Raw genomic sequence first — 72,089 nt, 5'->3', positions numbered from 1 at the left:
TATCTTCTTACATACGTGGGTGCACATACATTCTACTTACACACATACATACAAACACAACCTTCATATACATACAACACATACACATATACACAAAACCCACACTTTTTTTGGATGTGAATAGACTTTCGGCTATATAAGTCTATCAGCCTTTTTTTCCTTTAGTCTAGTCTTGTCCCACATAGAACTTAAAAAATAAAAAAGTTATGACTCTTTAAATAACTTCATTGCTTTTCCTTTGAAAAAAGGGAAGAAAGAGCAGCTTAAGCTCCATTGCTTTGATTGCAGTGATTGAGTAAATATCTGTTGGGTGGTGGAAAACAGCTCTATGCTCTTTGGGTAAGGATGACGTGATCCTGCTGTGGAATTTTAGGAAGTTTTGGAATTTTCAATTAAACTGTTCCATCTCGAGGTAGTTTCCCCAAAGCTATGGGGGCGGCTTGCCCAGATCCTTTTTCCATTAGGTCAAACAAGGTTAAGAAGTGGGAGCAGTGCCAGGAGCTTGGGCTATTAGGTCCAGCTGTAAGATTCTATCTTCTTTCTCTGTTTATGGGGTCACTCCACCAGCCCTTTGTTTTGATAGATAGTTCCTAACACAGCAGACAATTTCAATCTGGGGACGATCTACACAGTCACCAAAGGCTTCAGGTTTAGGATGTTTTTAGCTTACCTGTTCTCAACAATTTAGGAAGTTTATATATGTGATCTTGCAATCTTCTTTTTACAATAATAATATAACGATGATGGTGCTCACAATGATCACTGACATTTATTACATATTGTTCCTATATATTTGTATATATTAATTTATTAAAATTTTACCACAATCCTATGAGTTAGTTTATCATAGTTTATCACCCCCTTTATATAGATGGGGAAGCTGATACATAAAAAATTTCTATGTCTTGCCTGAGTTTATACAACTGGCAAATGACAGAGTTGGGTTTTGGACACAATGCTCACTCTTACTTGCTATGCTATACATATTCTAACTAGTATGAATTACTTTCTATTTCATAAAATGGGAGAAACATAGGAGAAATAAGGTCACTACAAAGTAGTTGCTGTGATGAGGTCTCTAGCAACTGAAATTTTTATACAAAACCCTCTTCCATCACAATCTCTTCTTTCCATAAATAGCCCATTTTGCACTGATGCCTTGTCTTTTGATCATAAATAATAAAATGGAGAGAGGAAACTCATCAAGCATTTCTTAATGATGTTTCTAAATATCTGAGAAATACTGCTCAGCCTCTCTGGTGACAACCATGTTTTCATTTCTGTACCAGCCATTAGGTTCCGCTCACTCTTATCGTATTTCTACTTCATCAAACTTTATCAAAATTGCAAGTGAACATAATTCTTTGGAAATTAGCAGCTTCTACCTGTGCAAAATATTACTTCCTTCAGGGAACACAATATTTCAAATTTATGACCAGCTACATACCTAATTTTTAGAAAATTCCCCATATGTTTGAGTTTTATCTTCCCATTCTTGGTTCTGGAAAGCGTTATTTCCTCTTTCTTTTAGATATCTGACCATATGCCAAATTTCCACAACTCTGTGTACTGCTTTATGGTGTAGTAATACCATAAAGTAATACCATAAAATGTAACAAGTCTTAATTTACTGATGTTCTTTGAATATTTTATAAAGTTGTTTTATCAGCCAATTTTATATATCTCTATATCATCTTCACATTTTATCCCACTGTCTTTAGTTTATTATTCTTGAGAAATTTAAGAGTCTGGCATCTCAGAAAATATTTTAAATGTTTTAAATGTAGCAGGTTAAGCTAATAACTATATTCATGAGAAATCAAACATTTCCTAAAATTCTATTATATGTTTATTCCTCTGAGGAAAAGGAGTGAGGTGATATTAAGAAGGCTATCTTTCCAAATTATTGTTTAAAATAGTAAAATAACTTTTATTATAAAAGTCAAAATTGTGGTCCATATTGCATTTCCTGATTAATTGATCTAACGTGTTTGAAAACGTTAGATCACAGATAATTGGTGTTTGTTTTTCAGTAGTGTAATGTAGCTGGCATGTACTAGTTTGCAGGAGCTGATTCCTAAATGTTCAGGAGCTTAACCAGTTGTTAAATCCAGCCATTGTTAAAATGTAAATGATATAAACTTACAGATAAACAGAATCACAGAGAGTAAAAATTCACCTCTTCATGAATGTTAACTACATTTTACCATTACTATGTCTTGAGTTTATGTCTATTGTATCTGTATGGTGGAAATACCATGTAATGGTGTTCACGTTTCTTTCCAACTCCACATTAATCGATATCACATTGCTCACTCGAAATTGATTAGTAAGAGTATTTACATTACAGAAACTGATAAATATTACAAATTGAGACACCTTCCAACCCTCCCAATCCACCGCTATTTAAAGTTGGTTGCTAAACATTGAGCAGCCTACCACTGGCTTTCATACAAATAAAATTAATACAAGGAGATTTTGCCTTAGAATGAAATCAGTATTTTCAGCATTCCTAATTAATATTAACAGGAGATTAATTGGACTTTAAGAATTTTTTTTATGTCAGGGACTTCCTTCCTGATCAGGTGGTTGAGACTCCATGCTTCCACTTCAGGGGATGTGAGTTCAGTCCCTGTCTGGGAAACTAAGATCCCACATGTTGCGTGGCATGGTCAAAACAAATAAACAAAAAAAGAATTTTTTACTTTTAAAAACAAAAAGCAATAATTAGAATTAATAGATAAACCTATTTCTTACAGTCATTCAATAAACAAGTGGCTGGTCAGCAAACGTTGAGTTCTATGACATTAATTGCAGTGAAGAGTTCATTAAAAACAGCTGTGTGTCAGTTTCCAGTTGTACTGTGTAATGCTTTTTAGGATATTGTCCATTATATCACATACACAGAAAAACCATTTTGGAGGGCCAAAGGGGTTTAGAAAAATATCTCTTGAATTCAAATAAGTAGAATTTACTAAGTTGAGAGGGTTCACTTTCCCTTAACTACGGGACAGTTTTTTTCTCATGGAAGTGGTGAATTGTGCAGCTGATTATGTCTTCAACTTTAGCTTGATTGTTATAAAACTTAGAGACAAATGTACAACCACCCCTTTTAACAACTGAACAGGACCTTTTGATTTGCATTATTGTGTATCAACTTTAACACTGGCTTTAATTTACTGTTCTATTTTAATTTTCTGTTTTATACTCTATTTTTGATGGGTAGGGATTAACTAGGCTCCCTTAGGTGGGAATTTCCCCTTCCTCACAGGCTCATGGATCTTCTTAACCTGATGTTAATCTCTCTCTTGGCTACAGGTGATTGGGCCCTGACCTAACCTGGGCCAAATGAATCTCTTTCCTTTGGTTTGGACTAGGGGCAGAGGAAAGCAAGTCAGTCTCTCTTCAGGAACATCTAATTAGATTAAAACTTGGTGAACTTGATGACCTCGTGCTGCCTCATAGACCAAGAACGAAGGAAGCCAGTCAATAGTGAGAGAGCAGGGTGGCGCAGATGCTGGGCAAGACCATGGTTAGGAAACACTTGGGGAATGTGCTAACCATATTTGGTTTTGTGTCCACTTGGTCCCAAGTCAGAGCTGCGTTCCTGTCCTTGAATCTCTGTGTGCATGTGTGCCCTGTCGTGTCTGACTCTGATCCTGTGGACTGTAGCCCCCCAGGCTCCTCTGTCCATGAGATTCTCCAGGCAAGAATATTGAGCCCCCCCCAAACTTACGGTAAATTATCTTTTAGGTTGTTGCTTTTAGTTCCTTTCTTTTACTTACAAGCAAAAGATTCCCAACAATACACTAAATTTTATTCTATTTTGTACATATTTTTGTTTGATAACTCTGTCTATTGGTAATGAGGTGGATATACATAAAATATTTATGATCAGTACTATATTATCCCAATATTTTATATTAACAAAGTTTTCCAAGTGATATTAAGGAAAGTGCCTTAGGAAGACAAAACTAGTTACTCCCTAATTTTTAAAAAATATTCATTTATTTATTTATGGCTGTGCTGGGTTGCTGCATGTGGGCTTTCTCTAGCTGCAGCAAGTGGGGGCTACTATAGTGCGAAGGCCTTTCCTTGCAGTGGTTTCTCTTCCTGCAGAGCATGGGCTCTAGGCATGCAAACTTCAGCAGTTGCATATCACAGACTCTAGAGTGTTGACTCAGTAGTTGTAGTATAGGGACTTAGCTGTCCTGCAGCATGTGGGATCTTTTCCGGGTCAGCAATCAAAGCTATGTCCCCTGCATTGGCAAGTGAATTCTTAACCACTGAGCCACCAGGGAAGCCCATCATTTTTTTTTTTTTTCAATTGGAGTATAATTGCTTTACAATGTCACTGTACAACTAAGTGAATCTGCTGTATGTATACATATATTCCCTCCCTCTTGAACCTCCCTCCCACCCCGCTTCCTCCATCCCACCCATTTAGGTCAGCACAGAGCACTGAGCTCCCTATGCTATACAGCAGGTTCCCTCTAGCTATCTGTTTTATGGAAGGTCATGTATATATGTCAATTCTACTCTCCAGTTCATCTCACCCTCCCCTTCTCCCTGTGTCCATGTGTCCATTCTCCATGTCTGTGTGTCCAGTCTTGCTCTGCAAACAGGCTTATCTTATGTACTAGGCACCTAAGTACATGGAAACATTCTATATTCTGCTATTTACAATGAAGAAGAAAATGGTTTTATAGTTTCTCTTTGTTACTCAAAATTTTACTACCTCACCTCAGCCCTTAATCCCCCTTCTCCTATGTTCTAACTCAGTGTATTGATTTTCATTATGGCTATGACAAAATTCCTGCAATCTCAGTGCATTATAACAATGCAATTTATTATTCTGAAGTTCTTTGGTCATAAATGTGTTATGGATCTCTCCAGATTAAAATCAAGTATTAGCAGTCCCTTTCTATTTCCTTTCTGGAGAGTCTGGGGAGAATCTGCTACCTGTTCATTCAGGTTGTTGGTATAATTCAGTTTCCTATGGATATAGGTCTCAGATCACCATTGCCTTGCAGGCACTGAGGAGTATTTCCAGCTCTCAGAGGCCATCAGCATTCCTTGGCTAGTAGCATCCTTTCCTCCATTTTCAAAGTTGCAATGGCAAGTGGAGTCCTTCTTACTTCTCATCCCTCTGATCCACAACCCTGCTTTCCTCTTCCATTTCTAAAGACCTATGTGATTAGATTGATTCCACTTTGGATACCCCCATTTCAGTGTCCTTAACCCCAATCACATTAGTAAAGTATCTTTTGTCAGTAAAGTAGCATATTCAGAGGTACTTGGGGTTTGGCCATGGACCTCTTTGGAGGACATTATTTTGCCACACTTGTCTGTGGATTTCTACCCTCCCATGTCCTTGGATCATAGGTGGATTTTTCTGTTTCACCCCTCCATATACAATATGTATTTTAATTATATCCCATAATAAGAGATGGGCATACCAGACTACCTGATCTGCCTCTTGAGAAACCTGTATGCAGGTCAGGAGGCAATAGTTAGAACTGGACATGGAACAACAGACTGGTTCCAAATGGGAAAAGGAGTACATCAAGGCTATATATTGTCACCCTGCTTATTTAACGTATATGCAGAGTATCTCATGAGAAATGCTGGGTTTGAGGAAGCACAAGCTGGAATCAAGATTGCCGGGAGAAATATCAATAACCTCAGATATGCAGATGACACCACCCTTATGGCAGAAAGTGAAGAGGAACTAAAAGCCTCTTGATGAAAGTGAAAGAAGATAGTGGAAAAGTTGGCTTAAAGCTCAACATTCAGAAAACGAAGATCATGGCATCTGGTCTCATCACTTCATGGGAAATAGATGGGGAAACAGTGGCTGACTTTATATTTTGGGGCTCCAAAATCATTGCAGATGGTGACTGCAGCCATGAAATTAAAAGACACATACTCCTTGGAAGGAAAGTTATGACAAACCTAGACAGCATATTATAAAGCAGAGACATTACTTGGCCAACAAAGGTCCATCTAGTCATGGCTGTGGATTTTCTGGTGGTCATGTATGGATGTGAGAGTTGGACTATAAAGAAAGCTGAGTGCCGAAGAATTGATGCTTTTGAACTGTGGTGCTGGAGAAGACTCTTGTGAGCCCCTTGAACTGCAAGGAGATCCAGCCAGTCCATCCTAAAGGAGATCAGTCCTGGATGTTCATTGGAAGGACTGATGCTGAAGCTGAAACTCCAATACTTTGGCCACCTGATGTGAAGAGCTGACTCATTTGAAAAGACCCCGATGCTGGGAAAGATTGAGAGCAGGAGGAGAAGAGGATGAGAGAGGATGAGATGGTTGGATGGCATCACCAACTCGATGGACATGGGTTTCAGTGGACTCCAGGTGTTGGTGATGGACAGGGAGGCCTGGCATGCTGCGGTTCATAGGGTCACAGAGTCGGACACAACTGAGCGATTGAACTGAACTGAACTCAATTCTGACAGTCTTTAATTGACATAATGCATCATTTTGCCCAATGGAGCTAATTCTAGCAGTGTTCGCTTTCTTTGTCTCCCTCTCCTTCTGTATTTCCCGCAGAGGTTATTGACACTAAAACCCATCCACTCACCCAACCTGGAGATCACACTCACCACTATTGACTGGTATGAAACTTAATTCCTTTTGCTTCTTCATCCCCATTCCATTGAAATCTGCTTCTGCCTCTTCCTTTGCTCTCAGTTAATATCCTCATCATCTCACCCCTGAAACAATGAAGTATTCATACTCATTCTCTCAGCCTCATATTTATTTCCAACTATTCTCCAATACATCCCCAGCTTTTTTGTTTAATTGACTCTTAGCAACTCTTTTCTTACACATTTTGATGGCTCTGTATAAACAGTGAGTTGTCTAGGATCTGACTCCTATTTGTTTATCCCTATCTTTTTGTTCCCTTTGTCATATTCTCAATCTATCTATACCCACTACTTTTTGTTCCCTATTTTACCTGTACACATACTGTTATCTTTGACTTCAATTTTTTTTAATTTTCCTCCTTCTTTTTATTTACTTTTTAATTTTTTAAATTGAAGAGAAAAATCTCTGTTTGCTTTCATTTTCCACCTTCTTAAACTCTGCCATTCTCTTGCCAAACTTCTGCAGCTTGTTAATTTCAGCCTTCTCTGCGCCTCTTGATAGAAATTGCTCATGTCCTCTGAGCTTTCACTGTAATTGTAAGTACCACTTTTTAGCTCTCTTCATACTTCAAGGGATATTTTACTTTTTAAAAAATATGAATGATTCTCCTTTTGGATTTTACCTCCTTGAAGTTGATTACCATGTCCTTTTCATCTTTGTGTACCACTGGGCCTAGCATAGAGGCTTGCACACAACAGTGACAAGTGAATGGACCTACACAAGTAATAAGCTATAAAAAACAAATTCAGGGACTACATATTTCAAATCCAAACTTTTAGCTACTTAACTAATGTTGGTCTGAAAATGATAACTCAGATTATATATAATCTGAAAAATTTATTATCCCAAGAGTAGAACATTGGCAATTGGAAAGCTAGAATCTATGTTTTTGGATAAAGTTTAAGTACCAAATGAAGTCAGGGTTTCCTGAAGATTTGGAAATTACTGCATAAACAAGTTACCACCAGCAAAGGATTTAGATATTCACAGAAAGCCAATTTGGTAAGCTTGTTTCAAGATAATTTTTAATGCTTTTTCATTATATCAGTTATAATTAAACTACTTTATATATGTAATTATGTGACCCAGTTATCGAGACAATATATTATGGAACTGTGTAAAACAAATCCTACTGATTCGTACTTCTTCCGGGCTCTGTTTGTACTTAATCGGTTTCTGGCCACCCACTGAGCTGGCCTGGAAGAAGCTGCCTTTTGATCTCTTTTATGAAATGACCTTTGAGGGCAAAAATAGATGAGAATAAACCTTAAAAGGTTTGTTATAAATATTCTGTTTGGCATCACATATCTTTCCAAAATGTCAGAATAAAATACTTAACTAAAAAGGGTAACTTTAAGGTCTTAGACAAATAAGGCTAAGCCCACCACTATAGGCTGCTTATAATGTACGCTGGTCAAATTTGACACAAAGCCCCCCACGATTGCCTTGTCTAGGGGTCAGCAACAAGTGAGGATGAAGAAACTCCTACCACACTTGATTACAATACCAGAGCTGGTCTTTTATTATTTTAGCATCCCTTTTGCCCTGTAATCCTCAGTCTTTGCAGTCTGTGTAACCAGCCAATGCTCCCATCTGTCATGAAAAGCAACATATGTACTCAGGAGAGAACAGTTCACGTTAATGATGCCAACTTGCTTTCTTTAATCAGAAAAGGCTTATATGGAGCCTGTGTAAAGAGTGCAGGTGATAACAGCTTCTGACTGACAAATGTAATGGGTCCAGACACTCTAAAAATGTATTTTTTTGTTGTTATTAAGATGAGATATGAGAACAGTGTGAGGAAACAATGTTAGATTTCTCTTGAAAAAAATTATGTAGGGACGATTGATTCCTCCTTTCAGTGTTTAAATCTCTGATTCATTCTCCATCACTTATTCATTCAGCAAACACTTACTGATGACCTACATGTGAGAGGCAAAAATTGCTAGAAATGGAACAATGGTCTACATCTTTCAACAATAATATATGCTGTATATTCTCACTGTTATAGGTCAAGGTTTTTGTAATTCTTACCATGCACAACTGCTGAATTTTCTTTGTATATTTTCATCTTTAACCTCTCCCAGAACTGGCTCTATTATCATTTATTTTTGACCAAATGAGCTGCTTTTGTTGAAGAGGGGCCTATAAGATAGAGAATCTCAATTGTATCATCTCAGAGAGAATTGTATCTTCTTAAAGCAATGTGTTGGGATGTCATATTGGGATAAAGAAAAGTCTTGTCAGGCAGAAACTTAAAGTAACATTAAAGGGATAGGAAAGAAGAGAAGTTTTTGAAATGCCTTGAAGTCAGAACAAGGAAATCAGAGGAAAATGAGGCTGTAAGACAATTCAATCATTCAGCATGTAGATTTATAGATATTTGCTACCCAGTGTAAGAAGAGATGACACCAGCTACAAGAAAAGTTATGCACATACAAACTTCTCTCTCTCTCAAGATACACCATGGAAGAAAGCTTATGTAATAATTAACAAATTAAGCTGAAGAAGATACAAAAGCAGAGAACAGGAAGGAGGAATACAAGAACATAAAACTTTGCTAGGTAAGAGTAAAGATAAAAAATTCCTATTAAAAGAAGTTAAAACTTGGAAACCATTAAATATCTATCTATGAAGTGAGGCAAACAAGTCAGTCATTTGAGCTATCAAAAAAAAAGCTTTATAATTTCTTTAAGAACACACACACACAAAGGAAATTTGAAGGAAGCCTATTTAAATTTTATTTTATTTTTAAATTTAAAATGAATAAATGCTAGTTTGTTGAACTTTTGAAATAGATTTAATGTGTATAAAGTTTTAGAAATATCTTAAAACATGTTACAAATTCTAATCAGTAATAGCTCATTTAAAATTGAGAAAATCTTTGCTTTTATTTCCAGAATTCTGGGAGGTGGATCATAGAGGATCCTGCTGTGATTTATGTCTGAGAGTGTTTTGCCTATGTTCTCCTCTAGGAGTTTTATAGTTTCTGGTCTTACATTTAGATCTTTAATCCATTTTGAGTTTATTTTTGTGTGCGGTGTTAGAAAGTGATCTAGATTCATTATTTTACAAGTGGTTGACCAGTTTTCCCAGCACCACTTGTTAAAGAGATTGTCTTTACTCCATTGTATATTCTTGCCTCCTTTGTCAAAGATAAGGTGTCCATATGTGTGTGGATTTATCTCTGGGCTTTCTATTTTGTTCCATTGATCTATATGTCTGTCTTTGTGCCAGTACCATACTGTCTTGATGACTGTGGCTTTGTAGTAGAGCCTGAAGTCAGGCAAGTTGATTCCTCCAGTTCCATTCTTCTTTCTCAAGATTGCTTTGGCTATTCTGGGATCTAATTAAAATTAAAAGCTTCTGCACAACAAAGGAAAATATAAGCAAGGTGAAAAGACAGCCTTCTGAATGGGAGAAAATAATAGCAAATGAAGCAACTGACAAACAACTAATCTCAAAAATATACAAGCAACTTATGCAGCTCAATTCCAGAAAAATAAACGACCCAATCAAAAAATGGGCCAAAGAACTAAATAGACATTTCTCCAAAGAAGACATACGAATGGCTAACAAACACATGAAAAGATGCTCAACATCACTCATTATTAGAGAAATGCAAATCAAAACCACAATGAGGTACCACTTCACACCAGTCAGAATGTCTGCGATCCAAAAATCTGCAAGCAATAAATGCTGGAGAGGGTGTGGAGAAAAGGGAACCCTCCTACACTGTTGGTGGGAATGCAAACTAGTACAGCCACTATGGAGAACGGTGTGGAGATTCCTTAAAAAATTGCAAATAGAACTACCTTATGACCCAGCAATCCCACTTCTGGGCATACACACCGAGGAAACCAGAATTGAAAGAGACACATGTACCCCAATGTTCATCGCAGCACTGTTTATAATAGCCAGGACATGGAAACAACCTAGATGTCCATCAGCAGATGAATGGATAAGAAAGCTGTGGTACATATACACAATGGAGTATTACTCAGCCGTTAAAAAGAATTCATTTGAATCAGTTCTGATGAGATGGATGAAACTGGAGCCGATTATACAGAGAGAAGTAAGCCAGAAAGAAAAACACCAATACAGTATACTAACACATATATATGGAATTTAGGAAGATGGCAATGACGACCCTGTATGCAAGACAGGGAAAGAGACACAGATGTGTATAACGGACTTTTGGACTCAGAGGGAGAGGGAGAGGGTGGGATGATTTGGGAGAATGACATTCTAACATGTATACTATCATGTGAATTGAATCGCCAGTCTATGTCTGACGCAGGATGCAGCATGCTTGGGGCTGGTGCATGGGGATGACCCAGAAAGTTGTTATGGGGAGGGAGGTGGGAGGGGGGTTCATGTTTGGGAATGCATGTAAGAATTAAAGATTTTAAAATTTAAAAAATAAAAAACTAAAATTAAAAAAAAAAAAAATTGCAAATAGAACTACCTTATGACCCAGCAATCCCAATGCTGGGCATACACACCAAGGAAACCAGAATGGAAAGAGACACATGTACCCCAGTGTTCATCGCAGCACTGTTTATAATAGCCAGGACATGGAAACAACCTAGATGTCCATCAGCAGATGAATGGATAAGAAAGCTGTGGTACATATACACAATGGAGTATTACTCAGCCGTTAAAAAGAATTCATTTGAATCAGTTCTGATGAGATGGATGAAACTGGAGCCGATTATACAGAGTGAAGTAAGCCAGAAAGAAAAACACCAATACAGTATACTAACACATATATATGGAATTTAGGAAGATGGCAATGACGACCCTGTATGCAAGACAGGAAAAAAGACACAGATGTGTATAACGGACTTTTGGACTCAGAGGGAGAGGGAGAGGGTGGGATGATTTGGGAGAATGGCATTCTAACATGTATACTATCATGTAAGAATTGAATCGCCAGTCTATATCTGACGCAGGATACAGCATGCTTGGGGCTGGTGCATGGGGATGACCCAGAGAGATGTTATGGGGAGGGAGGTGGGAGGGGGGTTCATGTTTGGGAACGCATGTAAGAATTAAAGATTTTAAAATTTAAAAATAAAAAACTAAAAAAAAAATAAATAAAAATAAACAAAAAATAAATAAAAATAAAATTGAGAAAATCATTATCTATGATTTTAATCCATTAAGTTAAAAAACAGAATATATACGTTAACTTGAATTCATTCATATTTTTAATGTTAATAACATTATTTATTATCCATTAAATGTCGGAGAGGGGCCTTACTGTATGATTTCTAGTAATAATCTATGATATTATTATTCTATTTTTATGTATATTTCCATTTAGTTGAATAATTTGTGTAGATTAGAAAAGTTAAAGATATACCCTGGGCTTTAATTTCTTGAGACAGTAAACATATATTCCACAGAAGATTGAAGTTAGCTTCTAAGCATTAATTTCTTTGATGTGCTAGATAGGTGGAAAGAAAAATATAGTAGAATGTTAGTAAAAATCAGCACAGACTATTTACAATTTATTATTCTATTCCACAGCAATAGCTATTGCTAGTATTTTAGTGTATATTCTCCTCCCCCCCAAATAAATGCACTGTCTCTATATTGTACTTTTAAAATAAAACACACTGTACAATGTCTGCTTCTTGGTATTTTATTTTTCTATATAGAATTCGTAGGTAGATATACCTTTCAATTTCAACAAATAAATTAATGACTGAATATGTTTAATGGGCTTCCTTGGTGGCTCAGTCTGTAAAGAATCCACCTGTGGGAGACCTGGGTTCGATCCCTGAGTAAGGAAGATCCCCTAGAGAAGGAAACAGTAACCGACTCCAGTGTTCTTGCTTGGGAAATGACATGGACAGAAGAGCCTGTTGGGCTGCAGTCCATGGGGTCACAAGAGTCTGATACAAACTTAGCAACTAAACCATCACGTTCTATGTTTTGAAGTGTACCATAATTACCAACATATCAATGAGCATTGTTACAATTTTCTTCTCTCTAAAATCATCTTTTATATATGTCTATATATATCCTTATTATGTAGGGTCAGTGGTATCCACATATTCAAAATTTTTTTACATATTTGTTAAATGTTTCTCAAAGAGTTATACTAATGTATACATTCATAAACCATATAATCTCATCCTAAGTTTTGAACAAGCAGTTATTTCCATTATTTTTAATCTTTGCTAATATGATTTTGGAAAAAATGACATTTTCCATTTCCCATCATTTCTAATTTTTATTTTTAATTAGTGGAGAACTTGAAATTTTTTTAATCACAAATTTATTAGTGCATTATAATCCTTCTTTAGTGTGGTTTTTTCAATTCTGTTTTTAATTTGAAGTAGGGTTGATTTACAATATGGTATTTGTTTCAGCTACACAACAACTAGGTCCTGGGAATTCCCTGGCAGTCCAATCGTTAGAGCTCTATGCTCTCACTGCCGAGGGCATCCATTCAATCCCTCATTGGGGAACAAAAGTCCCACAAACCAAGCATTGTGGCCCAGAACAAACAACAGCAACATCCTTTTTTCTACTGATGTATTTCTCTAGTTTTTGTTGATCTGCAAAAACCTTTACATATTAGTGATTTTGACTTTCTCATATATTTCAAAGGTCTTTCCCTAGTTCAGCATACAGACCAAAAAAATTTTTAATATTATGCAGTAAACAAAATATGTCCAACCATAGGACAATAGGGGAATTCTTATGTTTTAACTTTAAGGTAGAAGAAAAAATGTCAGGGAGGCTGTTTTGGTGTTCTCTTTTAAAAGAGATTTTTGTAACAATTTGAGTTAATTCATCATTTCCAAGATATATTATTCCATTGAGGATGTTTGAAATCAAGTATTAACTAAATTACTCATGTCACTGTTAAATACACTGTCTAAAATATTGGATATTTTTGAAGGATTGCAGGAACAAAAGATACAGCCTAAATAACTGGAATTTAACTTCTGAAAGACTTAATCCTTAATCTCATACTATGACTTATTTGCTTTTAGATACAGAATGAAAATCTTGATCTTTAGAGATCAACCTACAGGTAGAAATGGCAATCAGTTTCCTTTCCCAGGACATCAATAATCCATATTAGTTAGAACATTGTCATCTGTGTAGTTCTTCTGCAGGATTTTATTTTACTTCTTTCAATGAACGAAGTCTTTCCATTCTGTTTTTATTTGCTGACAGCAGAAAATATGTCTACAGTTCATTAACATAATGAATGGGATGGGAAATTAATTCTATGGAGACTAAGATTGTTTGGTTTGTCATGAGACCTACCCAACATTTACAGCTTTTTCCCTTTTGTGCTATTCCAGTACACTGTTAAAAGATTGTGCCATAAATCTGAAAACATGTTTTGCAAAGTTCATATCTGCATTCGCTACCTTTAATATTAATAGGAGTGTATCTTTAAAGTGAGTAAATTGAGAAAGTGGCTGAAACTATAGTTTATAAAAGAAGATTAGTGGGTTTAATATGCACTGGAGAGTAAAAGAAAAATCTTATTACTGTATGGAGAAATTACCTCATAAAGAAGCTAATACAACAGGCTAGGGAGTAATTTTTAACAAGGTTTTTATGATGTGCAAGTGTAGCCAAGTTAATGAACTTATCTTTCTAGTTATTTTCAGATTGTAACAATGCTCTTCTTTTCTAGTTCTTGTGCTTTAAAAAGTAAAATACATTTAATCACCTACAATAAAGCTAATTCATTACTTTAATAAATCAAGAACAATCTTATACTGTATACTTAAATATCGCAGCAATAATGCTGGAAACCAGATCAGGTGCTAACATTTATTGTGGAATAGAGCAAAAGGTAACCAGGAAGCTTATTTATTATTTAAATTAGTGTCTCATTTTGACAGTGCACAGTCATTTGGGAAAATTTGACTTCCTTTTCAACTACTGGACACAGGAAGTAGAGACAATAGAATGAGAAAATACTTTGTTTAGTTACCACACACCTCTTTGCAGCATGATCATTTGCTCATCGAAATTCACAAGTAATTCAGAGGATTGTACATTAAACAAACAATTCAGGGAGGAATCAGTAAATCCGGAATGTTTGTCTGCCAGCATCTTGTATGGAACTGCTAGGGATTATTTAGGAAGAGCATGTTGACATGTTTTTTTGCTCAAAGACAAAGGCAAACTGCTGAATCCTCTTATTAACTGCTGAGAACTTCCTATTCTGAAAATTCGATGAATTTGTAAAAAATAAAGTGAGGAAAAAGGTAAATGGATAAAGAAATGGTTGAAAAAATAAGTCCCTTTGTAATATCTGAGCTAAAACAGATTTATGATAACAGGTTCGTCATCCATCACTTCAAATTATAGTATATAAGGTAGAGACATATTGACATCTTATTTTAATTTTGACTTTTCTTCAACATCAGGATGCCAGAGAAAATAACTTGAATTAGAATGAACAACATAAGATCGTACATGCTTGCCATGTTAGAACTGGTACTAGACTTAGATGAAATATTCTCTCTTAGAGATTGTAGGTTCCCAGTCTCTCCTGATTTTGTCAACTTGATAACATAGCCTTCCACAAAAACATTTAGGCTCCTTGTGCCCTGCAGCCAGACACTGGTTGCTCAGGTCCCTTGCAATAACTGTGCTGAATGTCACTCTATCTGCTGGACATTACTCGTCTCCTTTTACTATCCACCTGTTTCCTAATCAGTATTTTCTGTCGTATACTACTCTCTTGAAACTTTCTTTGCTAAATCACAGAGGATCATATTGAGTTCAAGCAATTCAAGCTAAGGTGTTACCAACTGATAGATTACCATTACAGATAAGGAAATGCTTATTTCTTGACAGTAGTCTTGTATAATGCTGATTACAGTAAATTCAGGCATATAACCTAAATCATATCCTTTTTGATTATATAGTGAAAGTGAGAAATAGATTTAAGGGACTAAATCTGATAGACAGAGTGCCTGATGGACTATGGACGGAGGTTCGTGACATTGTACAGGAGACAGGGATCAAGACCATCCCCATGAAAAAGAAATTCAAAAAGGCAAAATGGCTGTCTGAGGAGGCCTTACAAATAGCTGTGAAGAGAAGAGAAGTGAAAAGCAAGGAGAAAAGGAAAGATATAAGCATCTGAATGCAGAGTTCCAAAGAATAGCAAGGAGAGATAAGAAAGCCTTCTTCAGTGATCAATGCAAAGAAATAGAGGGAAACAATTGGGTGGGAAAGACTAGAGATCTCTTCAAGAAAATTAGAGACAGCAAGGGAACATATCATGCAAAGATGGGCTCAATAAAGGACAGAAATGGTATGGACCTAACAGAAGCAGAAGATATTAAGAAGAGGTGGCAAGAATACACAGAAGTGTACAAAAAAGATCTTCACAACCCAGATAATCATGATGGTGTAATCACTAATCTAGAGCCAGACGTCCTGGAATGTGAAGTCAAGAGGGCCTTAGGAAGCATTACTAGCAACAAAGCTAGTGGAGGTGATAGAATTCCAGTTGAGCTATTTCAAATCCTAAAAGATGATGCTGTGAAAGTGCTGCACTCAATATGCCAGCAAATTTGGAAAACTCAGCAGTGGCCACAGGACTGGAAAAGGGCAGTTTTCATTTCAATCCCAAAGAAAGGCAATGCCAATGAATGCTGAAACTCCTGCACAATTGTGCTCATCTCACACACTAGTAAAGTAATGCTCAAAATTCTCCAACCGACGCTTCAGCAATATGTTAACTGTGAACTTCCAGATGTTCAAGCTGGTTTTAGAAAAAGCAGAGAAATCAGAGATGAAATTGCCAACATCCACTCGAAATAATAGTATATAAGTATATAATTCTAGTTATTTTCTCTGACATCCTGATGTTAAAGAAAAGTAAAAATTAAAATAAGATGTCAATATGTCTCTACCTTATATACTATAATTTCAATGGTGCCTGGATCATTGAAAAAGTAGGTGAATTCCAGAAAAGCATGTATTTCTGCTTTATTGACTATGCCAAAGCCTTTGACTGTGCTATGGATCACAATAAACTGTGGGAAATTCTGAAAGAGATGGGAATACCAGATCACCTGACCTGCCTCTTGAGAAACCTGTATGCAGGTCAGGAAGCAACAGTTAGAACTGGACATGGAACAACAGACTGGTTCCAAACAGGAAAAGGAGTACGTCAAGGCTATATATTGTCACCCTGCTTATTTAACTTCTATGCAGAGTACATCATGAGTATACTGGGCTGGAAGAAGCACAAGCTGGAATCAAGATTGCTGGGAGAAATATCAATAACCACAGATATGTAGATGACACCACCCTTATGGCAGAAAGTGAAGAAGAACTAAAGAGCCTCTTGATGAAAATGAAGGAGGAGAGTGAAAAAGTTGGCTTAAAGCTCAACATTCAGAAAATGAAGATCAGGGCATCTGGTCCCATCACTTCAGGGCAAATAGATGGGGAAACAGTGTCAGACTTTATATTTTTGGGCTCCAAAATCACTGGAGATGGTGACTGCAGCCATGAAATTAAAAGATGCTTACTCCTTGGAAGGAAAGTTATGACCAACCTAGACAGCATATTAAAAAGCAGAGACATTACTTTGCCAACAAACGTCCGTCTAGTCAAGGCTATGGTTTTTCCAGTGGTCATGTATGGATGTGAGAGTTGGACTATAAAGAAAGCTAAGTGTCAGAGAATTGATGCTTTTGAACTATGGTGTTGGAGAAGACTCTTGAGGGTCCCTTGGACTGCAAGGAGATCTAACCAGTCCATTCTAAAGGAGATCAGTCCTGAGTGTTCAGTGGAAGGACTGATATTGAAGCTGAAACTCCAATATTTTGGCCCCTTGATGCGAAGAACTGACTCATGTGCAAAGACCCTGATGCTGGGAAAAATTGAGGGCAGGAAGAGAAGGGGACGAGAGAGGATGAGATGGTTGGATGGCATCACCAACTCAATGGGCATGGGTTTAGGTGATCTCTGGAAGTTGGTGATGGACAGGGAGGCCTGGCATGCTGTGGTTCATGGTGTCACAAAGAATCAGACATGAATGAAAAATAGATTTAAGGGACTGGTTCTGATAGATAGAGTGCAAGATGAACTATGGACTCAGGTTCATGACATTGTACAGGAGACAGGGACGAAGACCATCCCCATGGAAAAGAAATGCAAAAAAGCAAAATGGCTGTCTGGGGAGGCCTTATAAATAGCTGTGAAAAGAAGAGAGGCGAAAAGCAAAGGAGAAAAGGAAAGATATAAGCATCTGAATGCAGAGTTCCAAAGAATAGCAAGAAGAGATAAGAAAGCCTTCTTCAGTGATCAGTGCAAATAGAGGAAAACAACAGAATGGGAAAGACTAGAGATCTCTTCAAGAAAATTAGAGATACCAAGGGAACATTTCATGCAACGATGGGCGCGATCAAGGACAGAAATGGTCTGGACCTAACAGAAGCAGAAGACATTAAGAAGAGGTGGCAAGAATACATGGAAGAACTGTACAGAAAAGATCTTCATGACCCAGATAATCATGATGATGTGATCACTAATCTAGAGCCAGACATCTTGGAATGTGAAGTCAAGTGGGCCTTAGAAAGCATCACTACGAACCAAGCTAGTGGAGGTGATGGAATTCCAGTTGAACTGTTTCAAATCCTGAAGGATGATGCTGTGAAAGTGCTGCACTCAATATGCCAGCAAATTTGGAAAACTCAGCAGTGGCCACAGGACTAGAAAAGGTCAGTTTTCATTCCAATTCCAAAGAAAGGCAATGCCAAAGAATGCTCAAACTGCCACACAATTGCACTCATCTCACATGCTAGTAAAGTAATGCTCAAAATTCTCCAAGCCAGACTTCAGCAATACATGAACCATGAACTTCCAGATGTTCAAGCTGGTTTTAGAAAAGGCAGAGGAACCAGAGATCAAATTGCCAACATCTGCTGCATCATTGAAAAAGCAAGAGAGTTCCAGAAAAACATCTATTTCTGCTTTATTGGCTATGCCAAATCCTTTGACTGTGTGGATCACAATAAACTGTGGAAAATTCTTCAAGAGATGGGAATCCCAGACCACCTAACCTGCCTCTTGAGAAATCTGTATGCAGGTCACAAAGCAACAGTTAGAACTGCACATGGAACAATAGACTGGTTCCAAGTAGGAAAAGGAGTACATCAAGGCTGTATATTGTCACCCTGCTTATTTAACTTATATGCAGAGCACATCATGAGAAACGCCGGACTGGAAAAAACACAAGCTGGAATCAAGATTGCCAGGAGAAATATCATTAACCTCAGATATGCAGATAACACCACCCTTATGGCAGAAAGTGAAGAGGCACTAAAAAGCCTCTTGATGAAAGTGAAAGAGGAGAGCGAAAAAGTTGGCTTAAAGCTCAACATTCAGAAAACGAAGATCATGGCATCTGGTCCCATCACTTCATGGGAAATAGATGGGGAAACAGTAGAAACTGTGTCAGACTTTATTGTTTTGGGCTCCAAAATCACTGCAGATGGCGATTGCAGCCATGAAATTAAAAGACCCTTACTCCTTGGAAGAAATTTATGACCAACCTAGATAGTATATTCAAGAGCAGAGACATTCTTTTGCTGACTAAGGTCCGTCTAATCAAGGCTATGGTTTTTCCTGTGGTCATGTATGGATGTGGGAGTTGGACTGTGAAGAAGACTGAGCACCGAAGAAGTGATGCGTTTGAACTGTGGTGTTGGAGAAGACTCTTGAGGGTCCCTTGGACTGCAAGGACATCCAACCAGTCCATTCTGAAGATCAACCCTGGGATTTCTTTGGAAGGAATGATGCTAAAGCTGAAACTCCAGTACTTTGGCCACCTCATGCAAAGAGTTGACTCATTGGAAAAGACTCTGATGCTGGGAGGGATTGGGGGCAGGAGGAGAAGGGGATGACAGAGGATGAGATGGCTGGATGGCATCACTGACTCGATGGACGCCACACTGAGTGAACTCCGGGAGATGGTGATGGACCGGGAGGCCTGGCATGCTGCGATTCATGGGGTCCGAAAGAGTCGGACCCGACTAAGCCACTGAACTGAACTGAACTGAGCGACTGAACTGAACTGAGCAGGGTAGTGTTGAAGGTACCATATTTTCATTGGTGTTATTTAAGATGCCATTAAATTACCACATACAGGTAGCTGCCTACTCCCAGTTATTGTACCTGATAATTAATGTTGTATAATAATGAAATAAGGGTTTCCCTGATGGCTCAGACAGTAATGAATATGCATTTAATGCAGGAGAACCAGAGTTGGGAAGATCCTCTGGAGAAGGGCGTGATGACCTACTCCAGTATTCTTGCCTTGGAAGGAAATTCCATAGGCAGAGGAACCTGGCAGGCTACAGTCCCTGGGTCACAAAGAGTCAGATATGCGTGAGCGACTAACACTTTCACAATAATGAAATAAGCCTTTATTTTAAAATGTTTGCTGCACACAAAGTAATTTATCAAATACTTTGTATAACTGAATATATATTACTAATACATATTTGTACTAAACATAGGTAGAGCAAGAATGTGTACGTTTACTGCATCTAAGAATTTATTGAATTTATTCTGCCTGCAGATTGGTTTCTGAGTTTCAGAAATTAGATCTCTTACATGATATCCAAATAATGGCAACTCAACCAACCCAGCTTTCAAAGGTAATACAACAGTACAAGCGTAGAATTTCTATATGCCTATTATTCTTATGATGAAATAATGTATTTTTCCATATCGAGTGATTTTACTACCAAAGTAATTCTACATTGATGGAAGGATTTTAATAAATTACATGTGCCTCCTTCCAAAGTTTTAGAAGAACAGTCAATGATGGGAAAAGTCATCCAACTACCTAGAAGGCAAACTGGAATGCTTGTACTCACTCTGGAGATTTGGTTGGATTGTTGAATAGAATCCCACAATCAGCACTGAACTGATATCTTTATATGTAATGTTCATCATTATTCTCTAAACTCTTCATTTATTTCTTTTGTCTCCCCAGTAACTCCTTTTCAAATCATCAAGAGCCTTGTCTTTGTGGTTGTTCTTGTGTTTTAAGGTAATAGATAGAAACCTCTAAGAAGTTCTTGCTCTTAGCCAGACTCAGAAAATCCCCTCATAAGAGACAGGATGTGTACACTCGGATAACAAGAAGAAAGCATGCAGAAAGTTAGAGTTAGGAGGTTTGTGCTGCAGGCCTCTGAGGATCTGTGCAGTGGAAATGTCATTGGTAACTGTGGTTTAGGCAGTGAGGGTTGGCCTGGAGAGATCTCAGGCAGAACAGATAAGGGTGGTGAGATTTCATAGAGACGGTGCACAGCTAGGACATTGGGAACACTGTCTAAAGTCTCCAGAAATCAGAGATGTCAGCAGATGTCTAAATGCTTAGTGCAATAGTGGAACTTCCTCAGTAAAACATGTAACTCTTACATAAAGTAAATAATTTTCATTGTCTTCTCTCTTAGTTCAAAATAATTTCTGAATTTGAGGTTGTTTAGGTTTTTAAAATTTTTCTTCCCTTCCTACTTTCCCATCTTCCCTCCTTCATGCCTTCTTTTTTTCCCTCGCTCTCTTTTTCATTCTCTTTCTTCTTTTTCCTTCTCTCTTTCTTTCAGCTACAAGCAGTACCAGTTGCTGCATAGAATACATTCTAGAAATACAATTTCTTTTTTTAAACGGCTGTATTGTATTTATTTTTAATGGGTATTTATTATTTATTTGGCTATACCATGTGGCTTGTGGGATCTTAGTTCCACAATCAGGGATTGAACACTTGCTCTCTGCATTGGAAATGCAGTCTTAGCCATTGGACCACCAGGGAAGTCCCTAGAAGTATAAATTCTGAATCAAAATACATTTTAAAAGCCAAAGACTTTTAATTTAAAAAAAAGTCCTTCATAAATAGTCTAACAATTTGCTCTCCTTTCAGCAATACATGAGTCTTAAATTCTCCATCCTCTCATCTGTAGTGAATTTTGCCATTTAATAGTACTTTTGATAATTTGATAAGTATAAGCTTAGTATGAGAAATAGTCCTCATCACATCTCGGTATTTCTCAGAAAATGGACTAAAATTTCCCATGATGATTTATGAGTGGCAAAGGCCTTTCTGAGGAATAATTTTACATTCTCTTTCTTTGAATTATCTGTTTCTTTGAACTATCCCTTTCTACTGAGATAGTTCAGCAAGAGTCTATATCTTTCTGGGACAAAAGTCTCAATATAATCTTTAATGTTCTGATTTTCTAGTTAATGCAAAGTTCCTAATCTATGATCACATTCTGGCCTTGAAACTAATTAATTGGTTTTAGGAATTCCTGTTTCTTTTATGCCCTTCCTTATACAATGGAGTCGTCAGAGACACCTGGCATTTTTGTTCTTAGTTTTCTAGGTGGTGTTCTATGGGCAATTTAAAAGTTGTTCATGAGTGTGACTGGGTGTGAGGACTAGGGTCAGTTGATGCTTCTCATTTGTGATTGTTCACAAAGGTAGCAGATATCTCAGAGGTTGTCCACTTGCAACAATGCGTATATATAAATATGTGTGTGTTTCTGCGGGGGTGGGGGAGGTTAAAGAAATACTGAATAAGTGAATAAATTATTGTATAAATGAAAGATTCAATGTGAAGAGTTTTTTCCTTGAAAAATATTTATTGTATTTGTGATATAAGAACAAAAAAGCACAAAAACTTATCCATGGCATGTTCCCAGTCTCTAAAAATGTGGTTTTAACAGACCCCATAAGTTTCATCATCATTAATAAGTATATCTTATCTGCCCTGTGCCTCTCCACCTCTGCGAAGTCCAAGTTATTCTCTTGGTCCAAAATTTCAGTTAGGAGCCTGCTGCACATATCAGCTCATGAGCATGTGGTACGTGTTACCTATCTTGTTTATGTTAATGTATTCCACATGCCCCTGGCCCATTTTATGAAGTAGTTTCCTTTATTCTATTTGTCTCTATTTCCTACTGTCCCGAATACAGTGATTCTCTTTCATGTTATTTGCCACTGAGAATACTTAATATAAATGTTTTCCATTCATAACTTTACTTTACATATAAATAATGATGCTTTCAATATAGTTTAGGACCATAGAGGGCTAATCCTCCCTAAACCATGTTGTATGAATATTTGAACTTAAAATATAGGCTTTAAAGACAAGCATTCAATCGGCAGGGAAACCATCTATTCAAAATCTGTTACTCATATAGACATCAAGGAGCATCATGCAGTGTCATTTGCTATTAACTGTTTGTGATTATGAAAACCTTTTACATGGATAATCAACCATGTGAGAATTACAAAGCACTTTACAAAGCCATTTATAAAGCAGATCTGCCTAGAGTGACTCTGGACAGAAGGAAAATAGAGGATGGATGTATTTGCTCGTGGAGACACCAGCTCTCAACTGTCACACTGACTGGAGCACACCTTCATCTTGTAAATGAATGACATACTAATCCAAATGAGCTCTTGATTCAAATCTGGCCTGGAACATAGCACACTTTCTTTGAGGAGGGGAGAAGGAAAGGACTAAATCCTCTCCCTCTGCATCCTTCTTAAATTCAGAAGTTTATATCTAAATTAGGGCCAAGAATCACTCAGCCAGAGCTCTCAGCCTCCATGGTCAATGGCCAAGCAGCTTTCAGTACTGCTGAGAAGTCTGTCATTCAAGATGCTGCTGGAGAGCATCCATACACAGGCTGGGTTGGCCTTGTCTGGCTCAACCTTTAGGACCTATCTCCTAAATGTGTTTGCATTTCTGTGTTTGTCTCCAGTTCCTGGGAAATACCTGCTCCCTTTCAGCTCCGTGTGGCCCAAGGTATAGCACAGAATTAGGAATTAGGAATTAGACAGAACCGGGGCTTCCCAGGTGGTGCTAGTGGTAAAAAACCCTCTTGCCAGTGAAGGAGATGTAAGAGACCCAGCTTCAGACTCTGAGTGGGAAAGATCCCCTGGAGAAGGGCAAGGCAACCCACTCCAGTATTCTTGCCTGGAGAATCCCATGGACAGAGGATCCTGGTGGATTCCAATGCATATTGTTGCACAAAGTCAGACCCAACTGAAGCAACTTAGCACAAAAGGGATAGCCTGGGATTTGACAAGAACTGAAGGCAACTTAATACACTGTTTCATTTTCTATGACAACTAAGTACACAATGATTCATATTTTGCCTTTATTCATAAGGATAATGTAGGGATAAAATTAGAATGGGCATAAAGATATTTTAGAAGTTTACACATTCTTCAACTTTGTGCTTTTCTCTATGTTCATTTTTCTGCACTAAATATACATTTACTTTTACTCTAAAAGAACCAATACATTATTTTTTCTAACTTTCTACTTACATATGGCATGAGCATGTTCTAGAGAATGTATTAATATACTGGAAAATTAAAATTGCAGTACTTAATGGTGGCAAGTGCAACTTGGTTGCAAATATACATGGAGTAGAATCAAGACGAGTCATTTTTAAAGATTTGTGAAATTCTTCAGGGCAAACATAGACTTTCTAAATCTTTACTACACACTGAAAACAATTCAATATAATAAATAGTGTTAGCCCATAATACAGATACCTGCCTATTTCCTCACCCCTGTGTTACTGATGAATCATTGTAGCAAAAGACAATTAGGAATTTGGGAGACCAGGGAAGAGCTTCAGCAGGCTGCTTCTTTGTGATGATGAAAACTTTATGAAACTAAATAACCAGGTCCTGGCACCTCTGTAATTTAAGAAACTGCTCCTGTAGTTCCTTCTCAGGCCTATAAAAAAATAAGAAAAGAAAGTAGGAGCTGTCTCTCTCTCTTAGAACTTGCTCTCCAGCCGTATGAATAGTTAATCCTCTTCATTAGGTGATCTCCAGCTCCATCCTGGCCATCATAGCACCAATCCTTGCCTGAAATAATCCACAAGATGATTGTATTTGCATATCTTGCCTTCATTGCACTCAACATATACAAAATCATATAGCTGTCACATCTGGAAAGGATATCCTTATATTTAGTAGAAATGTAGACACTTGTAAAGAATTATTGACATCATAAGAGAACAGGAAACTAGGCACTGTTGGAAAGCATACATCACAGAAGAAAGAACCTGTTATCCTCTGGCCAAACATGATCTTATTTAAGTGACATGTTAGTTACATTTCTAATGATATGTTCAATTGGCCTTAAGAAACCAGGTCACAAGATTAGTAGAGGCCAGCTTTAGTTTGCAAAGAGTTTTGAATCTCTTGAAATGATTCTTGAAATGATACAATCAACAAAGGTGCATATGTTTATCATGTAATTTTTTTTTAACTATAGAATTTTTAAAATGATTTAACTCCATTTCTGGGCCTACAGTCTCTTCTCATTTTTACTTAAAGACTTACCTCAAATTTTGTTCATTTCCAGGCTTAAAAGTACCTTAGGTCTTAAGGGCATTGGACTCAACAAAGGATGTTTCATTTCATCAAACCCCTAAAATTTTCACTTCTACAAAGTAAATGGAGAGCTGGATATGACTTTCTCTTGAGATGCCTGGAAGAGATTAGTTTGGGAGTAAAGCAAAATAATAAGTGTAACCCCACCTTGAATTTTACTTAGTGACAAAAATATGTTCATCTCTCAGTCTTCAAATCAGGACTCCAGCACCTAACCCTAAATTTGCTGGGAAACTTGAAACAAAATATTTAATACCTGTTTCCTTTTCCTGTAGCACTTCTATCCACCACAGTCAAAACATCAGCAAAAAATTTTATTTACATGTATTTCTTCTCCATAGCCAATTAGTCATCAAAGTAGCTTTGATTTTTACTCTAGAATGACTTGCTATCTATTCTTCATCTTTCATTGACATTGATAAATCATTTCAGACTAAACCCCTCTCACTTCAAATATCAATTACTGAAACATTGTATTTCATTAAATAGCCATGTGATGGTATAATATGTTGATAGACTATTGTTCTACCATGGAGTAGAAATTCCAAAAATAATTACAGACAATTAGAGTTATAATAATAATGTAATATGACAGAGAAGCTGAAGCAAAGGTAGAAAAGGAAATATTTCAGAATAAACTACTGATTTGTTTTTCACTATATGAATGGTCCATCATACAAAACTGAGACTGATGTTTTCAGAATAGTCCAGAAGGTGGTACATGTAGGCATTTTTTAAGGTCAATTATGATAAATGTTTTGTAATCAATTAGGGTCAGTTTGGATAGCACCTTATAGTCTTGGTTATTCGAGACACTTCATTTGTTATAAACATTGATCTCAGTTGGCCTTGGTCTGCAGCATCTTGAAGCAGGGTTTCAGTTCCCAGCCAGAGACTGAGGTTGGGTTGCAACAGTGAGAACCGAATCCTAGCCACTAGACCAGTGGTCAGTGACAAGGCCCTGGCCCTTTGGCTTTGCAGAAGAGAATTCCCATGAAGACAGAAGGCAGTGAAACAAGTAAAAGTGTTTATTAGCAGGAAAAAGAGTGCAGTACATGCGGATAGACACATGGGCAGACTCAGAGAGAGAGTTGTGCCCTTGTGGCAGTTTAAATTACTTATATGGACATTCTTCTGGGTTTTCCTTTGGCTTATCATTTTGACTTGCCTGGTTCAGATTCACTATTTGGCACATTTCAAGATCCTCCAATGTGTGCACATGCATCTTTTAGCCAAGGTAGATCCCATCAAAGAGGCCTGTGGGTAGAGTATCAGTTAGCACCACTCCCCTTTGACTTCCAAGGAGCCTTTCTGCACATGTGTAATTGGAGATCTCCTGACTTTGAATATGAGAAATATGTGGGCAGGGCCCAGCTTCCTCCTTCTATTGTTCCACTATTTTTGTCTTGGAGTGTCAGTCTACAGATAACAACCTCCAACTGTTAGCCCCTGAGGTCCCTCTATCTCCTGCCTCAACATCAGTACTGTTACAGATAATTGTTGTTGTTCAGTCACTCAGTCATGTTTGACTCTATGTGACCCAATGCACTGCAGCACACCAGACCTCCCTGTCCTCCACTATCTCCCGGAGTTTGCTCAAATTCATGTCCATTGAGTCAGTGATGCCATCCAACCATCTCATCCTCTGTTGCCCCCTTCTTCTGCCCTCAGTCTTTCCTTGCATTAAGGTCTTTTTCAATGAGTTGGCTCTTCACATCATGTGGCCAAAGTATTGGAGCTTCAGCTTCAGCAACAGTCCTTCCAATGAATATTCAGAGTTGATTTCCTTTAGGATTGACTAGTTTTTTGATCTCCTTGCAGTCCAAGGGACTCTCAAGAGTCTTCTCCAGCATTAGAGTCCAAAAGCATCAGTTCTTCAGTGTTCACTGTATTAATGAAATGCAGTTTATTTTTGGAAAACCTGTAGTTCAATTTGAGCTATTTTATTATCTCTTTTCACACTGCCTTAGTACTGCCATTTTTTATCACCAGAAGGGAAGTATCAAATGTGTGTGTGATTTTGAAGAAAGTAGAGAATTTAGTTCTGTTCTTTTGTTGGTAGTTTTAGCAAAAGGTATAGCTCAAAAAGATGAAGAAATAAACAACAAAAATAAATTGAGGAGATGTTAGGTGTATTCTTATGAAATTGGGTATTAACTATACAGTCAAAAGAAGGGAGAGTGTTTGATAATTATAAACTATCATTTTTTGTCTGCTTTTTCTAAAAATAAAACCGTTCTAGTCAGTTATTCATCCATCTGCCTGGGAACACATTTGTGTAGAGATGAGATGTGTTAGAAGTCACTGAGGAAACAAATGCACAATAAGATTATGCATCAAGGCAGTAGCTTCATAAACCAGGCTATTGCCTTGAAAGAGGATTTTCCAAATGCCTTCTTCTCCATTTAGCATATCAAAAGTTGAGTACTGAGCTCTTGGAAATTTTTTGTACAGAAAAGGTTCTCTTTAGGCTCCAGACAGCAAACCAGGAGGCTTACTGTTGCTGGGCAGAGGTCTACGGCTTAGGATAACTTGAAGAACTTGTGTACCTTGGAGGAAATGGGAAGCAGAGGGAGAAGGAAAAGAGAGTCAGATGGTCATGAATTTAGGGCTTTTTCACAGAGGAGAAAGACTATGTAAGGCAGGATCAACTCAATGGCAAGACATGTACCAAGAAGGCAATCTTGAAGAAATCCCAGCTTATTCAGTCTTATGGAAAGAAGATATTGCTGCCATTATTTTGTTTATGTCAATAGTATTGTACCATAGATTGTATAGGGATATGTTCATGGATTTTAGTACCTAATATAATACCAAGTATATGGTAGATACTAAAAAAGAAATGTTTGATGAGTTAAGGGATAATTAGGGCTTCCCTGGTGACTCAATGGTAAAGAATCTGCCTGCCAGTTCAGGAGACACAGGTTTGATCCCTGATCTGGGAAGATCCCACAAGCCTCAGATCAACTAAGCCTGTACACCACAACTATTGAGCCTGTGCTCTAGAACCTAGGAAGCACAACAATTGAGACCATATGCTGCAGATACTGAAGCCCTCATGCCCTAGAGCCGGTGTTCCGCAACAAGGGAGCTGCAGCAATGAGAAGCCTGTGGACTGCAATAGAGTAACCCCACTCGCCGCATTCCCCGCTCGCCTCAACTAGAGAAGAGTCCACACAGCAACAACGACCTAGCACAACCAATAAATAAATTAATAAAATTGTACATATAAAAAAGGAATGATTATATAGTCTCACATCGGGACATGACTCTCCTTATATATTACCTTTCCTAAGTTACCTAAGAGAAAAAATTAATATATCCTTCCATTATGTTGACCTGGTAGTATTCTTGGAACAAAAAAGTGTATAGTATAAACAGTATTTACAGATCAGTTCTGAAAAATAAATGTGTTGAAAATACAAGTTTTAAAAATAAATATTCTGAAGGGAATTTTGAAAATTATTTTTTGGGGAGAGGAAGAATTCTTTTCAAAGACAGAAAGTATCTAAAGAGAAAGTCAATGTCAAACATTTTGTTACTGTTCTCAAGTGATGCCAGTTTCCAAGCTCAGGCATTCATATCATTGCCCAAGGTTGTGAGCATGGAGAATTCTGTGACCGCAGTGAGCCATGGTACAGCTGTCTCATGAGCCTTAATGACAACCAGCTTCCCAAAGTGCAGGAAGAGAACAGACTGGAGCAGAATTATAATGCAATTTAGGGGTGCCATGTACTATAATAATTTTTAAAAATCAAAGCAAAAATACCATCACAGAGGTTTCCAGGGGATTCACTTAACTATAATCTACGAGACAGTACTGACAGCAAGAGTACCTTTTGCCTACAAGTTTACTTTCTTTTCTTTCTTCTGTCCCCTCCCTCCTTTCATTCTTGTTCTGATGCAACAGGACACAGGCAGCAAGTGACACAGGGGACTGCACCGCAAAGTGAAGTCAGGCTAGAATGGAATGAAGTGTTAACGGTTTCTCTTTAAAATTCATCAGACATTCACACCCAACTTTAGAAATCAATGATCAGTGCATGTAGTACTTCAATCATGGAAGCGAGGAAATGCATTAATGGGTGTCAGAAAACAGATTAAGAGGGCATCACCCCGGGGCCAGCGGTCCTGGGAAATGGAAGAATTCAACTGTGAGAGAGTGCTTGGAGAGTCAGAATGTCTGCTTCTAAACATTTTTCACCACAAACTACCATATAAAATATTTGGCCTTTATTACTGATCCCTTGATGCCTGATATGTTATTATTATTGTTATCATTTTATCATTCCTTGTGAAAGATCTAGATATCGGTTATTGAGATAAAGGAAAATTTGGAGTTTGATTGTTTTGAAGTTCAAGGCTTCATTAGTAATTGAAAGGAATAAATCATGTTGGAATAAATAGAATAGATTTAAGACAAGGTGTGTTAAATTTAAATCTGGTATAAGTTTTCATACAGAAGAAAGAGGAGTTGGGGGTGGGGAGAGCTATGGGAAAAAGAAGGCACCAGGTAAAATCCAGAGGCCATACGTGAATTACATGGTTTGATCCCGATCCACTTCTCAGTCCTTATCTCCTCCTCACAGGCCAGCTTCATGGGCTTGTGACACACAGGAACTTATGCTTGATTTAATGCTTTGTTGTTGCCATTCTGAAATTCTTATTTATTTACTTATTTTGGCCTTGTGGAACCTTAGTTCCCTGACCAGGGACCAAACCTGAGCCCCCTGCAATGGAAGCATGGAGTCTTAACCACTGGACCAACAGGGAAGCCCACCATTCTGAAATTCTTCATTTTGAATTTGTGTTTTTAAAGTGAAATCTGATGAGATAACGGAGCATGCCCACAAACAGAAGGAATGAGTGTCATGTGTGGGCCCACTCTTCCTTGATGCCCAATTTTGTTATGCTCCATCAGCACTAAATTCCACTGGACTCATGAACATGTCAAAGCAAATATAAGGTAAGTGTGCTGTGTCTACAACTGAGCAAAGGCTTGTGCTGACAGACCCTAGAGGCTATCTCTTCCTTGTAAACCAGATCTTCAGTCCAGTCTAGAAAGAAGGCAATAGCATCATAAGAAACACAAAGGATCAAGGAATCCTGTTTTGTCCTTTCTTAATTTTCAAATTTTATTTATTTATGTGTTTTCATAGGCTAAGGAAATTCTAAAAAGATTTGAGTCTTTAAATCAAGTGTGTGTATGATAATGGCATAGTGTTATAGTGTGTTTATTTGTTGTAGTCTATTTCAGTTATGAACCCAGCTAGGGATCTGATAAAAGCTGTAAGTTATTTCCTCCAGAAAAATGCATATGGTTATATGGATGTATATATATATATATATGCATGTGGTTATATATATAGATACATATATATGTACGTATATATATGCATATCCAGTACTCTTGCCTGGAAAATCCCATGGATGGAGGAGCCTGGTAGGCTGTAGTCCATGGGGTCGCTAAGAGTCGGACACGACTGAGCAACTTCACTTTGACTTTTCACTTTCATGCACTGGAGAAGGAAATGGCAACCCACTCGAGTATTCTTGCCTAGAGAATCCCAGGGACGTGGGAGCTTGGTGGGCTGCCGTCTATGGGGTCGCACAGAGTCGGACACGACTGAAGCGGCTTAGCAGCAGCAGCAGCATATATATAAATACATATATATGTACATATATATACACATATACATATATATTTATATATACACACATATATAAAAATGCATATAATTATAGACTTTCATGAGAGAAGGTTTATAAACTCTCTGAAGCCCATCCTTCCTGCTCTCACAGTTCCACATCTAACTGATCTTCAAATCTCCTAAATATACTCAGGTCTATGCCCCTGTTGCTGTTTCCTTGGCCCCTTAGTTCAAGCCATCATTTGTCATTAGGATTATATGGTTGCTTCTTAACTTTAGTCTTCCTTCCTTTAGTCTTTATCCCCTTTAATTCATCTTCAGATAGCCTCTAAACTAGAGCATTCTACCTAAAATATGTTTCATTATGCCTCTCCCCTATTTAATATCATTGCATTACCTATGAAAAATTCTTTATAATGGTATAGTAAATTTTGCCTACTTTGGTGATGTTAAAAATGGACTAAAGAAGAGAGTTGAGGTGATACAAACAAAATATATTTAACTTCTTTTGGAAAACTGCAAAATGAGGTGAAGGGCAAAGAATAAAGGTCAAGGAAGAGGCAAATAGAAAAATACCTGATTGTCTGGGGGTACCTTGTCTACCTTATTTGGAAATAAGGTATAGACCCCAGAGTTGGCTTGACATTTGGGGATTGGCTGATTGGATATCCTGTGTTTCTAGTCAACTGAAATTTATAAGGTTCTGAAAGTTATCTAAGTTTTGATTTACTGGCCTGTACCTAGGACAAGAACAACTCCATCTTGGTCCTAGTAAGTGCTTCCTCTTCCATGTTGTTAGTTCTGAATTATTTGCAGTTTCTCAGTTCTACTCAGTTATTTATAACTCTAAATGGTATACTTACCATTCCCTAGGCCTAGAATGTACTCTCACCCCATCATCTGTGTAGAGAAGAAAAAGTTTCACTTGGCGTTCATAGGGTCTAGTCATGTCTGACTCTTTGCAACACTATGAACTATAGCCCACCAGACTCCTCTGTCCATGGGATTCTCCAGGCAAGAGCAGATAGCCACTGCCATCTCCAGGGTACCCTCCTGACCCAGGGGTTCAACTTGCATCTCTGATATCTCCTGCATTGGTAGGTGGGTTCTTTACCACTAGCGCCACATGGGAAGCCCTCATGGAATCCATGGCTGGGTCTGAAAATCAGACTGATAAAGACATATTCACAGGAGAAAGGCATAAATTTTACATTTTTGTTTGTTGTTTTAGTCACTAAGTCATTTCTGACTGTGACCCCATGGACCATAGCCCTCTAGGCTCCTCTGTTCATGGGATTTCCCAGGCAAGAATACTGGAGTGGCTAGCCATTTTCTTCTCCAGGGGATCTTCCTGACCCTGGGATCAAACTGATGTCTCCTGCATTGGCGGGTGGTTCTTTATTGCTGAGCCACCTTTGTGACATGGAAGATTTCATAAGGAACTAAAGACCTGAATAGTTAACACAGAGTTTTGTCATGCTAGGTTTGATGATGAATGAGCAATCTTGTAGAAATTTTATAGGTTAAAGAGTATGAAGTGAAGGTGGTAAATTCAATTCAGTCACTCAGTCGTGTCTGACTCTTTGTGACTCCATGGATTGCAGCAAGCCAGACTTCCCTGTTCATCACCAACTCCCAGAGCTTGTTCAAACTCATGTCCATCAGGTCAGTGATGCCATCCAACTATCTCATCCTCTGTTGTCCCCTTCTCCTCCTGTCTTTAATCTTTCCAAGCATCAGGTTCTTTTCCAATGAGTCAGGTATATTCAACCTCTCTCCTGAAGCCTTTTAAGGTAAAAATGGTTGGCAGTGGTGACATCCCATCAAAACTTTATTATTCAGCTTGAGATGGGTTTAATGAGTCATGTATTTTGACCAATATTAAACAGAAAGTTGACTATTATTAGATAAATATTTCCCATAGAAATTATATTTGATTTATTGCAAACTTATGAATTGATTTTTCTTTGACAAATATATCTATAGATCTTACAGTGACTTTCTTGAGAGTTCCATTTTCTCCTCATCTTTTAATTAAGGAAAAAAAACATTATTAATAAATGGAAGGGATAAAGGAAACTTTGGGTCTATAAAGAATATGACCAAGTATTTCTCAGAAAAGATTTAAAAAAAAGCCAGTTTCTTCCACGAGACCTACCAGAAGGAATTCTCTTTCCATTGGAAATGAGCAAGAAGAGGGAGGATGTAGTCACTCTTGAGAAATCCCACCCCATCACCCACCTGTCTTTAAACTCTTTTTTTATTTAAGCAATTTAAAATGAGTTTTTATCAATGGAAGCTGAGTCCTGACTAATAGAGAGTCTGTGATATAAAGATAAGCTGTGATTTGTTGTCCTCAAGGAGTTTATAGTATAATAATGGAGAAAGATACTGGAATAGAGGACTTTTCTTTTTCACCATTACACAGCCAAATCTGTAGTCTAATGAATAGAGGTAACATTTGAGCCATACCTGCAATAAATGAGAAATAATGAGAGTTTATGGATAAAAAGCATCTTTGATGTGGAAATAGCATGAGCAAAGGACCTGAAGTAGATCATGCCTGGCATGTTCCAATTACAGCAAGAAGACCAGTGTGAATGGAGTAAGCAAAAAGTAGAATGTTAGTTGCTTGAAGTGAAGATAATTACAGGGGACCAAGAGAGAGAAGGCAATGGCACCCCACTCCAGTACTCTTGCCTGGAGAATCCCATGGACGGAGGAGCCTGGAAGGCTGCAGTCCATGGGGTCGCTGAGGGTCGGACACGACTGAGCGACTTCACTTTGACTTTTCACTTTCATGCATTGGAGAAGGAAATGGCAACCCACTCCAGTGTTCTTGCCTGGAGAATCCCAGGGACGGGGGAGCCTGGTGGGCTGCCGTCTATGGGGTCGCACAGAGTTGGACACGACTGAAGCGACTTAGCAGCAAATGATCTCCTCACTTGTAATCCATTGTTAGTAGTCCAGATTTTACTCTGAGGGACACCAAAAGGCACCGGAGGCTTTTGAGCAATGAGTAACATGATCTAATTTGTGTTTTGCAAAGTTATTCTGGAAGTAACTTGGAAAATGTTTGTAGAAGCAAGAATGGAAATAGTGAGACCAGTTCAGAAGCTAGGAGGTAAGAAAAACAGAGTTTTCCTTGAGTTGTAGAAAAATGGAGGTGCCATTTATGGAGATGGAAAGTCAGTAAACAGGTACTTTGGGGAGCCTGGAAATGAAGAGCTTGAATTTGGATGTATTGCATTTGAGATGCCTATTACAAAACCCATCAGAGATGAAAGTAGGCAGTTGGGGAAAGGTCTGGAGTTGAAGAAAAGTCTGGGCTGCCAAAATACGTTTGGGATATGTTAGCTTATAGATGAGATTAAAAGACCTGAGGCATACGAGGTCACCAAGAGACAGACTGTAGACAGAGAAGAAAAGAGTTCTGAGGATAGAGCACCCATGACATTCAGGGCTGGAAAGATGAGTGGGAATCAGAAAATGAAGCAGAAGGAGCAGCCAGATAGGGAGGAGAGTTAGGAAAGAGTGGTATTCAGCTAGCCAAGGACAGGAAGGGTTTCAAAAAGTTACCTTAGCATTTGTGCCAAATACTGTCAAATAAGTTGAGGACTGAACATTGGCTGTTGGTTTTAGCATGTGGGGTCCTTGCAGTTGAGTACAGGAGGGAACAAAAACTTAAAGTGGGTTCATGCCCCAATGGGCAAGCTGGAGGGGGATGTGAGTTTTGCAGCCTTTCTAAATTTTGATCATCATTGTTTGGAATTATTTTTGATGACAACTAATAAGAAATTGTTACAATTATTAAACTTTTATTTTGCTAATAAAAAACAATATGCTTGGGAAAAATAAGAGACAACTAGAGAATGAGATCTTTCATTGGGGGAAGGGGTTGGTATTTAGTATAGATGAGGTAGAGTTAGCCTTGACCATGGGGAGAAAAAAGTGAAAGTGTTAGTCACTCAGTCATGACTGACTCTTTGGTACTCCATGGACTGTAGCCCACCAGGCTCCTCTGTCCATGGAATTCTCCAGGCAGGAGTACTAAAGTGGGTTGCCATTCCCTTCTCCAGGGAATATTCCCAATCCAGGGATCCAACCTGTGTCTCCTGCATTGTGTGTGGATTCTTTACCATTTGCGTCACCAGGGAAGCCCCTTAGACCATAACAATTTTATTTATTATGTCATATTTAGAATAGGAGAACATACAGAATATATGGGCGTAGCTATAGGTAGGTCTGTTAATTTGGTAATGGGAGTAGAATTTCCTGTGCAGTCAGAAAAGAAGCAAATCAAATAGGTGGTGGTGGTTTAGTCACTAAGTCAACACAGGATATGGTGTTAAAATGCAATAGAACTGAGGATTTGGTGAAAACAGCAACTTAGAACAAAGAGAGAACATGAATTCCCCCAAGGATTCCATAGAAATCTTGAGGAAGCCTTTGGATTTCCTAAGCTGAAATCTGGGTTGTCTTAAACACATGGACACATGAATTCATACACACACACACACACACCCTACTTGTTATGTACAAATAAACATTTGATCTAAAGTCAGATGATTGGATACCAGTGTTGGTTGGTGGAAATTTGTGGAAAATTGAATCTTCTTTCTGAGTCTCCATTTCGTCTGCAAACTAGAAGTAGTATTTCATTTATATATCACTTGTGAATACAGATCTACCTATCCAAATCCATTGTAGATATCACCATGTGGTTTTTCATAGATATTTCAGATATCCAAAACCAAAATCATTCCTTCTCTAATATATTTATCATATCACCTCTTTTTAATGAATGGACACTATCATGGACCAAGTTACCCAATTCTCCTACCTCCAGTATTTAACCTAGACCTCTATTCTACTTTCCCACCATCTCAAGTTTAATTGATAAACAAGTCCTAAAAATTTTACACCCTAAATATGTCACCTTAATTTATGTTTCTAATAGCTAAATATATTAAAAATAGATCTATGTATGCTAAGTCACTTCAATCGTGTCCGACTCTGTGTGACCCCACAAACAGCAGCCCACCAGGCTCCACCATCCCTGGGATTCTCCAGGCAAGAACACTGGAGTGGGTTGCCATTTCCTTCTCCAATGCATGAAAGTGAAAAGTCAAAGTGAAGTTGCTCAGTCATGTCCAACTCTTAGCGACCTCAAGGACTGCAGCCTACCAGGCTATTCCATCCATGGGATTCTCCAGGCAAGAGTACTGGAGTGGGGTGCCATTGCCTTCTCCGAGATCTATGTATAGATATTTGTAAATAACATAGCATGAGTCTTCACACTTTTCTTTGGATTTCATTTAACTTAATTCTTATTGTTTCCTAAATTGTATTTGTGTTGTCATTGTTATGTTCTAATTTTTTTTCCTTCCACGAGGTTTTGGTCTTATTTCCTTAGAGTTAAAAAATGAATTCCTTAACCACTTGAGCATTTTGGTTCATTTTTTTTGTCTAGAGTTGCGAACATTTTTCATGTAATATTTATCTACTGAATATTTGCTAATATATACTAAATGTATATTAAATAGCTGACATCTGAGATTTTATCTGAGTTGTCAAGTATTGACCTTCAACTTTAAAGCATTTCTACATCTGGATTTCCTGCTTGCTCCTGCATTTGAATAATGAGTCAAATAGCCTTATGAGTAATTGGATCTTTTGTGCAATTAGAACTTTCCCCTGCATTATAATTTATAGTATGGTTGAATTGAGCAACATGTAATGAATCATTTTACTGAGGCTTTTAAGGAAGTTATTTCTGAAGGTCTGCCTAAGAGGCTAAAATATGTCTGAATTAAAAAGAATGGCAGGCTGCAATCAAGACTATAAAATAAAGGTGCTCAGTAAGCAGCCCTATTACAATCAGAAAGTGAAGGAAACGGATCTCTGTCTTGTGTGCAGAGACAGAGGAAATGATGAATACCTTAGGTAACTCATTCTGTGCAAAATCAATCTTTCACTGTCAATTTTAAATGAACTAATTTGTTCACAAATCTGCTCAGTCAGTTTGGAAGCATACTCTGTTCCTTCATATTAGCAAATCCTTTAATCTTGACTAGTCCACTGAGTAAGAAATCTAGAAATGTGTTAATATGATTGGACATATGTAGTAGGATAAGAATTGATTCTTTTAATTAGTGTCTGCTCAAGTTAGAGTCCCTTTCTTGGCTGAACTATTGACCTACTAATATATCAAGAGATTATGTTATGACTAACATATATCTAAAGTTCAGTTTAACTCTTTCATTGTCAATTAATATTGCAGTAAACTTTTTAGTGACTAGATCCTTTTTATCTTTTTAAAGGAAAATTTAGGTGTTATAATATGGAAAATATAAATACATGAATATCTGAACAATAATTCCTTGCACTGTAGCCTATATACAAATTGTACATTGTAACAGCCCTCCCTATTTATGGAGTACAAATTCTTCATAAATTTAATTGTCACCTATTAAAATGAAAAGATGCCTAATATCATTTCCTGCATAAGCTTCACTTTTAAATCAGTGGAATTACATGAAAATTTCCTCCATGGCATTGTAGAATAATGTGAGAAAGAAATCTAAGTACTTTGTGCGTATAAGATTTTGTTAAGAGGTATGGAAATAAGATATTGTAAGTATGTGATTCTCTGTTATTTTATATATATCAGTAGTTATTGAATAGGCAGGTAAAATTTGACTTAGAAAGGAAACAATATGGAAATTTTGTGTAAGATAGATGCTATAAAACCTAAAGATACATTTCAAAACAATTTAGATCTTTGCTTAAATTCATTTAAAAATGTATTGTTAAATGAATTCCATCTGGCTTTGTTAAAAGAAAATCTATTGATAGAAATGTTTAAAACCACTGTATGCATTTATATACACATCCTATTTTTGCTTCCCTCATAGCTCAGTTGGTAAAGAACCCGCATGAAATGCAGGAAGCTCAGGTTCGATTCCTCGGTCTGGAAAATCCCTGGAGAAGAAAATGAAAACCTACTCCAGTGTTCCTGCCTGGAAAATCCCATGGACAGAAGCCTGGCAGGCTACAATCCATGGGGTCACAAGAGTCAGACACGACTTAGCAACTAAACCACCATAGTTCATTTCAGTTCAGTCGCTCAGTCGTGTCCGACTCTTTGTGACCCCATGAATCGCAGAACGCCAGGCCTCCCTATCCATCACCATCTCCTGGAGTTCACTCAAACTCATGTCCATCGATTCAGTGATGCCATTCAGCCATTTCATCCTCTGTCATCCCCTTCTCTTCCTGCCCCCAATCCCTGCCAGCATCAGAGTCTTTTCCAATGAGTCAACTCTTCGCATGAGGTGCCCAAAGTACTGGAGTTTCAGCTTTAGCATCATTCCTTCCAAAGAACACCCGGGACTGATCTCCTTTAGAATGGACTGGTTGGATCTCCTTGCAGTCTAAGGGACCCTCAAGAGTCTTCTCCAACACCACAGTTCAAAAGCATCAATTCTTCAGTGCTCAGCTTTCTTCACAGTCCAACTCTCGCATCCATATGTGACCACTGGAAAAAGCATAGCCTTGACTAGACGGACCTTTGTTAACAAAGTAATGTCTCTGCTTTCCAATATGCTATCTAGGTTGGGCATAAATTTCCTTCCAAGGAGTAAGCGTCTTTTACTTTCATGGCTGCAATCGCCATCTGCAGTGATTTTGGAGCCCCCAAAAATAAAGTCTGACACTGTTTCCACTGTTTCCCCATCTATTTCCCATGAAGTGATGGGACCAGATGCCATGATCTTCATTTTCTGAATGTTGAGCTTTACGCCAACTTTTTCACTCTCCTCTTTCACTTTCGTCAAGAGGCTTTTTAGCTCCTCTTCACTTTGTGTCATAAGGGTGGTGTCATCTGCATATCTGAGGTTATTGATATTTCTCCTGGCAATCTTGATTCCAGCTTGTGTTTCTTCCAGCCCAGCGTTTCTCATGATGTACTCTGCATAGAAGTTAAATAAGCAGGGTGACAATATATAGCCTTGACGTACTCCCTTTCCTATTTGGAACCAGTGTGTTGTTCCATGTCCAGTTCTAACTGTTGCTTCCTGACCTGCATATAGGTTTCTCAAGAGGTAGGTCAGGTGATCTGGTATTCCCATCTCTTGCAGAATTTTCCACAGTTTATTGTGATCCACACAGTCAAAGGCTTTGGCATAGTCAATAAAGCAGAAATAGATGTTTTTCTGGAACTGTCTTGCTTTTTCAATGATGCAGCAGATGTTGGCAATTTGATCTCTGGTTCCTCTGCCTTTTCTAAAACCAGCTTGAACATCTGGAAGTTCATGGTTCACATATTGCTGAAGCCTGGCTTGGAGAATTTTGAGCATTACTTTACTAGTGTGAGATGAGTGCAATTGTGCGGAATTTGGAGCATTCTTTGGCATTGCCTTTCTTTGGGTCAAAGAGTTCAAAATGCAGTATTTAGATGCAATCTAAAAAATGACAGAATGATCTCTGTTCGTTTCCAAGGCAAACCATTCAATATCACAGTAATCCAAGTCTATGCCCCAACCAGTAACACTGAAGAAGCTAAAGTTGAATGGTTCTATAAAGGCCTAAAGGCCTAGTTAGTTAGAACTAACACCCAAAAAAGATGTTTATTTCTTTATAGGGGACTGGAATGCAGAAGTAGGAAGTCAAGAAACACCTGGAGTAACAGGCAAATTTGGCCTTGGAATATGGAATGAAGCAGGGCAAAGGCTAATAGAATTTTGCCAAGGGAACACACTGGTCATAGCAGACACTCTCTTTGAATAACACAAGAGAAGACTCTATACATGGACATCACCAGATGGTCAACACTGAAATCAGATTGATTATGTTCTTTGCAGCCAAAGATGGAGAAGCTCTATACAGTCAGCAAAAACAAGACTGGGAGCTGACTGTGGCTCAGATCATGAGCTCCTTATTGCCAGATTCAGACTCAAATTGAAGAAAATAGAGAAAACCACTAAACCATTCAGGTATGACCTAAACCACCATAGTATTTTTAAAAGTCCAATGTAAAGAGATTATAAGTATTATCAATTTGCCTATTTTGTTATTGTTGTATAGTCACTATGTTGTATCTGACTCTTTTGCAACCCCATGGACTATAAGCCCTCTGCTTCTGTCTATGGGATTTCCCAGGCAAGAATTGCCATTTCCTTCTCCAGGGGATCTTCCCAACACAGGGATCGACCCCACATCTCCTGCTTTGCAGGCAGATTCTTCTACCACTAAGCCACCAGGGAAGCTATTTTACTAGTTTCTAAAAAGATTTCTATCACTTAAAGTAGAGCATAAACACAGTACTTAACAATGAATTTGAGAGTGACTATGTTCATACATTTCACACACCATGGTGAGAAATTTGGTAATACTGAGTTCATTTAGTTCATTCAACAAATATTCATTTTACATCTTCTGTGTATAATGTCCTATACTAGGAATTTTGTAGGATTCCAAAAGCTTCATAGTCCTTGATTTAAAGGAAACTTTAACATGAACTTTAATCTCAAAGGCTATTCATTATTTCAACATGAAAGTCAGTTTTGCACTTTGCCCAAAACTGATATCCTTGGCCCTCAAAACTGTTCTACCAGTGGGTAGCCTTTCCTATCTCATTTGTGGCAATTCCATTCTTCTAGTTGAACAAACAAAAACCTTTGGGATCATATTTAATTCTTCTCACTCTTTCTTGTTCCACACCTATATATGTGTGTGTTATTCACTCAGTCATGTTTGATTCTTTGCGACTCATGGACTGTAGCCCGCCAGGCCCCAGACTCCTTTGTCCATGGATTTCTCCATGCAAGAATACTGGAGTGAGTTGCCATTTCCTTCACGTTCCACACCAACTTGGGTAGAAAATATTGTTGCCTGTGTTTTAAACTATCCAAAATCAAAGTGTTTCACCTCCTCCATAGCTTCCTCCTTGGTACCAGCTACCACTGTCTCTCTCTTGGATATAATACAGCCTTTTCATAGTTCTCCTTGCTTCCATCTTTGCCCCTCTCCTTCCCTCCATTCTGTTAACACATTTCAGAGTGAGTTTTTAAACTTAACTCAGATGTTACTATCCTTCTATTCAAAACCTTTTAGTATCTCTCTTTTGTACTCACCACTGATGGTTAAGTAGTTACAGTGGTTTACAAAGTCCTTAAATAACCTGCCTTCTCTTAGGTCTATAACCTCTTCTTCTCCTCCTTTCCTTAATCTGTAATAGTCACATTGGCTTTGTAGCTATTACTTAAGCTTACCAATCACATTGCACAGCAATGCACTCCCTCTGCCTGCAAGCTTCCTCACCCAGGCAACCACGTGGATAATTTCCTTCAAGTCTGCTTAGATGTCTTACTCTCAATGAGGCCTACCATGACAACCATTTTTAAAATCTCAAACTTCAATTCGGCAATGCAAACACCCCTTGCCTTACTCTGTCTTGTTCTTAGCACTTATCAATATCTAGCATGCTACACAGTTGACTCCTTATGAAAATGAAATCAAAAAGTCGCTCAGTCGTGTCTGACTCTTTGCGACCCCATGGACTTAGTCCACGCAACTCTCCAGGCCAGAATACTGGAGTGGGTAGCCTTTCCCTTCTCCAGGGGAATCTTTCCAGCCTAAGGATTGAACCCAGGTCTCCCACCTTGCAGGCGAATTCTTTACCAGCTGAGCCACAAGGGAAGCCCAAGAATACTGGGGTGGGTAGCCTATCCCTTCTCCAGGGGATCTTCCCAACCAAGGAATCGAACTGGGGTCCCCTGCATCACAGGCCAAGTCTTTACCAACTGAGCTATGAGGAAACTTGACTCCTTATGACCAGGTTTATTGCCTGTCTCTCCAGTTGTAGCTGCAGGCCATAAGAAGCAAAGACTCACAGATGCTGAGGCAAAGTGCACAGAAATAGAAAGAAGAGAAACAGTGAAGGATCACAGGTTGTGTCTGCTGTGTTCAGCAGTCCCACGTTTAACGGTATGTTCCAAAGATATTCTGGCAAAAATGCAAAGTGATAATTGCACAAGGCTATTCATAATGGTAGTATTTTTAATAGCCAAGAATGGAATTAACCCAGATATCAATTAATAGGAGGCTATTGGTACATCCACACACTGGAGAAACTTACAGAATGAAGGAAAATATAGAATTTAGATATTGAATGATATAAATTTTTATCCAAATGCTATTGTTAAATGAAAAAAGCAAGTATGGTAACTTTTATCTAAGACGGTTGTGGGAACATGAATATTTATGTGTATTACCTGCTTATATTTTCAAAAATATATGATAGAAAAAACTCCAAAATTAATAACAATGGTTTCTCTTAAGGGGCACAAAGAAACAGAATGAATGGTATAGGTATAGAAGCAAGATTTCTGTGGTGTACCTTGTTATGGAGCTCTGCAACTGTTTACCACAGTTGAAACACCAATAAAATGTGAAAACTTCCCCTAAATTGAAAAACAGTTGAAACAAATGAACATTCTTTTTATCAATTTAGAGGAATGACCACTTAGAGAAGAGAATTATTTCAGGTGACTTTGAAATACAATACTTTAAGTGGATATCCTTGGTGTATCATATTCAAAGAATTAAAAAAAAAATCTTAAACTTTATTCAATATTCTTAATTTTAATAGTAATATTCATCTTTAAATTTGAAATTATTACAAGTATGTGCTCAGTTGCTTCAGTTGTATCTGATTCTTTGTGACCCTATGGAGTGTCCTCCATGGAATTCTTCAGGCAAAAAGATTGGAGTAGGTTGTCATGCCCTCCTCCAGAGGATCTTCTTGACCCAGGGATCTAACCCGTATCTCCTTTGACTCTTGCATTGCAAGCAGATTCTTTATCACTGAACCACCAGGGAAACCCAGCAAAGCACGAAAACATGGTAATACTGTATAGTTATATTTAAGAATAAAAAAATATATTGGAATCATTCATTTCTGAGGTAAAGAACAAAGATAAAATTGTAATATCCTAGAAGTTAAGTAAATGTACGTAATCTTAAATTTAAAATATCAGTATTAATCAAATTCATATATATTATTTATTTATTTCCTGACTTGGTCCACTAAAGAACAAACCATGAAAGCTATGTGGCAATGCACACCCCTAGCACACAGGTTTTGGTCTCTAAATATCATTATCCACTGAAAGAAACCAGAGTTCAGTGTTCCCTGGAGAATGACTTTTTTTAACGTAAATATAAGAACTAAAACTATAAAACCTTTAGAATAAAATGCAGGAGTAATTATGCATGATCTCAGATTAGGTAATAATATCTGAGATTTAATACCAAAACAAGCAAACAAACAAACATAAGTAATAAAAGAAAAATTAATAAACTGGACTTCATCAAAATAAAAATTTTTGTGCTTCAAGTGATATCATTAAGTGAAAAGACAACCCACAGAGGAGAAAACACAGGACAATCATACATCTGATAAAGGACTTGTAACCAGAATATATGGGTTTCCCAGGTGGCTCAGTGGTAAAGAATCCACCTCCCAATGCAGGAGACTTGGGTTCAATCTTTGAGTCAGGAAGATCCCTTGGAGAAGGAAATGACAACTTACTCCAGTATTCTTGCCTGGGGAATCCCATGCACCGAGCCTGATGGACTACAGTCCATTGGGTCGTAAAACAGCTGGACATGACTTAGCAAGTAAACAACCACCAGAATATATAAAGAACTCTTACAACTCAATAAAAAATTATAACAGTGAGCCAAAGATTTTAATAGATGTTTCTGTAAAGAAGATATATGAATAATTAATAACCACAAAAAGTCCCTCAACATCATTAATCATTTGGGAAAGGCAAAACATAATCACAGAGATATCACTCACAAAGAAAATGACTTTAATAATAATGGCAGACAATAGCCACTACAATCATCCCTTAGTATTTGTGGGAAATTGGTTCCGGAACTTTCCATGGAAGCAAAATCCATGAATGCTCAAGTCTCATAATTAGCCCTCTATATTCTTGGGTTCTGCAACTGCAGATTCAACCAACCATGAACTGCAAACGTTAACACATGATCTGCAGTTGATTGAGTCCCTGAATCCAGAATCTATGGATACAGAGGGACAACTGTAGATTTATTGAAAAAACTCCACTTACAAGTAGACCTGAGCAGTTCAAACCCATGTTGTTCAAGTTTCAACTGTATTGGCAAGGATGTGAAGAAACTGGAAAATTGGAGCCTAATTAATTGGTGTTGGAGAAGACTCTTGAGAGTCCCTTGGACTGCAAGGAGATCCAACCAGTCCATTCTGAAGGAGATCAACCCTGGGATTTCTTTGGAAGGAATGATGCTAAAGCTGAAGCTCCAGTACTTTGGCCACCTCATGCGAAGAGTTGACTCATTGGAAAAGACTCTGATGCTAGGAGGGATTGGGGGCAGGAGGAGAAGGGGGCAACAGAGGATGAGATGGCTGGATGGCATCACCGACTCGATGGACGTGAGTCTGAGTGAACTCCGGGAGTTGGTGATGGACAGGGAGGCCTGGAGTGCTCCGATTCATGGGGTCGCAAAGAGTCGGACACGACTGAGGGACTGAACTAAACTGAATTGTTAACTGGGGATGAAAAATGGGAAGCCACTTTAGCAAACAGTTTGGCATTTCCTCAAAATGTTGAACATAGAGTTATCATATGACTCAGGAATTTCACAACTAGTTATGCAATCAAGATAAATGAAATTATAAATCAACACAATAACTTATACATGGATTTCATAGCATCATTAGTCATAAGAGCTGAAAAGCAGAAATAACTCAAGCAACTATCAATACATAAATGAATAAACAAAATGTGGTATATCCATAAAATGGAACATTATTCAGAATAAAAAAGAATGAAACATACTTTGAAAATAAATCTGTGAGCTCATAATGACACCTAAAATACGTACACAAACATGGGTAACTAATTACCATTGGTGGTTGGTTAGGAATCATCTATGCTCAGTCACTAAGTTGTGTCTAGCTCTTTGCCACCCCTTGACTGTAGCCCGCCAGGCTCTTCTGTCCATGGGATTCTCCAGGCAAGAATTTTGGAGTGAGTTGCCATCCCCTTCTTCAGGGGATCTTCCCGACCCAGGGATCAAACCCAGGTCTCCTGCTTTGCAGGTAGATTCTCTAATGACTGAGCCACCAGGGTAGCCCAAGCTATCATCATACTATTTTGAAAATTAATACAATAAAATGATAAAAATTTACCTTTTGCAAATTTTCAAAAATTTAGCCTAAGTAATATTTCTTATAATGCTGTTTCAATGAGATACAACTTCAAGATATTTTGTACCAAACCTAATATATTAAAAAGTTGTAGGTTGTATATTTAAGTGTTCCTCAGTGCATTCAACTAAAGATCAAGTCAACAAAGTTTGCTTTATACATGGTACAGATTCTAATATGGTAAATGATATTTACTTTTTTCCTTCATAAGTTTATTTTTTTCCTTCTCTGAACTTCTGCTTTGGTTTTATTGTTTTGTTCTCTGTGGATTTAACCACTTTTAGGGAATACTAGTCACACTGAAAAAAATTGAATGCTACCTAAAAACAAATTAATTCACACATGCATGAGTATCAACACTTGTGGGAGAAGGGACTTCTGTGTTCGTGCTCAGTCACTTCAGTTGTGTCCCACTCTTTGTGACCCTATGGACTGTAGCCCACCAGGCTCCTCTGTCCATGGGATTTTCCAGGCAAGAATACTGTAGTGGGTTGTCATGCCCTTCTCCAGGGGATCTTCCTGACCCAGGGGTTGAACTTGCGTCTTGTGCATTGCAGGCAGACTCTATAGCTGAGCAGGGTAGCCCCCCTTTTCCTTATAAATAGCATTAATTTGAAACTTGAAATTTTCAGCAAGATACTTTCTAAAGGCCTTGAAATTCAATCAGCATCAGAAAAATATGTCATTAGCAATGACATACATTAGATGAAAGCAAAAATAATTTGAATTTCTATTAAAAGTAGAAAAAACTGATAAACCATTGATCTTAATGATTGCTTGATGTTGAATAAAAATGAACAGGAATTAGAACACTATGGACCCTCTCACCCTGAAATTTTGCTAACAGTTACAATAGCTTTAACAATGTAATAATCTTTCACAGAAAGTATCTGTAAGGGACTTCCCTGATGATAGCCAGTAAAGAATCTACCCGCAGTGAAGGAGACGCAAGAGATGCGGGAGATGTGGGGTCTATCCCTGAGTCAGGAAGATTCCCTGGAGGAGGAAATCGTGACCCACTCCTGTATTCTTGCCTGCAGAATTCCATGGATAGAGGAACTTTGCAGGCTACAGTCCAAAGGATCGCAAAGAACATGCACAACTGAACATACACTGGACTGGATATGTAAACATAAATTTTGACAATGAGAGGCTGTATTTAAGGCCCTTGTTTGACTTCCAGGCCAGTCCTAAAATCTACAGCTCGAGGCAGCAGGAACTTGACTTCCATTTTATTGTTATGTGGAAATGGCACCAGGGAAAGGCTAGCCAGCAGTGGGGCTGGTCAGTGCATCTGCCATCTCCAGGTGCTGTCTTGGTGAGGCTTGTCAGTCCTCTCTGCCTTGTGCACTGATGCTGAAGACTCCCTCCTGACCAGACCCTCGTCACTTGCCAGGCTTGCCCCGTCATGGGGAGTTCCACGGCAACTGATCCTCATGCTCACCCTGCTGTCAAAGCATTCCAATTTTTAATCGCTACATGACTTGTCAGATTCAATAGGAACCACATGGCCACAATTAAAACCTTTCTAATAATGAGAGGGCCAAACAAGGGAAAAAAAAATACTCTGGGCATGTTTCCTGTCACTGGTTCACGTTCTGAAGGTAAGTTTGAGAAAATCCTTCAACTGAAATTTGTGTTTACACGGTGAGCAACTAAATGGTTATTCCCTTCATCCTGACAACAAAACAAAGTGCTGTGTCTGTACTTAGGGAATATTTCTGAGATTCTGGCTGGCTCACCTAAAGTATATTTCCACTCTGAAAAGAATCTCTTACCATCAGGGAAGAAAGCAGCCAAACTCCAGTTCCAGATCTGTGCACCACACCTGTCACTTCCTTACCTACTGGGAGACATTCTCTTCCTGGCTATATTTAGCTGGAAATGCTAAAGCATATTATAAAAACTCTTTATAAACTCAACAGAATGAACTTAATTTCCTTGACAATGTTACCTGTATCACAGTTTTAGTTATTTCTCCCCTAGATTCTGAATTTCGACAGGAGTGAGAATTATGAAAATGGAAGTGAAAACTTTTACTAACTAACAATTGAAATTAATTTAACTCTCCGCTGTATACAGATATTGATCCTATGATTTGGAACATATTTAGAAGAGGAAGAGATGCACCAAGTACTGTTCTTTACTGGATTCTGAAAAGGCTTTTATATGCAGACAAAAGTCGCATTAGCTAAGAGACACATCAGGCTATTTGTGGAAAAGATCTAATGGCATGGGTGATAATTGCAGACAACCTGTTTTTACTCTACAGCATCTTCTCCTAGTGTTTACTAAGAGGGAATATTACCAAGAGGTAAACACTATGTGGAGTGAATACCTTTGCAACTTGTATTCTGGTGTTTCAGGATTTTTTTTTCCAGAATATTCATTTGGGTGTCCTTTTAGGTCCTTATGTTTTGAACACCATCAAGCAGCAAAAAATTTGATGAGTTCATCTATTGTTCTTTTTATTTTCTTTCAGTTTTATTTTGGTAAGCACACAGTATGAGATCTCCCCTCTTAATAAATGTTTAAGTGCACAATGCATGACTGTTGACCACAGGTACCATGCCAAACAGCAGATCTCTAGAGTTTATTCATTTTACTTAACTGAAACTTTATGCAACTGGTAAGTAATTACTCTTTAAGAACTTTATTATGGAAAGTATGAGCTAAATAATCAAATCCTAGAGAAAGCACCAAATGTATAAGACTCTTCATTACCAGATCTTCTACACTGTTGCCATATGTTACCATCCCTCAAGTTGGAAAACATTTGAATGATTTACAGTATCCAGATTTCCATGAATCTCTTTTGTAATTGTCAAACATGTCTTATCTACATATGAAAACTCAACTGTTTATCGTTTAATAAACTAAGTAGTAAATTCTATCTACTACTTTTCTTTCTACTTGCTGGATAGCTAGTCCTGGACCAGGGAATGTCTTGAAAGGGGAAATCTAAGCACATCTTTTTAAATATTCAAATTCACATGCAGCTTCAGATTTTATTGAGTAGAAGTATTTACAAAGGTTCTACCTCATTTACCAACAGAGGACTGTGGCTTCCCTACAATAGTCAGTGGGCTTCTGAAGGGCATCGCCATGTCTCACTAGTCTCTGTGCCCCCAGTAGGAAAACAGCACTTCCTCAGGCACACAGTAATGTTAAATAAGAGATTAGTTAAGTTAAACTTACAAGGATATTAAATGAATTTTTCTTAAGTCAATGGAGAACCCCTGTCCCAACAAATTATTATTTGTTACAACTTTCAAGTGACATATATGTTGAGAGAATCATATTCTTAGAATTTTTCTTTATTCTTTATCTTTATTTTTCTTTATTTTTTGTTTTTCTCTTCTTTGTCTTTGTTATAGGCTGAAATTAAATATCATGTAACATTATGACCCTTAAATTTTTCTACCCATTCACAACAATTCCTATAAGTTGTACAAAGTTTCAGGGTCTGGTCAGCTTATCAAGAGAGAATGGAAATATCCCATGCCCAGCAAACTGAAAGCTTTAGAATATTCATCATTCTGGATACTGAAATCAGTTCTTTTAAATTCAACTCAAGCACATTCCTGTAAAAAATAGAGCCTGATGAGACTGTACTGGAATTCTCAATTCTAGTATGACCACTAAAATCTTAGTCACATTTGAATTAATTGGCTATTTTTCTCCCCTTTGATAGTAAAGCAAATGAACTGATATGGTGTCACCCTTTAATCCATGTCAATGATTATACTTCTACCTCAACCATTTTTTACTGCAAAAACTAAAATACTAAAGTTTGGACTGATATATGGAAGGAGTTAAATTACACTTGTTTGTGTTTCCTCCTGTTCTGTCTCTTTGTGTGGTTTTGCCATTTACCTAGAAGAGCTTTTTGCTCTCTCCAGACCTTTTTATATGCTTGGCAAACAGGGCTCTCCCCTGTGAGAGTGCTGACTTGGGCCATTGGTGCTAATTTGAGGTGTGCTGTGTGCTCAGCCGCTGAGTTGTGTCTGACTCTTTGTAACCCCCTGGACTGTAGCTCGCCAGGCTTCTCTGAGATCCTGTGCCTATTACCGCATGTCCTCCACAAACCTTAGTCTGCTTTACATCATGTCACACAACCCACTCAACTCATTGTTGAGCATGAGAAAGATTATTACAATAGTGTTTATACTTATTTGTATGTATTTTTGGAAAAAAACTTAAAAATTTAAATTATAATTCAGAGGCATACCCATGAAATATCCAAAGTACACTAATCAGGAAAATAGAATCTTTATTTTCTTGTTCTTTTCTATTAAAGCACTTGAAAAGTTTTCAACACAATTTTGTCTTTATTTCCAGAAAATAATAGAGGTCCTTACTTCACTTGGCAGGATATTTTCTATTAAACATTTATAATCTATTGGTAGGGCCATCAGATTTAGTATTTAAAAAATATAGAACACCCAGGTACATTTGAGTTTCAGGTAAACAATGGAATTTTAAATCTTACTTGGGACATAGTTCCATGAAAATTTTTTCATTGGTTACCTGAAATCTGAATTTAACTTGGTGTTCTGTATCTTATCTTACAATCCTATTTGTTGATCTTGATGAAAAACCCATGTTAAAAATTTCTAGTGAAAATAATTCTAGATAGAAGAAAGAGATCACAATAGGAACCCACTCTGACATGATGCCTGTTTACATAAAGTCAGATATACTGAAGTTTAGAGAATATCTGCCAAAATTAGATGCACAGAGTAAAATACAATTTGGGATTACTTAATCCCTACCCCATTTTCATAAAAATATTCATTAATTGAGGATCTATGGTATTTTAGGAACTAACTTTGTTAACTTCAAATGTAACCAGGGCAGCAAAAAGTCCCTTCCCTTCCTAGAGGAAGAGCAGTCTAAAAAGAGACTGAGAGAAGGCATTAAAGGGAGGAGGTGGGGAAGAAGCATTCCCCACTGAAATAGACCAGAGTCCCTTGGAAAGATGGCTGATTCCAAGACAGGGGAGGTAAGGGAAGGTTCAAGATGAGCTTAAAATATCTGTGGTACCAGAAATAGGTACTGAAATGTCACAAGGACCCAGGAGCCAACACAAAAGGACTCTCATAGGCTCAAATGATATATTAGAACATTGTATTAGAACTCATTAAATAAAATTTGATTCCATGAGTCTTTGCTGATAATAATTGATAGAGAGATGATGATGATGATAGATGACAGATGGATAAAGAAGGGAAACTTGTTCTTCATATAAGGTGCTGACTAATAAAAATAGAAAGAATGAGAGAATCGCCATTTTCCAACCATTATTGTAAATATTAAGGAAAGAATAAGTGGATGATAAATCTGGGGTGGAGAGGTTAAATGAGGTTCAGAATAGTTACATAATATTAAATACCTTTCCAGAAATTACTTATTACATTGATCCTCACGAATACACAAATTTTGTATTTGAGAATTCACCTGTTTGCTAAAATTCATTTGTACCTTAAATGCTCAGTCATTTGTAAATACGAACAGAGGGATGAAAAACCTGAGGCACTTGATATGCATTCTCATTTCAGTTCATTCATGCTATCCGCAAGCATCTTTTACTTTAAGTAAAATATACCTTTTACTTAAAGGTGTATTTAGTGTCAGGTTTTGCATTTTTGTGCTTTTTGTTGGTTAATTGGACAGTTTGTTGGATTTTTGCTGTTTCAGATAGTTTCAAAACACAGCAATGATGTCCTTTCTGGTGTTTCAAAGCATGAAAACTGTGATGTGCTTTATGGAAAAAAAAATCTGTGTTAGATGAGCATGAATTACAGTAATGTTGGCTGTAAGTTTAATTCAGTGAATTGACAATTTAAAATTAGCTGTCTTTAAACAAACAAACAAAAAACACATAGAAGAAGATTAGGTATTGATTGATACACATGTTGTAACTAGAGGCACAAAGGAATTTAATCCAGGATTTCCTCTGGAAGCAATGATCAGAATTTCATAATTCAGTGTTTGCAGCAACTCAGTAGAACATAACTACTGTGAATATAACAGTTGACTATAGTTATTGTTGACCTGAAGCAGATAAACTGCTAAATATTTCTCTGGCAAAGATGGGTTTATTTGGGATCAGCAGGGAATGGCAATTCAGTATCTGCAAATACAGGAGACCATGTGCAAGTCTCTTCAGGGCAAGGGAAGGAAAACACTTTTATAGGGGGGAAAAGAAGGTCAGGAGGGCTCATGTAATGAAAGAGTCATGGTTGTTCATGACTTGAGTCCTTGCCAGGAAAGCAGGAGTCTTTCTTCTTCCCTTGGAGATACAGTTGTCACAGCGTGTAAGAGCTCCCCCTTCTGGGAGCCCAACTTGCATTGAGGTTTCTGTTTATTTTCCGTGCTTAGTCGCTCAGTTGTGTCAGACTCTTTGCTACCTTGTGGACTGTAGGCGGCCAAGCTTCTCTGTCCATGTTCTGTTTATTAATTTTTTGCATATCCCCATTTTGATCAAGATCTTTCTCTGAAAGCATCACTAATCAAGAGTCAGCTTTTCTAGTTTTAGCAGTATTTTTGTCTCTCAGTGCCAAGAAGAACCTGAGTGTATGTAGTGCCACATATTGAAGGAAAAGAGTACAGATTGTAAACTCATTTGACATTCAGGTCAGTTCAGTTCAGTTCAGTCGCTCAGTCATGTCCGACTCTTTGTGAGCCCATGAATTGCTGCATGCCAGGCCTCCCTGTCCATTACCAACTCCCGGAGTTCACTCAGACTCATGTCCATGGAGTCAGTGATGCCATCCAGCCATCTCATCCTCGGTCGTCCCCTTCTCCTCCTGCCGCCAATCCCTCCCAGCATCAGAGTCTTTTCCAATAAGTCAACTCTTTGCATGAGGTGGCCAAAGTACTGGAGTTTCAGCTTTAGCATCATTCCTTCCAAAGAAATAACAAGTAGAAGTATGAGGGAGAACTGTCAGCAACTTTTGGCCCAAACTGCATGTGTTATCAAGATCATAGTCATGGGAGATCATGAAGCCCTATGTCATCATCGAAGGTTGGACAAGAAGTTCCAACAGACTAGCTCCAGTATCTTAAGAAAGCTGTGCCGTCAGATGTCATCCACCTCCATTCTGGGAAATCTTTCCTTTCAGGCCACTGGATGATGTGCAGGTTTGACGTTTTGCACTTTCTTTAGGTGTGTCATGTGAATTCAAGACGCTATTCCTTATAGTTTGGTGGCACAGGGTTGGTTAGCAGTACCTGAAAGGCATCTATTCAGTGAATTTGGAAAGAGTCCTTCTGGAGGTGACTTCTCCCAGGACAAAATCTCCAGATGGCAAGGTGGGAGGCTTAAGGTCTTCATCTCCTGAGAGCACATTGTGGAAAAATTGCTCTACCAACACATGTTTATTTTTAATAGAAGCAATTAGATTTTTGCTGCATTGGAGTATCCTTTTATCAGTTGTGGGTCAAAAGAAGCAGGAGACAAGTGCTTTGGTAACATTGTCAATAATGTCTTAAAAGGTGATGGATTTTGAGTTTCATAAGAGGTACATTTAGAAGGACCAACAGCAATGCTTTGGGCCAAGATACTTGGATATCCTCTACAAATTTTTTCCAAATAAGTCTTATTAATGCTACTGATGCCTTCAACTAAGTCAGAGGATTGAGGGTGGTAAGTGCAGTGACAGTGTTGTATAACTGGCCAATCAGCACAGACTTATGAGGGTACTTGGCCAGTAAAATGGGTCCCTTGATCACTATGAAGTTTTGTAGGAGTTCCCTAGGTAGGATCGGCTTTTCCAAAAGGACTTGGGCCACAGGAGAGGCAGTAGCCTATCTGCAAGGGAGGTCTTCAGTTCAGTGTTAAAACACACAGATCATGACTACGAAGTATTTACACTCGTGAGATGGAGGAAATTGTATGAAGTCTATTTGCCTGATCTCAAATAGTCTGCTAAAGAGTTTGAAATGTCTGAAAGTAACATGAATAGGCTCCTCCAGATTGTACTTCAGATAAGTGGGACTATGAAGTAGACACTTTTTCCAGTCTTTACCATGCTTCCCCACCAATTCTGATTCATGAAGAGTAGCATTCTGTCAGTAGGCCAATGGTTTAATGCATGTACAATGGTGAGGAGTGGCAACTTTATTTATTTTAATTTGTGACAAATTTTATTAAGTAAATTTTTTAAAATTAATTTTTATTGAAGTATGGTTGCTTTACAGGCTGGTGATTTTGGAGTCTCTGGTAGGACTGCATTATTATTAAGTCCAAGCCAGAGCTTTCTCTTTTTATCAAACCAACAGCTGTTGAATTTCCAATCTTGCCTTTTCTAAGGCCAACTGTTGGGCTTCTCTAGCCAGTTTTTCTAAGATATTTATGGAAATATCCTTTTGGAGCATGACAGAATTTTGGCTGCTATTGGTCCCTTTAAAGGAAGTATTACTTGTGGAAATGGCAGCAAGGTGATTTTAGCTTCCAAAGAATCAAGTTTAGAATGTCCTGGAATCTTAATCAGAGCTAAAATGGGCAGGTAAAAATATTGAATCCAATAATTCCTGGCCTAGGGGCCATTGAGGGGGGCTTAAATTTTATTTCCACTGGAAGTAAGGAAGCCATGCGGCTTCTACAACATTCCAAAATCAAGAGCTACTCAGTAGACATATTTACTATCAGAATAATTATTGGCAGTTTTGTCCTTGACTAAAGTCCAAGCCTGTGTAACAGCATAAAATTCAGCCTGTTGGGCTGCAGTAGGCATAGATAAAGATGCTGCCTCAACATCAAAAAGATTAACAAAGCATATCCAGCACAATATTTGCAATTGTTACCTTTTAAATAAGAACCATCACTGAAACATGAGAAGTCAGCATTATTCAAAGGAGCTTCCTGTAGATCATTGTGAGGAGTCAGGAGGTGGTCCTTCTGCTTTCAGCAGATGTGAAGGACTTTATCAGTGACAGAGGGGAGAAGAGTAACTAGATTATTATTATTACAATGTAGAAGGGTTATGTGAGGAGCAGTTAACAAAAGAACTTACTAAGAGGTGAGACAGCTGAATGAGGTGTGAAAATAGTTAGAGGTCCTCAACAATTTTCTCAGTGGTCTTAACCAAAAAAGCAGTGGTTATAATGGCTGTAAGGCAAAGCAGGTATTCCTGTGCCACAGGACCAAGTTGCTGGCTATAATAGCCTATGGGTTAATTTTGATCCCTGTGATTTGGGGTGCGTATCTCAAGGGCATTCCCTTCCTCTTTATATTCAACAAGGAAAAAGGGAATATGATTATTGGAATGCCCAGTGGCAGGTGGGTTCTTCAAACTCTCCTTTAAGGCCTTGAAGATTATGTCATCTGATTCTTCCCATAAAACTGGGTCTGGTTTGTAGAACATAGAGGGCTTCCCTGGTGGCACTAGTGGTAAAGAATCTACCTGCCAATTCAGGAGAGATAAGAGATGTGGGTTTGATCACTGGGTGAGAAAGATCTCCCGGAGAAGGGCATAGCAACCCACTCCAGTATTCTTGCCTGGATAATTCCATGGACAGAGGAGCCTGGTGGGGTGCAGTTCATAGTGTCACAAAGAGTTGGTCATGACTGAGCACCTGAACACAACAATAAAACATAAAGGTTTGAACATAGAGAAATTTGGAATTATATTTCAGTAATACCTGTGAATACCAACTAGCCTGTGAAAGCCTTTTAGTTGGCACTTAGTTTTGGACTTGGGGGAATTTAGGATCCCATGATGGAGAAGGCAATAGCACCCCACTCCAGTACTCTTGCCTGGAAAATCCCATGGACGGAGGAGCCTGGAAAGCTGCAATCCATGGGGTTGCTGAGGGTCAGACACAACTGAGTGGCTTCACTTTGACTTTTCACTATCATGCATTGGAGAAGGAAATGGCAACCCACTCCAGTGTTCTTGCCTGGAGAATCCCACGGACAGGGGAGCCTGGTGGGTTGCCGTCTATGGGGTCAGTCAGACACGACTTAAGTGACTTAGCAGCAGCAGGACCCCATGAAGTCTTTCTGGATTTCAGTGTAACCCTCATTTTGACATTTGATGCCCTAAGTATCAAACCTGGGCTTGGGCAAACTAAAAGTATTTTTGGCAACCTTATATCCCTTTAAGACTAAAAGCTTTAGCAAGTGGATGCTGTTTGTCTGTAAAGAAGCTTGAAAAGGAGAGCAAGGAAGCAAACCACCCACATATTACAACATAGTAGAACCTCTAAGGTGGAGAAGGCAATGGCACCCCACTCCAGTACTCTTGCCTGGAAAATCCCATGGATGGAGGAGCCTGGTGGGCTATAGTCCATGGGGTCACTGGGAGTTGGACACAACTGAGTGACTTCACTTTCACTTTTCAGTTTCATGCATTGGAGAAGGAAATGGCAACCTGCTCCAGTGTTCTTGCCGAGAGAATCCCAGGGATGGGGAAGCCTGGTGGGCTGCCATCTGTGGGATCACACAGAGTCAGACATGACTGAAGCAACTTAGCAGTAGCAGCAGCAGCAGAACCTCTAAGGAACTTTGTACCATCCTGATCAGCCTTCAGGATCTGATAGAAATAGGAAGGTCTCTCAGTAAAACCCTGAGACATTACAGTGCAGAGGAATCACTTTTCCTTTCCAAGAGGAGACAAAAAGGGATTGGCTAGTTTCACCAACAAATATACTAAAAATGTGCTGCATAAATCAATTTCAGTAAAGAATTTACATCCAGTGGGAATGGATATTAGTAACATATGTATGAAGGTTAGGAACAAGGGAGTGTCAAGTTATAACAATGTTGTTTATTGTTTGGAAGTCCTGGACCCCAAAGGCTCCCTTCTGGGCCCTCAGGTTTTCCCACTGGTAAAATTGAAGTATTACAAGGGCTGATGTAATGAATAAAGAAATTGGAGCCTTATTATCTTTTATTATGGGCTTGATGCCTTGAAGGAGTTCTTTACTTATATGGCATTGATCAATTCTGGGAAAAGGCATTGAGGAATCTATCAGAATCTTGATGGGAGGTATGCTGTAAATTTTGTAAACACCAGTTGGAGATTTTGTCCATCAGGAGGATGGTAGTTGGTTCAATGGCAATAAACCACAGTGTTTCCAGAATTAGCTCTAGTTCCATCAGAGATATAACAAATAAAACATGTCAAAGGATCATTTAATTTCCCTGACTTGTGTTTCTTTTACTACTGTCAAAATTCTAGAATTATTTCCCTCTTTTGGGAGAAAGAAATTCTGGCATAGTAGTCCTCTAAGATGTCTCAACCTAACAAATGGGTAGGGGCAGAGGAACTACAGAGAGAATGGTGTATATCTCCCAAAGGGTTTCAACACATGGGAATAGGCTCTGAGACAGGAGCTCTTCAGATTTATTACAGGACTCTCTATTTCAAGGGCTTTAGTACTCAGAGGCAAGTGCTGCTGTTTAGTAGTGGAATTGAGCACCAGATTGTAGCTCAAGTGTCAGTTAGAACTGGAAGATATTAGTCTGGAAAAATATTTCTCCAAGTCAATTAAAAAAAATTTTTTTTAATGTATTTGGTTGCACTGGGTTTTAGCTGAGGTATACGGAATTTTTAGTTTTGGAATGTGAACTGTTAGTTGCAGCATATGGGATCTAGTTACCTGACCAGGGATTGAACCCGGGTCCCTGGCATTGGAAACGTGGAGTCTTAGCCACTGGATCACCAGGGAAATCCCTCTCCAAGCCAATTAAGAGGAAAGATTGGGAAGAGCATCTGTAGTTCCTTAGAGCCCTGCCATTGAGAACTGGGAGAACTTTGGAAAGAATGGTTAGAGGGCTGAAAATACCTAAAGCCCTCACATTTGTAACAATCTCTTTTCTAAGAACCCAGCTTTTTGCAATAATAGCAGAAATTAGGGGAGTTTTGATTTTGTTTAGGAGCCTTTATTTTGGAGTTGAAGATTAAAAATTTTGGTTATCTTCCTTTGAGGTGATTTGTCTGGAGTGTGAGAGAGTTGGTTAATAAGACTAATTAAATCTGAAGTGGACATAGTTTCCCATTCCATATTCATCCTTTTTACTAGAAGGCAAAGATCCTAGTTTAGTTCATTAATAAACACAGAGTCAAAAGCTACCTGAGTGGAATCAACATATGAAGGAAAGCCAGAGTTTTGGTTTGAAGTGATCTGAAGTCAGTTGTAATGTTCATGAATAGATTCTCAGATTTTTGTGTGCAAGCCTAAGTTTTGTTTCAATCAACAGGCTTTGGAATGGCTCTAGGAATTGCTCAATCAAATCTCTTAGCAATTATTTCGGCCAGATCACATAATAAATTAGCAGGCTGGTATCACACATGTAATTCTAGAAAGTCTTCGTAATTTTACCATTTAGTAATCTTCATTACTTTGCCAACTAAGGCCCGTCTAGTCAAGGCTATGGGTTTTTCCTGTGGTCATGTATGGATGTGAGAGTTGGACTGTGAAGAAGGCTGAGTGCCAAAGAATTGATGCTTTTGAACTGCGGTGTTGGAGAAGACTCTTGAGGGTCCTTTGGGCTGCAAGGAGATCCAACCAGTCCATTCTGAAGGAGATCAACCCTGGGATTTCTTTGGAAGGAATGATGCTAAAGCTGAAGCTCCAGTACTTTGGACACCTCATGCGAAGAGTTGAGTCTTTGGAAAAGACTCTGATGCTGGGACAGATTGGGGGCAGGAGGAGAAGGGGATGACCGAGGATGAGATGGCTGGATGGCATCACGGACTTGATGGACGTGAGTCTGAGTGAACTCCGGGAGATGGTGATGGACAGGGAGGCCTGGCATGCTGCCATTCATGGGGTCGCAAAGAGTTGGACACGACTGAGCGACTGAACTAAACTGAACTGAATCTTCATTCCAATGTTGGGCCTGACCTTCACTGACAAACACATGAAGTCAGAGAAACTAGGTTGATAAGTTTGAAAGACTATGTTAAAGTCTTTAACAAATCTGTGAGTATCGTTAGTTACTTTGAGAAAATCTTTGTGGCTTATAGTTTCAGTTTTAGTCCAGGAAACTTAAGAAATTAAGGTTTTTAGCCTTGGATCTTCAGAAGGCTGAATTTTAAAGGGACAGGTTCTAGCAAGTTCGGAGGAAAAGGAAGTGGAGAGTTTCAGACAGAGGGGGACATTTGGCAAGAGAATTAGTATGGTGGAGTTGAGAGTATAGAGGATGTTGTTGTTTAGCTGCTAAGTCATGTCTGACTCTTACAACCCCATGGGCTGTAGCCTGCTAGGTGTCTCTGGCTGTAATATTTCCCAGGCAAGAACACTGGAGTGGGTTGCCATTTCCTTCTCCAGGAAATCTTCCTGAACCATGGATCAAACCTGAGTCTCCTGCATTGGAAGGTGGATTCTTTACCTCTGAGCCTCGAGAGAAGCCCATGGAGGATGCTAGGTGGTATCGAAGGGAAGGAGAGAGATGGCACTGGAGATGGAGCCTGAGACTTTGGGAGTCATTTTCTCTTTCTTTAATCACTTAATCTTAAAATCTTATTTAACAAAGAGGTAATTTTAGACTCTTGATAACCTTGGAAAGTCTCAAAATAACAATCAAAATAAATGTTTCATTCAGTTCTGAAAGTTTTCAAGAAACTGTAGTCCAATTCAGTTTTAAGGAAAATAAGTTCATGGGTTTCACAAGTTTCCCTTTGGTCAGGTAAGTCTATTTAGTTGGAAATAAACATGAGGAATGAGTAAGGTTTTTAAAAGTAAATTCAGTTGGAGTCCTTATTGGGGAACACCCTCAAAATATTTATATAACTGAGATCTCATTTGTCATAAGTTTTTCTTTAGAGTGAAAGAACAATTTTCGAAAGAACAATTTTTGAACAGCTCTGGCAGCTTATAGTTTCACACAGCTTAATTCAGTCAGCTTCCAAGCTTAAACACTAGCTAATTCTAAGGAAACAACTTGGTGCTGGAGAAGCCATGTCAAGGCTTTTTCAGCCAATTTCTAGAGACTAGTTCCTTCCAAAGGAATAGGTTGAAGGCTAATGATATGGCACAGTTTCAGTGAAGCAGCCCCTGTTCCTGAAGGAATGGGGTGAAGGAGTCTTATCTATATTAAAGTCTTTAGCAAATCTGTGAGGATCTTAGTTACTTTGGGAAAAACCTTTGCAAGATTTTGATCTTTGAAAGAGTCTGATCTCAAAATCAGACCAAAATGCCAAATGTCTTAAGTAGACATTGAATACAGAATACAGAACAATGGCTTCAGCAGGAAGACAAATCCTTAAAATGAATTTCAAATAAAATGAGAAGAGCTTTAAATACAAATGTGTGTGATCTTGGATCAAGGAGAGATGTGCCTTCAAACTCCAGGGTCAGTGAGAAAACAGTGAGTAAAAATGAACTCAATAGTGGATACCACACATTTGCTCATCAGTCCTAGAACCTTTGGCAGGGGAAGGGGGTGGAAGGGCCCCTTTCTGATCCAGTAAAGGCCATCAAAATGTTGAACTTGAATAGGTCAACAAATAAACTGCTATATCTTTTTTTTAAGCATAAATTAGTTTATTTGGTATCAGTAGAAAATTGCAATTCAGGGTCTGCAATCATGGTGAGCCATATACATGCTACCACAGGGCAAGGGAAGGAAAACTCTTTTATTTTTATTAAAAAAAATTTTTTTGGGGGGGGGTTTAAAATAACATTTATTTCTTAAAAGTTAACATATACATAATAGGAAACCAAAAAGCACAAGAAGCAAAAAACGAAGAGGAAAACTCTTTTATAGAGGGGAAAAGGAACTTGGATGAGCTTTCATAAATAAAGAGTCCATGGCTCTTCATTGGCTGAGTCTTTGCCAGGAAGAAAAAGGAGTCTTTTTTCTTCCTGTTGGGTCAGTGACCATTTCAGGGCATGAGGGATCCCCCTTCTGAGCTTCCAACTCTTTTAATTGAAGTTCTGTTTATTTATTTTTTATATTACCAAGGGAGAAATAATAAACATATGGTGGAGATATTGGACAAAGTTTTAACCAAATAATCCATATTAATATCACTAATAAAGAGCAAATGAACATCATGATCCACCAGATTTGATACTCTGAAAGGCATAGAACATTCCTTATACAGTATTCCAGCCCAAAATATTTAAAAATTGAATTTAATATTGAAGGAAAAGCACCAGAGAAGTATATAAATGCATTGTGCAGTTCTTAATTGTGCTATAAAAGTTGTAAAAAAATTAGACAAATGAAATGTATTAGATAACATTTTTATAATCAATATTAAATTTCCTAAATTTGATGACTGTACCATAGCTATGTAAGAGAATATTCTTGTTTTTAGGAAATATTTATAAAAGTGACGTGAGGTAAAGAGAAGTAACATATGTAATTTATGCTGAAAAGACTCAGGAAAATACTTAGCATATGTCCTTACCTATTTATCTATCTATAATCTACAGGGGAGGAGATACCCCGCGACCGAGGCCAGGGGCGGTGCCCAAGAGGAGCAACCCCACGCCTGAGGCCAGGGCAGCGACCGGGAGGAGCAACCCCACGCCCAAGGCTAGGGGCGGTGGCCTGGAGGAGCAACCCCATGTCCAAGGAGTGGTGGCTGTGCGGGCGCAGGAGGGCCTAGAGGAGCCATCCCACGTTGAAAGTCAGGAAGGGCGGTGGGAGGAGATACCCCTCATCCAAGGTAAGGAGCAGCAGCTGTGCCTTGCTGGAGCAGCAGTGAAGAGATACCCCACACCCAAGGTAAGAGAAACCCAAGTAAGATGGTAGGTGTTGCAAGAGGGCATCAGAGGGCAGACACACTGAAACCATACTCACGGAAAACTAGTCAATCTAATCACATTAGGACCACAGCCTTGTCTAACTCAATGAAACTAAGCCATGCCTGTGGGGCAACCCAAGACGGGCTGGTCCTAGTGGAGAGGTCTGACAGAATGTGGTCCACTGGAGAAGGGAATGGCAAACCACTTCAGTATTCTTGCCTTGAGAAACCCATGAACAGTAGGAAAAGGCAAAATGATAGGATATTGAAAGAGGAACTCTGCAGGTCAGTAGGTGCCTTTGATGCTGGGAGGGATTGGGGGCAGGAGGAGAAGGGGACGACAGAGGATGAGATGGCTGGATGGCATCACTGACTCGATGGACGTGAGTCTGAGTGAACTCCAGGAGTTGGTGATGGACAGGGAGGCCTGGCGTGCTGCGATTCATGGGGTCGCAAAGAGTCAGACACGACTGAGCGACTGAACTGAACTGCAACTTTGGAGTGAGTTTAAAATATGAAATTTGAAAGAGGGGAGAGGAAAGAGCTGAGGAGTGTATTATCAGAGGGAGTCCAGAGAAGAGGAAATGTTTGGCAGTGTTAAATGCTGCAGAGGTAAGATTTGGGATTTAGGTTAGATTTAGCAGCAGCAGTTCATGGTGATTCGTTTCTATGGCTTAGTAGAGACAGAAGCCTGCTTGTTATGGGTGCAAATAAAGTGGTATATGGAAATATAGACACCAATTCTAGCATCTGAGCTCTAAAGGAAGGAAGAGAAATACAGTAGAAGCTGGAGGGAAAAAAAAATTGTGTAATACTTTTGTCATTGTTCAATATTTTTAAAATTATTTTTTTTAGTGCTTCACATTTTTCTTGGAATATAATTGCTTTACAATGTTGTGTTAGTTTATACTGTACAACAGTGTGAATCAATATGTATACATATATCCCCTCCCACTTCAGCCTCCCTCCACCCCCAATCTCCCACCCATCACACCCCTCTAGTTCATCACAGAGCACTGAGGGGAGCTCCCTGCACTATACAGCAGCTTTCCACTAGCTATATAGTTGACACATGGATAAGGCGATGGCACCCCACTCCAGTACTCTTGCCTAGAAAATCCCATGGGTGGAGGAGCCTGGTAGGCTACAGTCCATGGGGTCGCTAAGAGTCGGACATGACTGAGCGACTTCCCTTTCACTTTTCACTTTCATACATTGGAGAAGGAAATAGCAACCCACTCCAGTGTTCTTGCCTGGAGAATCCCAGGGACAGGGGAGCCTGGTGGGTTGCCGTCTATGAGGTCGCACAGAGTCGGACATGACTGAAGTTACTTAGCAGCAGCAGCAGCAATGTATATATGTCAGAGGTGCAAGCATTTTTAAATGGTTGTGTGGACCCATCTTTGGCCAGTGAGAGGAAGGAGACTTGAAAATAAGTGGAAAAGAAGTAATATTTGAGAGGAGGGCTCTAATGAACTGTAGGAAATTGGATAAAAAAACAAAGATAAGATAGAAAGCAATTTTTAATTCAACTTATTTAACTGGATAATGGGTGTGTTTAAAAAACTGAAGTGATATTGTTGACATCTTTTAGGTTTTCTTAAGAAAAGTCTTTGAATTTATGAATGTTTTTAGATTATAATAGGGGAAGTAGCATATTAATTTAGAGAATATGTTTTAAAGGTAAAGGTACTATACGATCTGGAAAGAAAGATTTATTTTTAACATTATGGTATCTTAAAAAATAAAGGGATATTAGTTATAATCATATGTCTTAGCATCTTTTTTTTTCCTCTATAAAATCTCCATGTCTGTTCTAATTTGTCTCTAGTACTGAGTTCATGTTTTTTGTTGCCTTCAGGAGTCATAATTTTCTTCCCCAAACTAAATTCTTTTCATCTCTTTTTTTCCTTTTAAGTATCTAATTGAGTTGAAAAATAGCATAGTACATTTGATAGAGAAGGTTTGTTTTCCATTACTAAGTAATTGCACAAAGCATTCTTTCATTCTTCCAGGAGGCTGGGGCAAGGAGTCCTGCATCCTAAAGAGAAGAATAGTATCACATTTAAATAACTCTTTAGCTGTAAACCTAATTGAGGAAGCAGTGATTCTGCATTTTTGGAGTAGCCAAAACAACAACAACAACAACACACTATTAGAAAGTCTTTCTCAGAGTCTCATTAAATGCTAAAGTAAGAATTAAAATTTCAACCATATAATTAAAATATCCAACTTACATTCTTGTGTTTGATTAAAATTGAACAAATGCACCGATTTTAGCTAGTTTTGACACTAGATTTCCTCACACCAGCTCCATAATACAGCTCCATAATAGCCCCAATGAACTTTTTTTTTTTTAAGTTTAGGCAAATTACATGCTGCAAATACTAACCAGTAAATAGCTCTAACTGAAAATGAGAAAATTGAGTTCAATATTTTTGTTTGTGTGGGAAAGGGAGGAAGAGGTAAAGGAAGATAAAAAAGAGAGAGGAGTATGGGAATAAGTATTTCTGTATGAAAAAAATAGAAAATTTGGATTTTTTCTTCCTGTTATGACATACCAAAATGTTAGTTGACTATTAACTCTCTGCTTATTCTTCTGTGAATTGTTGGAACCAAAACCTTGTGACGTTTACTCCACAGCTTCTTTGTATGCTACATTTTTTATTTTCTTTGGACAAAAGCCCGTGGCAACTTACTTGATTGGGGCATAAATATACAAGCTTTTAAGAATCTTGAAATCTATCAAATGCAAAGAGACCAGGTTATTTTAGCATTAAATTAGAATAAGCTGCTGTGTTTTCAGAAAAAAAAGTCTATTTAATTTTTTTGACTAGAGAATCATAATTGAATAGGCAGTTCTATGAGAAATTCTTATAATTATTTTTTGTTATTTCTCCAAGGTTGTAAAAACATATATGGATAATATTAGTCTTGCTCCTAAAGAGCTATCATAATTCTTTCTATCTTTTCATGATCTAGGATTACTAACATTTGTGAAATCACTTCACAGAGTGATTAGGACATTAATATAGGAGCAAAACCAGCTTAAGTTTTAGATATCTGAGTAGATCCATCCAAAAAATCCTATTCATAAAATAATGGTGCTTTGTAATAAGTTCATTTGACTGTGGAAATTTGAAAAATGTGTTACTGTGTGGGTCATTTTAAAAACCATGATTTGAAAAAATATGGTGTGAGTTGTAATTCTAATTAAAAACCAGGCAAGCCCTTAGGTGGGAGTCACAGTGAGCTGCCCTGAGTTTTTCCCAAGCCTAACAAAAGAGAGAAGAACTGGCCACTGCTTGTGCCTGCCAAGGGTGCATTGTTCCAGGAATCAAAATAAAGAGGCAGTGGGGTCAAGGGTTAGGAGCTCATATTTCCACTCTACATGACCCCGTCTCGGGCTGGGGGTGTTCTTGTCATCTGTTTCTGAAGGTCTCTCAACACAAGACTCTCCTCCACCCCTTTTGGGAAACTCCCATGTAGATGATGCTGGTGATTAATGCAAAGGGCTCACAGGAGACCTTAAAATTCTTTGGACAAAAGAGTCCTCAGCACGAAGGCTTCAGAAGAATACCTGCAGACATTACTGTCTTGAGAATATAGTGGAAATATCTGTGTTTTCCACCATTTCTACCTTTTTAGAACATATCAAATAACTTGATGAATGGTATGCCACTTTCTATTCTTGTTACAGGCTGTCACCAGAATACTTAAACCTTCACACTTCATGTAGCTGCCAAATATGAGGTTGATTTTTATTTTTATGTTATTATCATCATTTAAGTGACTGTTGTGTTGAATCCTGAAATTCTACTTAGTCCACAAATAGTGGGAAAACTGATAATTGTGTTTGAGCAGATAAAATTGAGATGTATGGGACAATCTGAATCAAAATCTGACAAAGTAGAACATAAATTATGAATGGTTTCCTTGTGACATTATAGATAACTGAATTTAAAAAAAAAAACACAAAAACATACTTCATTCAAATCCAAACTGTGTAATTATCACATTCTCATTGGCTGCTTTGTTAGAAATTTCCCAAAGGATGATAAAACATACTAATGAAAATCCAACAGTGGTTTTAAGATGTTTTTTTTCTTCAGACACTTTTATGACAGTGCAATTAAACATGCTGTGGCTATTATTTCTTCTAGTGGTTTAGGACAGTGAAATAAGACATAGGCTCCCAGTTCTAAGAGCTATCTGGGGTCCAATTTCTGGAAACCCTAATGTCTAATGCCTAACCTACAGCTGTACTGATTAGGACAGTGTTTCACCAGTTCCACACTGTTTGTGCTAATGAGCCTACAGAAAACTAGGAATTACCAGTTAAAGTTGCCATTAAGCTGCTCCCCTCACAGTATATCAGTTGCACGACATTTCTTACTATCGTACAATTCGATACAGCATTTCTTGAAATGGCCGCCTTCTAGTTAACATAGAAATGTGTTGTGGAGGGAGGAAGGGAAAGAGGAGAGGCCACTTTGCCTATAACGATGGGTATAACATGCTTCTAACCCAAAGCTGTACTTTTATAGATTGATTTCTATCAAATGCCATCCCTTCAGTCTGTTTACATGGGATTTTGTGAAATGGTCTTTGCCAAATGCCTCTCCCCACCCCTCAACCCCCACATTTTCTGTGCTCACTAGCTTTCCAAAGCAAAGGGATTTCAAACTGCCTAACCTGTGCAAATCACAGCTATTAAGACTGGGATGCAATTTTGACCAAACTGAAGAAAAGCAAGAAAAAAAGAGGAAAATATTTCTTCATTCATTAAAGAGGAAATTTCATTAAATTTAAATTTAGAAAAATAAGAGCAAGACAGGTCCCCTTTTTATGAAAGTGTCTACCCTCCAAAATAACCATTGTGATGGAGAAGTAATAGCTATATTTGGGAAGCATAGTAATATCTTCTGGATAAATTGAATTATAATTCAGCCTGTGTTTCCGATAAATATACTGCAAATTTTCAAGCTGCTGAAAAAGCAAAGGGTTAACAAAACATATTCAAGATGAGAAAAATAAGTGAAAACAAAGTTCTTTTCCAAATTATTTGGAAGTTTTCTTCTAATTTCCAGGGCCTGTGAGTCAAATTTGAAAATTTAACTCATGTCCCCCTTTTCCTCTTAAAGGTGATTTGACCACATTCAGTCAAATGCCTTTTCTGCCTTCTCTGCCACCACCTTCCCAACATTCTTCCAGCTTCTCTCACCAGCCCCTGCAATTCTTTCTCTCCTATTTTTCTGTTATAGGTTAAGTAAGTGGCAGTGGGATACAAGGTGTTAGAACCTGAATGCAGGAGCCAGACTTCCTGCCTCTTTCATTTACTAGCTGTATAAATGCAGACAAATCACTTAACCTCTATGTACTTCATTTTTTCCTATATAAAATGGAGTCCATAATAATACCTACACATTATGTTTGATAAGTAGGTTAAATTAATTTATGTGAAGTATGAACTGTAGTAAGCACTATATTTGGAAAAGGCAATGGCACCCCACTTCAGTACTCTTGCCTGGAAAATCCCATGGATGGAGGAGCCTGGTGGGCTGCAGTCCATGGGGTTGCGAGGAGTCGGACACAACTGAGCTACTTCACTTTCACTTTTGACTTGCATGCATTGGAGAAGGAAATGGCAACCCACTCCAGTGTTCTTGCCTGGAGAATCCCAGGGACAGCAGAGCCTAGTGGGCTGCCATCTATGGGGTTGCACAGAGTCGGACACCACTGAAGCGACTTAGCAGCAGCAGCAAGCACTATATTATGATTAGAGCCATTTGCATGCAGGTGTTTCCACAGAAACTCCTTGAAGGCAGGGGCGGGTTTTCTTTTCCTGTTTAAAAACAAAATTCCCTGAATTACTTTGTTCAGAGTCCAGCAGTCATAACTCTTAAATGAATACAGAATCAAGGGGGGGGGAGTACATAATCATTACTGTGGTTAGACAACATTTTTGTTTTTGTTAGACATCTTTTTGTCTAACAATGTTTTGTAAGACAACATTTTGTTCTGTTGCTAGACAGTGTTCAATTCTGTCTGATTGATTGCTCTGCTCTCTCTTTTTTGCTTCTGTTTCTGTGTGACTTCTGCTTGGGACACATAAGCAACCTGTATGTAGCCTGAACTCTAAGCCAGAGCACAACTCCTGAAGGTGATAGAAGCTTTTGCAACAAGGAAAGAGACAAAGGATGCCAAGTGGGAATTTATACCAGCAATATATGCGCCCTAGTACTTTTCTATATAAACTTCAATATGAAAACCTAAAATATATTCAAGGTCTTGGAACTGATTCTCTGTAAAGTTTATACAAGTAAAAAGACATTTCCTTTAAATAAAAACTTTAAATTTGGAAACCAAATCTGTTTCTTACAGAGAAGGAGCTCAAGTTTTGGAAAGAGAGAGGGCCAACCACTTTACACATTTTGAAACGATCTCTAATTCTGCCAGGGAAGTAATTAAATGAATATGTTTAAATTTGAATACAGACATAATATCAGTCCCTGATATTCTTTATGTCGGGTGCCTTTGTTGGCAGTCATTCACGTCACCTTTATCAGTGAACCTTGTCATTTTTATGTGTTATGATCACTTCCTTGACAAATTTAGACCAGCACCTGTAGAGATTTTAAAAAGACATTTGCTCTCTTTATCTGCAAACTGCCAGCACCTTTACTTGTAAGCTCTCTTGCTTTGCACAAGATAGGTTATTAGTTTAAAGATTTGAATTATGGAGAAGGCAATGGCCAGCCACTCCAGTATTCTTGCCTGGAGTGTTCCATGGACACAGGAGCCTGGTGGGTTACAGTCCGTGGCGTTGCAAAGAGTGCACACAACTGAGTGTACTCACGTCACTTCACTTCACTTCATGGAATCTAGAAAAAAATGGTATTAATAAACCCATTTGCAGGGCAAGAATAGAGACACAGATATAGAGAACAGACTGGGCACAGTGAGAGAAGGAGAGGATGGAACAAACTGAGAGCATAGCATTGACATGTATACACTGCCACATGTGAGAGAGAGAGCTAATGGGAAGCTGCTGAATAACACAGCTCAACTCAGTGCTCTGTGACAACCGAGAGGGGTGGGACGGGGTGGGGGAGGGGGTTCAGGAGGGAGGGGGTCATATGTGCTTGTGGCTGGTTGCAGTTGTATGGCAGAAGCCAATGCAATATTATGAAGCAATTATCCTCCAGTTAAAAAGAAAATTTAAAAAATAAAAATAAAAAGATTTGAATTAACAGGATGTTAAAAATGTGGAGATGGATAGCTATATGTGTGCATGTGTCCTTATTCACTGAGTCTATCTGACTCTTTGCAACCCCCTGGGCTGTAGCCCACCAGGCTCCTCTGTCCATGGGATTTCCCAGACAAGAATACTGGAATGGGGTGCAATTTCTTTCTCTAGGGAATCTTCCTAACCCAAGGATCAAACCCACGTCTTCTGTGTCTCCTGCATTGGCGGGTGGATTCTTTACCGGTGAGCCTTCCAGGAAGCCCCTAGCTAAATGCCGGTAACTAAATTGAAGAAATGCACCATTTTCAATGCACACAAGCTGGACTGGCAGCTACTGGCCACAGCAGTTCACAAATAAACACGTTAGTAAACATTGGCTTCCATTTTAAAATGCAGTTCTCAGCCAAGTGTCTAGTTTCATGTATTAATGGCAATTGATTCTACAACTAAGGAAGACAGTGATAATTATTTGACCAGCTACCCGGCTTATTTGAGATGTCAACAAAATATCTTTTATAAACTCCAAATTGACTTTCTGCTTTGCAAACATTAGCCCCAGTTTACTTGTTAGTGGTGATGACACAAACATTGCTGTCTCAAACTGTAAAAAGCAACTCCTTGCTCAAGAAACCCAAGGTAATATCATCTAGCATCTTGGCATTCTCCCGAAGAATTAGTGCCTAGGGGAGGCAAAACAGGACATTAGTGAGGATTAATAGAATCTTTGAGTAAGCCTTCTTTTTCCCTCCCTTCTTTTCCCCAGCTTTTATGTGTTAACCTCCACATTATTTTAGTGTGCTTTTTTGGTGTGTGCTGAATTATTAAAAGTGGTACATTTTTCTGTATCTAGCTAGCATATTGTTTATGTGATGTCATGTTTTTTCCAACAGCCACACCATATTTAAATTTTTCTACTTTAATATTGCTATGGTTTAAATTCCAAGCAGATAAGAGATGATATATCTTCTTAAAAAATGTATGTTTTCCAAGTACATTGATTTAGTAGTTTTGTTGTCTGTGTCAGAGGGCTCTTAAACCATTGTCAAATATTTCTGGGAGTTGATAGGAGATAGAGGAAGAAACTCTAATGAAGAAGTTTTCTGTCACCTCACAAATTGTGGGATGTTTTGCAAGTAGCTTGTCTGAGTCTGACTCTAATAAAATAATGGACTTGAACCTGATGATTTTGTGAGCTGCTTCCACATTGGAGTCATATCAGACAATTTAGCCAACAGGAAACTGAGGCCGTGCATCTTGCGGTTTGACTGGAGCTGAGCAACAGAAATTAGAAGGAAGGATGGGCATTTTAAGTGACATAAAGTGCACAAGATATAAAATAAAACCTATAAAACACACAGTTCCAATGAGGCTACCATCCCCAACAATGTATTTTTAAAACCGCAATCTGTAGACTCCAGCACTTCAAGACCTCATGCAAAGTGGCCATAAAATCAATTGAATAGACACACTTCTGGAATCATTTTTAAGAATTAAGTGAGGTGAAATCATTGTCATGTCCTGTGCATTTATTAAAATTATCATTATGTCTTATTTGTTAATATGGTCATATCCTGAAGGTATTTTTTTGTTTGCAAATCGCTTAGAAAATCAGTGATGTTCCAAAATATTTAAAATTTTCTCTCTGAATATATCAACTACTGCCTTTAGTTAACAGTTCTGTCAGCTACCTTGTTATTCTTTCTTACACTAATGAGACTGGTGGAATCTTTTCCCTAATTTAATTCAACCAAGTCACACCAATGCAATTGTCTGATTCCCAAGCCTTTCAGTTAGCCATGGAACTGAGTTCTTGGTTAAGTTAGAACTATTATACACATAAATTTCCACAAATAGCAATTCATTGAAAAGAATGTGGGTCATAAACATAAAGAATATAATATAAAAGACAGTTTCAAACATATGTTGCTTCATTTCTGTTCAAATAGTCTGGATAGCCTGTTAAGATGCTCCAACTTCCTGTAATAGAGAGTGAAATGAACATTTTTCTACAAAATGTGTCCCTCTTGGTTATTTAATGTAGCAGAACAATAGCAAAATAAAATACCAGCAGAATATCTGATAATTTTTTATTGCAGAAACAGGGAAGTTAGGATGAAATGTAGGACTCTTCAAGTTAACAGGAAAATACACTTATAGCTTTCAGGCCCACCTCAAGATACTCAACCATTTATCAAAAAATCTCTTCAATTTTCAAAAGCCCTCTTTGGACCTCCTGGGACTATAAACAAAGCCCATATTGTATCCTTGGCTGAAGCTTGTTAAGTGGTTCATGAATAATACTAAATGCATCCTCCCCATAAATCTCCTCAATGTAGGACTACTGTTATCCAGCCACAAACTTCACTGACATCCATCATAAACTCAGAGATGGGAGATTTGCAACTTGCTCCAAATAACTGCTTCCAACATCCCATCAATGGGATCCTCTTGAACACTTAAAGTCAGAGAACAGAGAAATATTGGCACTTTTTTCTTTGTCTTTAGTTCAATGAATTGAAAACACTTCTAATATTCTTTGGCCTGTCTTTCAGAACAATAATTTAAGGTGATGAATTGTTGGTACTCATATTTATAATAGCATTTCGTTCAGAGTAACTGGAAAGAATAGAGTGTTGTGAAGACTGTTTCAGAGATCCTTCGCTTTTTATTCTTTAAGTTTAAAAATGAGAAAACCACATGTTGTCTTTAGATGTTTATATAGTTTGGTAAGAACTTGGAGATGTTCCTTCTAATGAACAACTTATTTTGGCAATCTATTTGTGGCAACAAAGAAAAGAAAAGGCAAGTAGGACCTACATTCTTTTTTCATTCAAGTGTATTTATCATGTAAAACTGTATCATTTCAGCAGGGAAAGGATTTATTTAATACCTCACAGTGGACATTTGATTTTTCAGGGTAAGCATAAGCTACATCAGACACTTTCAATAGGTCCAAGAAGTGAAAGACCATGTAAAATATGTTTCATTTACTGTCCTGTGAATTAGATCTACAAAGGAAATATTTTAATATTTACAGTAATGATTCTGTTATGTGATTCTTTCCAGGAATGATGGGTAAAGTCAAAACTGTCCTTGAGTTTGTTAATGCTTGCATAGAGAATGTGACTTTCTGAATACATCAGTCTTAGTATCTCTTCACAGCAAATGTATTGATATATCAAGCCTTGGCTATTTATTTAGACAGGTACATATCAGCTTCCCCTTGTAGATGCATATGAACTTTGTTTAATTCTTCTAGAAGTCAAACACTGTAACTTGCTGCTTATTGATGTACTATAGGCTAACTATAATATTTTAGAGTAAAACAAAGAAGCCTTCAAAATTTAGCATGTTCTTTTCATAACAACATAAAATGACAAGGTATTTGTTAATATAAACCAAGATCATTAGGTTAACCAACTGAAAGGAATTTTATTGGTGGCAAGTATTTCCTAACCTGTGGTTTGGGAGGCTTAGGTGGAATAATTTAAGAGCATATTTGAAACATGGAAACATTATTTTTATTATTACTATTCTTATTTATTGCTCACTAAAAGAATTTATGAATGCTAAAAACTAATACAATGCTCATTTGGATAAGTGGCTGCATAGAGGAAAATTGTTAGTTTAATAGATAATAATTCTCAAGCATTTTCCTTACATTAAGCATGAATACTGGTTAGTATTTAATTTAAACCTATAGCATTTACATAATTCTATATAAGAAAAATATGTTTTAGAAGATTGAATATTGTTGCTTAATAAAATCCTTTATAGAATCATAAATTAGCTAAACTAAATACATTATAGAGCCTAGGTTAAAGAATTATAATTATACCCTCCAGTCCCCTTTCTCCCAAAGAAAAACTTGTTCAGGAGAAGTCTTCCAAATTTATGCTCATGGGTAATGGAGGTCATATTTTGCATCGTTGGCCAAGTATGTCATAGTTGACATGCAATGTCAGCTGCATTCCAAAAGAAAAGAATATTCTGTTGATACAGCTGTAGAAGAGTATGCTTTTCTTCCTATATATGCAATTGTTTCTTTATTGAAAATCCTAATAACAAAACAGTGGGAGATGATGTCCCCAACCCAATAACCTTGA

The sequence above is a fragment of the Ovis aries genome, chromosome 1, assembly GCF_016772045.2.
Source record: "Ovis aries strain OAR_USU_Benz2616 breed Rambouillet chromosome 1, ARS-UI_Ramb_v3.0, whole genome shotgun sequence".
NCBI classification, from domain to species: domain Eukaryota; kingdom Metazoa; phylum Chordata; class Mammalia; order Artiodactyla; family Bovidae; genus Ovis; species Ovis aries.
This window is presented reverse-complemented; position numbering follows the sequence as displayed.